The following is a 72,089-nucleotide window of genomic DNA, read 5'->3' as shown; positions in this document are numbered from 1 at the left end:
CCAGAAAATCAACTGGCAAGGTCGAGACGGTAAAAAACGAGTAGGATTAAGGTAACTGACGCCTGCCAGTCGTTAATAGCTACTTTTTCTACGCTCCGTCGCTGTGTAGTATTTGGGCGAATGTTACATAGACGTTTTTATGGCGCTCCTGGGTGGGCCTGTCAAAGGCATAAGACCATCATGATCAGCAAGCGTTTCAGCGACGAACCCTCCGCTCCGGGCGTAAGCCCGAGGTAGAGGCCTTAATGACCGTTATTGTACTGGGGGGAAGGTGCGTACCCTCCGTCCAGTACTATTTAGCTTTTTAACTTAGTTAACACCGAAAATTCAACAGCCCCCCATAGAGAATTTAGCTTGCTTTGACGCTTCCTGAAGTTAATTGAAGGCCCTTCTAAGTGAGGTTCAGAAATTTGTAAATTTTGGAGGTACCCTCCGAAGTAACCCTCCGGAGCATATTAAGCATCTTATTGACCCTCCTTAGTAAATTTAAGGGGACCCTCCGAGGTAACTTGGGTGATTAAGGTACCCTCCGAAGTAACCCTCCGAGTTAGGCTAAGTGTCTTAACAACCCTCCTGAGTGACTTAAACTTCTTAGCAACCCTCCTTGTTAGAAGCTTGAGGAAACCTTCTGTGGCAATTTGGGAGACGGAAAATATCCATTTAATTAAGATCATATTAGGATATTAGGCGTGCTTATTAGGATCATAAGAGCCCATTTTGACACGGAAATTCGTGATCAACTTTGGATTCTAGATCGGGTGTATCAGAAGTACCCGAACAAAATTTTTTTATTGTGATTTTGGTTGTGTGGTTGCCTTGAGCTACTTAATAGGAAAGTTCGGGCAATCCGGGAACAAATAAAGGAATACCTCGGTGAGTGTATTAGGCAAATACACACTCACTTGAGAAGAAAAGTTGTTCCCTACTCTCGTGCACTTGGAGCAATCCGGGTGTGGGAGAGCTTTTTCATAGACTTTAGATATTTTTGATCAAAGGTTGCCTTGAGCCACTTAATAGGACAGCTCGGGCAATCGCAGGGCACCTAAAGGAAGACCTCGGTGGGTGTATTAGGCAAATACACACCCACTTGAGAAGACTGTGTCCTGGGCTTTGTTCTTTCGGATCGTTCCGATTGGGGGAAGTCTTTTTCTTTAAGGCTAAGTTTTATTGATCTGTTTCTGAGTCATCACTGCTTTTTATCAAAGATTGTTTAATTTTAACAAAGCAGTGACTTGATAAATTGTGTGGCGATAAATTGATACTGACAAAAGGTCGCTGTCACCTGTAGGATATTCTTATCTGATTATCTACTGTGTTTGGTGTGTTGATTATATCTTGTGAAAGTTTTGTGATACTGTTATAATATACGACAGGGTTGAGCTAGCATTATATCAATACTGAGCAGGCTCTGTGTGTGTGTAACTCATACTGAGTCACTAGGATTGTCGTTGAGAAACCTAAGAGACACTCTTGATACTTACGAGATCGAGGAGGCAGCGTTAATTAATTTAGCTTGAACTTGTTTGCGGTACGTGTGCATCGCCATTAAATCATACGAAAATTTTTTTTGTCACAAAGCATGCAGCGCAGGGACTCGTTAGGATTGACTACTAAGATTCCCAGGCTGAGTAAGGGCAGCACGCGAAAATTTAAAACTAGGCGTAGCCAGTCCTAGTTTAGCAGCGCCTCCGACGTGTTTGCCGAAACCGAATCGACTAAAGGTCAACTTGATCTTTCAGTGAGCGAAATGAGATTAAGGAGCGAGAAAAACCTCGATAGCGATCAAAGGCGGGGTGCCGAAGCCGGAACCGCGAGCGAAACGCTTGTGGACCCCTTTGACGAGGGAGAACAGACGCTCATTCGACCCGACTTTGAGCCGAGCGAGGACCTCGAGCGGGAGGAAGTCGAGAGGACGGAGGAGACCTCGGAGCGTTCCGAGGTCGAGCCGCGAGAGGAAGTGTTATTTAAGGGGATGTCCAAATCGGAGACCAAGAGTCACAGATGGAGGGGAGAATACTCACATTCGGCTAGTACCCACTCATCTTTGGCCAAGCAGAGCAACAACGCGATGATGTCGAGTATAAGCCCGGGTGAAGGACAACCGGGTTCGAAGGCCAAGAAGAATTGGAAGTCTTTGTACGACGAGCGCATGGCGTCACTACCAACTGTAGGTTTAACTTCCAGTTATGACTACCCGGAGACATCCCATCCGGATGTGAACTTCACACCGTGCCCAAGGAACGACATGAGCAGGAAGGCGTCGTCAGCCTCGCCGACCAGGCCCATGTCAGATGGGATAACGATGGGAGCGTCATCAACCTTCGATAGGTTGATGACGTCGATGAGCAAGCAAAAAGGCGGTGCGTCATCAAGCACCAGGCTGCAGCCGCAGTTGACCTCATCTTTTCTGGGACTAACCCCGTCATTTGGGGCCACTGGCGACATAAGTGACATGTTCGCTGGCGTAATGAATGGTCTAGATGAACTGAGACGGGACATGACCAAAAGAATAGATCAGGTCGATGAGAGAGCTCACAAGGGTCAAGAGAATCTGAGAGATGAACTAACGCACGTGAAGTCGCAGGCGAGGGTTGATCAAGCTCAGTTGATTCGCAACACCGATCAATGCCTGGCGGAGAGCCTGGCACAGGCAAGCAAGGAGTCATACGAAAGAGAGGCTAGGATGACCAGGGAGATCGAACGATTGTTGAACGATCATGATAGTACCTACGCCCACACGATGACTAGCTTGGAGAAGAGGCTAGATGCGAAGTCTGACTTAATGATGCGGAAGCTTGACGCGATCCTGAATGGGAGTAGTTGGCAGGAGCGTTCCAACCCAAGAGAGCGCTCACGCCATGCGAATGATGGAGATGGTACGGGCAGCAATGCCAGGGCCCAGCAAAGCTCGAAAACGAACTACGAACCTAGAAACAAGGAGCGGCCGAGGGCAGCCCCTTCGAGGCCTGGCTGGACGAATCCAGTCCCGCCGGAGGCAGATGCCACTCCGGAGACAAGGTTGCCAACCGTGCCACAAGTCAGTTCAGTACCAGATCTGACTACAGTCTCACAGGACACAACGATGTATGCCTCGATGTTTGAGCCTCTGAACAGATCTCTCGAAACATTCATCACCAAGCTCTCGAAGTCAACCGAGAGAGGAGAGAGGTCAAGAAGGACACTGAAAAAGCCGAAGTCATATAAAGACGAGTCAGACGGCTGCATTGATACTTGGATAGAGGTGATGAAGTTACACTTTGAGGAAGAGAATCTCTCGAAGAAACAAGAGTGCAGCGCGCTGACGAGCAATCTGGAGGTGTAATGGCGAAAAGAGCCAATGAGAGAGACAGCGCTCGCAAGATATTCGACATCCTGCTGAATCGTTTCGGCTCTGGAGTACAAGGGCACCAGGCTATGGTGAAGTTCGAAAAGGGGCGTCAAAGAGATGACGAATCCATAGATAAATTCTTGGACGACCTTGAATTGCTTAGGAGGAGAAGCAACCCAGATGAGAAAATATCCGAGCGAAACTTGGCGATTGCTTCGAAGTTCATGGACGGAGTAAGGAGTGAGGAGTTGAAGACGATGTTGGCCACTCACTTCACCCTGTCGCTTGACCAGGTACCCACGCCCGACGACTTGCGTATGAAGTCACGCGAGTATTTACTCATAAAACCGAGGGCGCAAAACCGTTACAGCAATTATGGCAACTATAGCGGGACAAACACTGGTGCGAATTCCAGTTGGTACAAACCTCGCGATGACATGGATAAGAGGAGGTCGTGTGCGAATTGTGGTTCGATGGACCATCACGTTTCCGCGTGTTCTGCATACAAACAGAACATGAAGGCCATAGGCTACTTTCTCGAGGACGCCGACGCGACCGACGAGGATCATGAAGAGTACGTCAGAGGGCTCATCATGAAATATGGTCCGAGGTGTTTCTTCTGTAATTTGGAGGGACACTTCAAGTCGGATTGTACTCAATTTTGGGATGCAGTAGCGGACGCGAAACATCCCCGCCACGAAGAGGCGCTTTCGGGTGTCAAGGCCAGTCGAACACGTCTGATGAACGAGGCTGAATCTCGGAGAAAGGAGACGACACCGAGCACCTTCACGACCAAAAAGGTTAAGACATGGCCTGACGAGGTGGTAGCCTCGAACCTCGAAGCAGAGTCGTCTAGCCCACTCAAGGTGGATTACGGCCTGGCGGCAAGGACAGCGCTGCAGAATGTCAAACAGGACCTAGCCACGAAAGAAGTGGAGCAATGGGTAAGGTCGGAGCTGGAGAGCACAGATCTTCGGGAAAGTTTTAATGTTCTGGGTAAAACGACAAAAGTAGAAGACAAAGAGGAACCCAGGAAACAGGGACTAAAACTGAACGTTATATCTGGTAAGACTTTCGGCATGACGAAGGAGGGGACCAAAATAATGTCCATCATCTCAGTCGCAGGGCACCAGGTGGTCAAGAACTTGAGTGAACCATCCGAGGTTACACTAGTCCACCTGGACATCTATGCCGACTACCTGAAGGAGAAAGATCCCAGGTGGACTCCAGGGCAGTGCGAGCGCTGCTCACAACGGGAGGTCCGAGGCTGATGAAAGTGGACGGACATTATATCGATGTCCATGGCCCATACCCGATCCTAATGAATGTGGATGGCATCAATATCTACACGAAAGCTCACATAACTGATGCGAACGATCAGATTGGCCGGATATACATTGGTCAAGAGGAGCTGAAGGTTAGACGGATCGGACACAACGCGATGCTCGAACAAGATGCGGTGCATATAGGTTGCGAGGCCGATCTGGCCGCACACGTTCTGGACGTGCAAGGCAGACAACTTTCAGTAAAGGGACTGCTAGACACGGGAGCAGTGGTTAGCGTCATGCCAGTCAAAACTTGGACCGACATGGGTTTCGAGAGGTCGGATCTTATACCGACAAACATCAGGTTGGCAGCGGCCAATCAGGGAGCGATCTATGTGACTGGACGAACCCCGATCATTTCACTGCAGCTCGGAGGAAGACATCTTTGGATGAGCTTCCTAGTAGTGGAGAATTTGGACGAATCCGATCAGTTCATCTTAGGAAGGGATTTCGTTCGCAACTTTGACGTCACGATCGATCTCAATGACGGGTTGATTAGGATCAAGGATCCTGAGAGAAAGTATGAAAAGAGACCCCTTAATAAGATCTTAATTAACCAGGCCAAGGTGCCGATTTTTCTGGATCGAAAAGTTAAATTAAAACCAAACCAAGCCGTAGTAGCGACGTTTAGGATGAGGAACTTGAATGAACTCAGCAATGACAGACAGGTGCGTCTGGTACCAAATCCAAACAGTAAAAGCTCGGCTATTTTAGGAAGAAGCTTCTCACTCACTCAGAGCGGACTATGTGTGAGTGTGTTATTGAACACAGAAGCAACAACAGTGACAATACAGAGGGGAAAGAAACTTGGCTACGCTTTGCCTCTGAACACAGACTTTCAGAGTGTGGAGAACTTGAAAAAGTTTGATGTAACTAAATGGCCATTGCATGCGAACCAAGAATGTATAATGAGGAGAGTGAATGAATTGAAATCTTCTAGGAAATTGTTTTCAATGAAGTCGGAAACAGATGATGGGCTGTCTAGTTGTTCCAACTTTCTTGAGAGGCCGACGGAAGCAGAGTTAGCAGCGAATAAACCTGTCTTACCTGAGATAGAACATCTGAAGGGGAAAATATCAGACAAGGAATTAGATTCGCTCAGAGCGGTGCTAAATCGGAACGCAGACATTTTTTCGAAGCATAAGGCCGACATAGGTTGTTGTAATTTTGTAGAACACGAGATTGAGATAGAAGAGGGCTCGGTACCTCATAGGGAAGGGGCGAGAAGAATGACCCCAAACAAGTCAGAAGCGTGTAGGAAGGAGATCGAGATGTTAATGGAGTACGACATGATCGAGCCGTCGAAGTCCTCATGGGCTTGTGGCGTGGTCATGGCGAAAAAGAAAGGGGGACAACTCAGATTTTGTTGTGATTTCCGTTATCTGAACGCAGTGACTATAAAGGACGCATACCCGATTCCCCGCATTGATGAGAGCCTATCCAAGCTGGGAGACGCGAAGTTCTTCACGACGTTGGATTTGGGCTCTGCGTTCTGGCAAGTGCCACTCAGAAAACAAGATCGAGAGAAAACAGGCTTCGCGTGTGAGCTGGGATATTTCCAGTGGAAGAGGATGCCATTCGGATTGTGCAACGCGACGGCCACATTCCAGCGACTGATGGCCCAGGCACTCACGAGCGTCACTAAGAAATACGGGAATCTCATCATGTGTTATGTTGATGATGTCGTGATTGCAACACCAACCTTAGAGACCACATAGAGAGGTTGGAGGAGGTGTTTTCTTGCATGAAGCAGGCGGGTCTGAAATGTAAACCCTCTAAGTGTGAAATCCTCAGGGATTCCATAAAGTACCTGGGCCGCCTGGTTGACAAACATGGAGTGAGACCAGATCCCGAAGCGGTTGAAGCGGTGCTGACCTGGAAGGCACCTAAGACAGATACACAGCTGATGAGTTTTTTGGGATTCGCTAATTATTATCGAGAGTTCATCAAGGGGTATGCTGACAAAATATACCCCATGCAGAGGTTGATGAGAAACAAGGGCAAAAAGTTCACCTGGACTGATGAGGCGCAAGTTTCATTTGAAAACATCAAACGTAAACTTTGCGAGGCACCGGTCCTCGGCATGCCGACAGAGAAGGGGATGTTCGTGCTGGACACGGATGCATCAACATCAGTGGTTGCGATATCGGGCATACTTCACCAGGAGCAGGAGTGGAACGGGAGAACGGTTCTTCGTCCGATAGCCTACGGGAGTAAAGTCCTGAGTGATACTGAAATGAAGTACTGCGCACCAAAAGCGGAGATGTTTGCGGTGATCACTTTCGTGGAAAAATACAGGGCCTACTTGGGAAGTGCTCCCTTCAAGTTACGTGTGGATAATCGTGCCCTTGCCTGGCTGAAAACCTATTCGATGGACCAAAGTTATATTGGTCGTTGGATCGTGCGCCTGGATGGATACCACATGATCATAGAGCACCGTACCCGTGACAAGCATCAGAACGCAGATAGCCTCAGTAAAAAGACAGAATTTTATGAGCGCCTATAGGATAAACAGGCTAACCAATCAGAGATCAAAGACGGGTTTTCCTTTCTGGAAAAAGCAACCTACGACAAACTGCCACTTACTAGGTGGTTAGACAAGTCAGGGCATCCTATACCCGGACACCCTGACCTTCCAGTGGAGACGGCCGCGGAGTTAAAGCTTTTAGCCAGAGGCGAGCCCGTTCCGTTGGATCTGCTAGTTCGATCCAACTTGGTGCAGCAAGAACTTACCAGATTAGGTATAAACAGCATGGCTCTATTGAACAGGACGGTGAACGTGGCGCCGGACGTCATGGGAAAGCTCCGTGCCTTGTTGGACAGGGAAGTGAATAGGCATGATCGTGAATGGATGGAGACCATGCAGCGGTTGACTGTCACCGAGAGAACAGAGAAGAGGCCAGTGTCCATTCGCAGCCGAGGCGTTGAACGGGATTGCAGGTCGATTGTCAACCAGCTGGTGAGCTCGATGCCGAAGGAGGTCTTGTTGAGAACTTCGTTCACTGAATATGGAACACTGAATCAGAACCAAACTACTGAGGAAGTCAGGATCAAGTCGAAATCTAGCTTCACGAGGAGAGTGCACTTCACGGATGCAAAAGAAGAATATGAGCAGAGCCCAGATTGTTCGTCCGTGGACGAGACAATGTCCGGGGAGTTTGATACCTTCGAGCCAGTCAAGGACGACTCGTCTGAGGAGTCAGACACCTTTCAGCCCGTGCAGGACGACTCGTCCGAGGAGAGGTTGACGATACCACCTAGGGGCAGAGTTTTGTCCGGGGAGTCGAGAAACATCTCAGACAACTTGGAATATGATGTTGGGGAATCAGTCGACTCAAGTGTTGACTCGAGGCCCCAGTCCTGGGACAACACATCTGAAACAACTCCAATTCCGATATGTCAGAGATCGCAATCCACTCCTTATTGGTAGACTGGAAGCAGCGTGGGCTGGACCGAGAAACGCATCAGGATCCAGACAGGGACAGATACACCTCAGATGAAGAGGGCACTGTGATAGATAATGCCGCTGACGAGCTCGAGCTGATAGCAGTTTCGAAACGCCCAACCAGATTGCTGCCACATGGTACGGTCGTCCGTACCAATCTGGAACCATCTGTGCAGGAAGCGACGCCTTTGAAAAAGATTTGGTGTGTCAAGTTGATGGACGATGCTCATGCTCCGGAGATAATGAGTGGGCAAATGAACGTGGTAAAGACGTATTTGAAAGCCAGGTACAGGCTGTCGGATCTCCTAAGGGCTCAACGAAATGATAGAATGACGAGCAGTCTGAAGAGATGGATCGAGAATGGAGCACCTGACAAGGGAGACTTGGAGGAAGACAGCTACAAGATCTTGAAGCAATTCTGCCTGAAGCGAAACGACTTGTTGTACCTGAATAAGGACGGAATCGTTGCCTGCAAGCGAAAAGAGGAGGACAAGGTCCTCTATAAATACAATTCAATAGTGTTACCACAGTTGTACCAGACCGAATTGCTCTTTCGCTCACATGATCAGATGGGCCATCAAGGCGTGGACAAAGTGTATAACAGGATACAGAAACGATTCGAATGGCCGGGATTGAAAAAGGCTTGTGAGAAGTGGATCGCCGCATGCCTGTCATGTCAGCAGGCGAAGGATCCCAGGAAACTAAGGTTCCCCCTACAGTCAATAGAGTCGTCAGGTTTCAACGAAGTGGTGCAAATTGATCATCAGAAAATCTGCATGACAGCAACGGGCTATAATCAGGTGCTGGTAATGATCGACCATTTTACGAAGTATGCGGAAGCAGCACCCTGCATGACAGCTTCGGCGGAAGAAACATGTGATCATTTGATAAATGTGTGGATAGCGAGGCATGGCTGCCCCATCACGTTCCAATCGGACAATGGCAAAGCATTCGTGGGTGATCTCACGAATGAGTTGATGAAAAGGTCGCAGGTAGCGCAGGCCCACTCGACCACTTATCACCCGCAAACGAATGGCCTAGTCGAGAGGCAAAACCGCACACTGGTATCCATGCTGAGAGTCTACTGCTCGCGTTACATGGATGACTGGGACAAGCACTTGCCGCAAGTGATGGGAGCTTACAACAGCACGTAGCATTCCACCACGGGAATAAGTCCGCACATGATGTTAACGGGTCATGAAAAAGTGCTACCGTCGACGTTTTTCTACCCTGAATATGAGGGGAAGAGGACAGCACCGCAGACGTACGTGCGGGATGTTATTAGAAGACAGCAGGACCTCAATGACTTATGCAGGAGGAATACGTAACAGGCGCAAATTAGACAAAAGAGGAGGCTTGATAAAAGGACAGCTGATGCGAAAGCCTACTCATTTGGCGACTAGGTTTGGGTGTTCCAGGAAGTGGTTCCACCAAAAGGAACCAAGAAATTATTTAAAAAATGGCGTGGTCCATTTCAGATAACAGAAGTGCACCAAGGAGGTCGTTTTTATCGATTGAGCACTGGAAGAGCAGCTCATTATGAAAACATCAAACCACACAATGCCTCGTCAGAGGATTGGTGCATCCCAGCGGAAATGCAAGAGGGAGACTATTTGATAGTGGATCCTGCTTGTGAAGTGAATGAAAGGGGTACTCGCGACAAGAACGACGGGAATGATGTGGTGGACGATTGCGATCTACCACTGGATCTCGAGTTGACCGAGCGAGTAGAGGTGGACGATGAAACTCTACCTTATGCCGAAGAAGACTGGGAATGCCCGGAACAAACCGAAATTGACAAAGGAATACAGCCTGACTTTCCTCTCACTATGGAAACACGCCAAAGCAAGAGAAAAAAAAACAAGAAGAAATACACTCCGTACGGCGAGGATTTCGTTGTAGACAGGATAGTTGTAAGTGATGTGATAGACTCGCTGGTGGGACTGGACGAAGTGGCGATGCTAGAAAAAATCGACCTGGTGAACGATATGGATCAAGATTGGATCGACGATCGATCAGAACCGGAAGTGGAGTTCTAACCAGAAGCGGAACAGACTCATGAGCAAGAACTAACAAACTTGTGCGTGCTCGAATGGCTCCATGATCTGCCGACAGATCCAAAAGGGACGATCCTGACGATTCAGGACGTCGATAAAGATGGCATCAAATACATCAGTCATGACAATACCGAGTCCAACTGGGTCGCCCCAGATGGTCCTCTACGTGTTCCACAATCCAACCTCGATCTCCTAGACTTTGGGCGATCGACGGGGACGTAAATGGATATTTTTGTCCGCGGAGTGGGGGTAGGACTCACCCACACCGAAAATCTGATAATAAAAAAATTGAAATCGGCAAGAGAAACCGGAGAACTAGAGACAGAGGGCGAGAATGCTAAAAAACCACCTTTTGGACGAATCTTTGAATCGTATTTTGATCTACCGAACCATTATTCGAACAATATCGTCATAACGGGCAGCGATTTCATACTCACGGAACGCACGTGCACCATAGCGATAACCGCGGACGTAAGCTTCAAAACAGCACTAGCGGCTGACTTCAAAAGAGAGTATAAGAATATCGAGTTCTTATGGAAACAGAGGCCTGGTGTGGGAGGAATGATAGCGCTGCCCCCTGTTGCATCACAGATACCAGGGAAATATTTGTGTTTCCTGGTTACCAAGGCCACTGATAGGCAACACGTAGATCCAAAGAGCTTGGTAATGGCCTTGACTCGACTTAGGGATTTTTTGGTTGAGAGAGGAGTGACCTCTCTCTCGTTGCCAGTATACGATCCTAATAGGGGAAAGCTACATCCGAGAGAGTTGTACGCACTTGTACATGTGATTTTTTCAGAGACTGACATAGAAGTTTACATACATAAAAAATACTATCTGAGCATATGCTAAGAATTGCGCTCGGCGATAAGTGGTTTTTATTAAGTTACTCGATAAGAATTAGAGTCAAGTTTTAGATTAGGTTAGGTTTTAGGTACAGTATTAGGGAATATGTTTTTATGTGATAGTATAGGCGTGTGATGTTTATGTGTTTATGTGTTATGTTATTGTTATGATATGTTTCAGGTGATTGTTATGATGTGTCATAAAATACCTGGGGTACTCCAGGTCATCAAGGTTACAGCGCACATTCGTGCTACCCTGACAAAGATAAAGGTGGACGATCCACCTTGGTGCTAAATTTCTAAATCAGAATTAAGAAGAGAATTTCAATGGAGAGTTTTAAAGAGTTGAATGATGTTGTATCCAAAAATGATGGTTTTAAGTCGCGACTTGTTTTTTAGATCTTGATTGATCAAAAATTGTTTTTTGAATCCATTGAATCGAAACGAGACAGGAAGACACTACACGACAGCAAGAATCAACACGATAAGAGATGGGTGATACAAACGAACTCATGGAATTCCTCTCAGCGAGTCTAGGAGCGACTCTAGACGAGATCAATCAGCGGCTGATCGATTGTGATTTCACACGAGAAGACCCGGGGCTGGCGATGTTTGTGGTTGCGCTCCTCAATGCATTAGGACGAGAGGGTCGAGGGAATCGCCCTACGGAAGTCGTGTTGATGTTGGCCTTCGGTGAGTCCGGGACCGCCGAGAGAGGCCGAAATCGACTGATGAGATGGAGGCGTGGAGAAATGTCTGGCCACGACCTGGCTCGTGAGCCAGGACTAGGCGAACAGAGGGACCACCGGCTAGGTGAGATGCCCTTACCAGTCCAACCGGCGCAGCCACTCATCGGAGCGAAGAGACAATGTGATGGGCCAGGCCCGTCACATTCGGTCGACTCCCCTACAGCTGCTCCTCCTTCGAAGAAAGTGAGGGTGAGTGAAATAGAGATCCAGACGTCGGAGACGATCGAGATGCTGGAAAAGCAGGAAAACGATCAAGGCACTACCTTCCAGGAGACCAGAGGTCTCGGCCGAAATGTGGAACGAAGTGTATTCTCCCACAGATGACTTATCAAGACTGAAGTGGTCAGGAGAAGTGAAAGTAGTGATGATGGAAGTGGCAAAGGAGAGCAGAGGAGGCTCATATATAACAATAGAGGACCTGGCACCACATGGCGAGGAGTCTGTAGAATTCCTGGTGAATGATGAGTTGTTTTATCATGCAGGAGACATGACCGTACAGGCTCGGCCGGACTCGGGCATAGACTCACGACAAGGACCTTCAGGACCCAGGCCAAAACCTGATGCAGGTGATGATGAATTGATGGATCAGGACGATGACGATAACGATACCGAGGAAAAGACGGGAAAACCGGGTGAGACGGATCTGGGAGCGTTAGAGAGAGACTTGCTAGAATACCGGTTTAGTGAAGACGACGATGGGGAAGTCGATGGGAGTCTATTGCTAATGACGCCATCGTCTTTCATGTCCCCTACAAAGGAGGCGTCGGCCGACTTATCCCCGATAGACCCAATAAGCCAGGCGAGAGAATGCCGAAGCAGGGATCCGCAGAAATTGCTCCATGAGTCACCAAGGAGGAGAAAAATCGAAGAATCAATGAGGGTATCCTTCCTGAGTACGCTGCCGGAAGAGGAATGGGAGAGATATCAAAGTGAGTTAGAAGGCAAGACAGGGGCAACCTGGAGCCGAGTGAATTTCATGGAAAGATCATGGGACGTGATAAGGCGATATGGGACGCAGTCCATAATTAAGGTGGGATTGAACCAACCCATCATGCGTTAGGTCCTGGAGAAAATAGTGAACTCCATGGAGTCGGATGTTCTGACCGAGTCAGTAACAGAAGACAGTGCCGATGATCAGCAAGTCGCAAAGAAATTACCTGTCAGACGAGCCAGGAAGGGGCTGAAGCGACTAAAAGGGAAAGCAGGAAGTCGAGCCATGAACCCGAGAGTGGTGAAGTCGAGAGCCAGCGCAGTGGTGACCTCTTTAACGAGCGCAGGTCGTTCAGGCGAGAGCGGGCAAGGAGATGGTGCAACACTGACAGGGGGAGAAAAAGAGAATCTGATACCCCCTATGCTCTTGGCAGGTCTGACCACGACTGCCGTAAGATCAAAGAAAACAGCACGAACCCTGGCAGACACTAAATTAGAGATGGTGATCATCAGTCAATGTGGATCTGGAGGACTTGAAGATTACAGGCCCTCGCGGACCAACATAGCCAAGTTGAAGCTGGAAGGACAACTCGACGTGGTCGAGTACAGTCGAGTCACTGTGCCGGAATCAGTCCACATGGGAGATCCAGCAGGAGGGTATGTGGAGATGTTGAAAGCGAGAAACTCCGCGAGAGGGCACCTGATGGCTTGGAGCGAGAAGCGAGCCATGCAGGAATATCTGAAAGAGCTCACGGAGAATTCAAACTTAAATCGAAAAGAATACGGCACGGTAATGTCCTCTGAAGCGAACGAAATTGGATTGGAAAAGCAACTAGAAATCTCCTGGAGGGCGGCCCTCCAGAGATACTTCGACGAGGCGATGCATGCACCTGCTACGGTGGCAGCATACCTGGCTCATCCTTGCATGAGAACTGATCTGCAAGTACGGTTGGCTTGGTGCTTGATGGGCATCAAGAGGGCGGAGTATGAAGCCAGTAATGATTCGAAATCACGGGAACAGGAGCTGGAGTTGATGGAAGCTCTGCGAGCGTTGATTTCAAAAGACGATTCTGCGATAGCATGGGCTAAGCGTAAGGATGCCCTTTGCTTTGTCAGGTTCGTGGTGGATTGATCCCCACTCCTGTTTTGGGAGAATGTATGAAGATCATTCGGCAAACGGGAGTTGATCGCGAAAGGAACTTCCTCAGGGCACTCCTGGAACTATATCAGGACATGCCGTTGACTGTGCCAAGCAAGGAGTCGAATGACATGGAGAGCTATCGCAAGTTGGAAGAGGTGAGAAAATATTCCAGCAAAAAATTGAAAGTGAGCCGGGAGTTGATTGAAGCAGTCAAAGGACAAAAAGAGTTTGCAACACTAGGGAAACTGAAGTCGTTCCAATATGTGTCTGGCATACCGGGGATGGCGTATAATCCCTTCGTGAATGAAGAAGACAGGGAAGCGTACTTCGACTATGAGCAAGTCATAGTACTCAATTTCTGGGTTGAACGTATTAAAGAAACTGGAATGCTGATGGTGGAACAACCCAAGCTGGGAATTATCTTGGAAGAACGAGTGGTCGAACCCTCGGTTCCCGAGCTAAAGGGGCAAGTGAGTTTTGATTGTGGTTCTTGGGACGGTCCCTTGAAAACCAGTCTAGTGACGATGTGGGAACTCATGAAGCCTTCTTGGTGTCCTCATCCTAACGCCGGTTTAATCTGGGACATGACGGCGGATATCACGTTAGACCTAGATGATGACGCGAGTTTGCATGATCTGGCAATGATACATCAGCTGCTGGCCATGAGATTGACGAAGCGGAAGAGCAACCCATCCACGGAGCTGTCCGAGGAAGGTCCATCGAGTAATTGGTTGAAGTAAGGCACATGCTTGGCTCAACACAGTGGGATGGAAGGACATGTTTGTAACCTGGGACACTGCCTGGTTACGCTGAGCGAGCAGCATCGGCAACTGGCACGATTGTACGGAAGATTGAGCATGTCGGATAAGAGTGGTATGGAGTTGGTCGCGGACTGTCATGGGGTGACGGATGTAAATTTGATCACAGCCTTGGGATTTTGTAGCATGACGAGTTCGATAGAATCGCTTGAGCGCCTGGAGAGTGCCCATGAGCTAGTGACGTCCCTCAGCGTGGAAGTATTCCCTGGAGCATTGCAGACGGAGCAGAAGATCGGAGGCTGGAGAGAAGCTCTGGAGAACAAGATGAATCTGAAAGACAGTGAGGCCTATCATAAACCGACTGGTTCAAAATATCTGGTGGGTTCAAGCTCCGCACCATATTGCAGTATTAGATATTCTACACACATGGTGGTGATGGATGCGAGGACACAGCAGGTGTTGATTGACCAACTTTTCTCTGTGCCAAAGTGCGTGAGGTTGGCCAGAATGTCGGAGAGGTCATATGATTTGTTGGCAAAGATCTTTCGGGCAGTCCCGAAGAGATCTGAAGGCGAGTTGCAAGACGTAGTGGGTGAAGAGTTTCTGAGATTAAACGAAGGCAATGTGAGTGAGTTCCAGAAACAGAAAACGAGTGGAGCGTTACCCTCTGAATTCCCCACCATAGAAGAGAAAGACGACTTACACAGAATTCTGATGGAGGTGGAACCGTTGCTGGGAGCCTCAGGATATCGGACCCGAAGGAACATAGTGAGAACCCATGGGGAGTATCCTTGCCACTGCTTGGCGCAGACGTTGTGGTACCCCAAACGCGGGAACCTGATGCTAGTATGGGACGTGGAGGAGTTGTACTCTACGGGGTTGCCCGATCAGAATCAACAGGTGTCAATCGTGGTGGTTAGTGCCATGCTGGCGGTGAGATGGCTGGAGGCTAACGCGGACACAAGTGAACAGGAGACGGCCGTGCCGACTCCTGAGCAGCTGAGCAACGTGTGAAGATGAGTCGTGAATTGGATCTTTTCAGAACCACCTGCAAGGTTCTGAGAATACCTAAGGCCATTGAAAGAATATGGTCAAGGCAAAGATTGATGCCTTGGTTCCGTGCAGTGATGACATCATGGATGTATGAACGCGCGAAGCGTCACATGTCGAGGAACACGGAAGCCTATCAATCTTTCCAGCTAGATATAGGACCAGGAGCCTATAAGAGAGCATTCCTGACGCACAGAAACGCGGTCACCACGGCGGTGAAGCGAGTAGCTGGAGCGCCTTGTGTAACTGGAGATGAGAAGAAAGAGGTCTTAAGAGCTGACCTAGAACGAAACGTGAGCCTGTGTCTTCACAACAGCTTTTGCAGGAACCGGGAGCAAAAGGTTAATGTTGACTTGTTACCTTGTTGCAAACCGAGGCTGTTGGAACAGGAGAGTTGGGGCACGGCCCGCAACTCCATGGACATGCTGGAGAAAGTATTGGAAGACAGCGAAGCTGAAGATCAAGATGGAGAAGTTTTTAACCTGTGTAAGACACAATTTAACTGTGTGGCGACATGGTAAGATTGAGTAAACTCGCTCGAGAAGGGTGGGTAACTCAATAACTTTCCTAGCCACAGAGTTTCTTAGTTTTGATATTGAAAGGACCGCATAAATAACTGATTATACTTAGTGAGTGACGTTAAGTTAATTTTAACGGGTGCGTGGCCGTGCCACGTCCCAACTTTTTAATCACAAAGAGCAAAAAGAAATTTTATGGCAAGACGACGTAAGTAGTCAGAAAAGAAATTTTATCTAGGACACTCCTCATGGTGCAAATTTTGTGAAAATGTTAAAGGGCAGTGAGATGTAGTACGATGCCATTTGTGAACACGTAGTGAGTTGAGGTGGGGTAGATAAATTTCATTTTCTTATGCGATTTGTAAGATTGATTACAGAAAACTGGATAACTACTTGACGATAACCCGGTGTTATGCCATCAATAGGGACATTGATGGGGACTGTCCGGGGAGTATGTGCCATTCTGCCAGATTGGCACAGCGCAACCTTCCGACGAAGCACGAATCAGAGAGAAAAGGCCTTAACAGCAAAAAAGTGCTTGAAAGGAGGGTCGAAGTATTCTGAAATTTTCTATTTTTAAAATTTCGATTTTCAAGTTGATATTTCTCAGAAATACGAAAAACGGCCATTTTGACCAAAAGAACTAGGAAAATCAGAACAACGACAAATATTGTGAAAAACAGTCGTGCAAGAGACGGAGAATACGAAGCCTCTTATCGTGGCAGCAACGCACGATAAGACCCTTATCAGCGGATATTAGTGGAGAAGGAAGCTTCGGTGGGGAAGGAATATTCCACGTAACCTCCCGGGTCGCAAATTAGAAGAGATAAGAGCGTTATCGCAGGAATATTACGGGAGCGGAGGCTTGGTCCCCCAGAGACTGTTTTATGTGAAGGGACTGTATAAACTGACTGTATAGCTACTTGGATGTCGTGAAACTTTAAATTAACACCGGTATAGTTTGATATTTTAGAATATGAGTAGCTAGAAAGAGGAAAGGGTCAATCCATCTCCAATGGATTTAATATAGAACTGTCACACAAAAACATATTAAAATAGGTTGTTCGAGTCGTGTTTTTAATGACAATCACGTAGTCTGAGGATCCGAGACTCAGCTATGTGGTTGTGTTCGCATGTAAACGAAAGCTGATCAAAAGTCGTTTGACTGATGGCCTAAAAATGGTAACTTTTTACTTTGCCCTAAACAGACCAGAAAATCAACTGGCAAGGTCGAGACGGTGAAAAACGAGTAGGATTAAGGTAACTGACGCCTGCCAGTCGTTAATAGGTACTTTTTCTACGCTCCGTCGCTTTGTAGTATTTGGGCGAATGTTACACCTTGCAACTATTGTAGCGACACAAGAGTTGCAACTCGGAACGGTCTCTGCTACTTCTGCAATTTGTTGTCGTTTTCCAATCACAATTCTCGTCGTTATCGCTATCGCAACTAATGTTGTTGTGTTTTATTTCGGTTTTCTGCCAAAATGGTCGTTTCTGACGTTTTTCAGAAATATGACGTCATTCTTCGAATTTTTAAAATTTCAAAATACCAGAATATCTCGACCTTCACCGCTTGACTAATCGTCCCAATAACGTTGTTAATCTCTTAAAACCGTCAATTCGGAAGGTTCTCTGCTAAAAACTCGAAATTGCTGCGTCTGCATTTTTGTCCATTCTGGTCGAATGTCACAAACTTATTGAAATTAGTCAATTCATGCTTAATATATTCGTTTTCTTGGTATTTTTTGACGATTCTTATAATTGTTTTATCAATTAGCCCGTATAAACCAATATAAGTCAATATTTTCTGTTTTTCTGCTCTTGGACTCATTCTGCTTTTGGACTATTCTGCTTATTGCTCCGACTCTTTCTGATGTTGTTTTTAAGCTTGCCTCAACTTGAGGCCCCACGAAGCGGAAAACTGATGCCCACCACCGTTCGTCGATTTCTTTTTGCACCAGCGATCTGGCTTTCACTAGAATCTCCTTATACCTTTATGTAACATTCGCCCGGAAGATATATATCGACGGAAGACAAAACTAAGTCTTAAGACGACTGGCTAACGTCTAAACAGAGCTTTGCATGCTTTTCACCGTCTCTACCAAGCCAGTACTTTTCGGTGGTCTTTCTAACATCGGGTCGACAAAAACGTTACTGCTTTCGGCTTCGGTCAAAACACTCAAATTAACTAGATTACATGCAGAAATAGTGAGCTCATGGCTGGGTCTCAGTATCCCCAGACCACGAGGTCACTCCTAAAAACAGGGCTACTACTCATTATATTACTATTGTTTTTGTTCAGTAGATAAAAATCATCATCTCCATCGAAGATGGATCAACCCTTTCCCCCAACTTCTAGCTTCTCATCCTTATCAAAATGAATCTAGATGTTAATTAAATTCAAGTCAGGACATGACAGGAAGCTAAAAGTTTATGTAACAGTATAAAAGTTTCAGTTCCTTTACCCCTCCGGATTGACAAATCCGCTGGATCAAGCTTGTTAATCCTGATTTCTTCTTAATCCGGAAGGCCGTCTTTCACCCTTCACCGTTGTTCGCAACGGCCTTGCAACTATTGTAGCGGAGTGTTGCAACTCGGAGTGTTCTCTGTTACTCTGTAACTCGTTGTCGTTTTCCAATCTCGATTTCGTAGTTGTTGTTAGCGCAGCTAATGTTGTTCTGTTTTTCTTTCTTGTTTTAGCCAAAATGGCCGTTTCTGACGTTTCTCAGAAATATGACGTCATAATTCGAATTTTTGAAATTTTAAAATACCAGAATTTTCCAGCCCTCACCGTTTTGCCAATCGTTCCAATAACGTTCTTAGTTCTTAATAATCACCAATCCGGAAGGCTCGCTGCTAAAAATTCGAATTCTGCAGAGATTGCATTTTTCACATTCTGGTCGAATGTCACATACTCCCCGGACAGTCCGGTCAATGTCCTCATTGAATCACGCAATGTTCGTAAAATAGATACAGTTTCATCGAGCAGAATTTACAAAATGCACGAAATTACTTTTATCTACGTCATATCGACTCACTGCAGAATACAAATGGCATCATACTACATCACTATAGCCTTCAAATTCTTTCATTAATCTGCCCATTGAGGATATGACCTAAGATAAAAACATATTTTCTGACTTCCAATGTCAATGTCCCGATTAAAACTTTTTCTCTTAGATTTAAAAGGTGTTGGCTTGCAGGACAGTCCTGCCAACCAACAAGCTAAAATTATCTTACTATGCTTCTCCCTTCGGAAATCTTGCTTGTTATTGTCCTGAATACTAAAACTAAGAAACTCGGTGGTTAGCAAGAACAATGAAACAATCTCCCTCTTCGAGAGATTACTCAAGCCTTCCATGTCACCACAAAGTGATCAGTTCTCCTAGCTGATTAAAAACAGTCATGCAGGCTGGAATATTTAAATATACTCCTTCACTTAAGCCTTTCTAAATAAATAGTAAGTGAGTGTCTCTAAAGCCACTCTACTAAAATCAAAATTCAAATATATAAATGCAACAATTTCAAAACTCAACTAAATGTTTCAGTTTTCAATTACAACTTGGTTGCTTGGTTTCTCACTTGAGTTTTTTCACACACATAAAACAATTCTGAGTTTTAGCTTTTTTTCATTACTCCTTTGTTCTCTTCTTCTTTCGTCGTTTAGAAGTTCTAAAACTTCTAAATTCTCCCAATTTTTGTCTGTTTTTCCATCTTGCTTTTCGGTCATCCGTCAATGCTCCATTTCTTCCTCCTGTGATACTGACTCTGCACTCTCAGTCTCCGTATCTTGTAACACGTCGTTAGCTATCCTGACGCTGCTGGAAGCCGTCCTCCAACACTTCTGCTCTTCCACCCTCTGTTTACAACAAGGTAGGGGATCCACGTTAGATTCTCTGTTCCTGCAGAAGCTGTTGTGGAGACACAACGTCACGTTTCTCTCCAAATCTTCCTTTAACATCTCTGCCTTCACCTTTCCACTACGTTCACTCGTCCTGGAAATTCTTTTCACAGCGGTGGTCACTGCATTCCGATGAGTCACGAGAGTTCGCTTGAAAGCTCCTGCTCCAATGTCCAGCTGATATTCACTGTACACCCTGCCGTGCTTCGACATATGCTTTTTCGCATACTCGTACAACCATGAAGTCATGTTAGCTCTGAACCATGGCATCAATCGTTTCCTTGTATTCCTGCCTTAAGCGCTCAATCTCTTGACCCTGCTTTTTGTTGCAGTCTTCAAACAACTTTCGCCACATGTCCCGATCCTCCTCCATCTGGAGCATGCTTCTGGTCATCTCGTCCAGCTCTTTCTTTGTACTTTTCAGCTCATCGTTCATCTCATCCAGATCTTGCATGGTTTGGTTCGTCTGAACTTTCTGTCCTACTTTCGCCCTTTTTGGTGGCACGGCTGCTCTCAGTGGTGAACCAGACGAGGTCGCCTTGCTCTTCATCTCCCGATGCATTCTCGTCAACCCAGGTTTGGGCTTGGAGGGCATAGGCATCTCACCTGGTTGGTAGGTCCTAGAACTTCCCAATCCAGGCTCATTCGCCAAGTCACTCCCTGAGAGAGCCCCGTTTCTCCACCTCATCACTCTCATGTTCGGGCGGTCTAGTACTCCTCTTTCTCCATATGCTGCCATCAACAGGACTTCCGTGGGGCGGTCCCCACGGTTGTCGTGCCCAAAGATGTTGATCAGGGCGGTCAGCAACATGACTACCTCTGGGCCCTCCAGAGCGAAGTCTCGATCGATCAGCCGACGATAGATCGCATCTATCATCGGTCCTACATATGCCTCTGCCAGGTCCATCAATTCATCCAAGTTGAAGTTATCCATTCTATTCTTTCAAGTTTGATTTGACTCGATTCGATTCCAAGATTTTGACTCAAGTGAGTAATTAAATGATCAATCAGGATCTAGAAAAGAAGTCATAAATATCACACTTGTCAGTTTCACCTTAACATATATCATTAAAATTTGCTTAAAAACAGTTCAGATAAAGAGATATTTATCCTAAAAGTTTATTAAAATCAATTGGTCACTAAAATTTTGGAATTCGACCTAAGATTGGACAGTCCAAACTTTGGATCTATTCCTAAGATCGTCATTCAGTTGTTCATGGTCACTAACCCCTACTTACCCATGATCTTAATAACCTAACACATAACATAACATAACATAACACACATATCACATATTACATACAACTTAGTCTTTGGCCTAACACTCTCTCGCACATCACTCAGCCTATACTTAAGTAATATTTCTTATGTAGATATACTTGTATGTTCGTATCAGAGAATATCACGTGTACAAGCGCGTACAATTCCCGAGGATGCAGTTTTCCTCTGTTTGGATCGTACACTGGAAGCGAGAGCTCCTTCACGTCCATTTCGACAAGGAAGTCCCTCAGCTTCGTCAAAGACAAGACTAGGTTCTCTGGGTCCACGTGCTGCTTCTCCGTCGCCCTCGTTACCAAGAAGCACAAGTATTTTCCCGGTATCTGCGACGCCGCCGGAGGTAAAGCTGCTACGCCCCCTATCCCTGGTCTTTGCTTCCAAAGGAATTCCACGTTTTTGTATTCTCTCTTAAAATCTGCCGCTAACGCTGTCCTAAAACTCATGTCTGCGGTGATTGCTATCGCACATGTTCTGTTTCTGAGTATGAAATCCTTGTCTGTTAGTATTATGTTACTTGAATATTCATTTGGTAAGTTAAAATATGACTCAACTACCCTGCCTATGTCAGGTTTCTTAGGCTCTTCGCCTGTTTCTGCTTCTAAGTCTCCTGTTTCTCTTGCTATTCTTAATTTTTTTAGTACCAAGTTTTTAGTGTGGGTAAGTCCTACCCCCACTCCCCGGACAAAAACATCCATCGACGTCCTCGTCGATCGCATACCGGGTATCAAGTCAAGGTTAGAAGCTGGGATGAGTAGCCGTCCTTCCTGGGCAGCCCAGGAAGGATCCTCTCGTTCGGTCTTGATGTATTTCATGCTTTCACGATCTACGTCTTGGATCGTGACACTGGTCTCCTCAGGATCCGAGGTCGTTTCATTCAGCCACTCTAAGACACGCAGGTTCGTCAAGTCTTGTTCATATGACTGCTGTTGCTCGTCGTCGAATTCTACCTCGGGTTTCGACCAGTCGTCAACCCACTCATCGTCGTGATCATCGACTATGTCAATGTCTTGTGACACAGTTATTTCCTCTAGACCCACTACTTCCTCCACTATCTTCTTTAGATCTATCCTATCCACTACAAAGTCGTCACCGTAAGGATTATACTTCTTCCTTGGTCTCATCCCGTCCTTCTGACGAGTCTGTATGGTGAACGGAAGATCCGGTTCCAAGTTCTGGGAACCTCAATCTGTTCGGGATCCTACCAATCTTCCTCTGCGTAGGGTAAGGTTTCATCGTCCACTTCGATCTGTTCGTTTGGATCCAGGTCCAGCGGTGTATCCGTACCTTCCTCTACGACTTCGTTTCCATCGTTCTTCTCCCTGGTGCCTTTTTCGTTGACCTCACAAGCAGGATTCATCATTAGATAATCCCCTTCTTCCATGTCTGCAGGTATACACCAGTCTTCTGTCGATTGTGTGGCTTGATGTTCTCGTAGTGGGCGGCTCGGCCAGTACTCAGTCTATAAAAGTGTCCCTCCTGATGCACCTCTGTAATCATGAAGGGTCCCCTCCATTTTTTTAGGAGCTTTTTTGTCCCTTTCGGTGGTGTAACGTTCTGGAATACCCATACGTAGTCTCATACCGAGTAAGCCTTTGCACCAGCTGCTTTCTTGTCGAATCTTTTCCTCTGCCTTGCCTGTGCCTGCTGAGTGTTTCGTCTACACAAATCGTTCAGCTCCTGTTGGCGTCTGATCACATCCCTCACGTAGACCTGTGGGGACGTTTTCTTTCCCTCATATTCTGGGTAGAAGAAGGTTAAGGGTAAAGACTTTTCGTGTCCAGTTAGCATCATGTTTGGACTGACTCCAGTGGTGGAGTGTTGCGTGCTATTATATGCTCCCATCACCTGTGGAAGGTATCTGTCCCAATCGGTCATGTACCTGGAACAATATACTCTCAGCATCGACACTAACGTCCTGTTCTGTCTTTCCACTAAGCCATTCGTCTGAGGGTGGTATGTCGTGGAGTGAGCCTGAGCGACCTGTGAGCGTCTCATAAGCTCTTTTGTAAGCTCTCCTACGAAAGCTGTTCCATTATCCGATTGAAACGTCATCGGACAACCATGTCTTGCTATCCACGTATTGATCAGGTGGTCGCATGTCTCTTCCGCCGAGGCAGTTATGCAGGGCACGGCCTCTGCATACTTCGTAAAATGATCTATCATGACCAGCACCTGATTATAACCATTGTCTGTCATGCATATCTTTTGGTGATCTATTTGCACCACCTCGTTGAATTCAGACGACTCGATCGACTGTAAAGGAAATCGCAACTTCCTTGGATCCTTGACATATTGGCATGACAGAAATGCTGTTACCCATTTCGCGGATGCCTTTTTCATCCCAGGCCACTCAAAGCGCTTCAGGATCCTCTGATATACTTTGTCGATCCCCTGATGGCCCATTTGATCATGTGACCTGAATAATAGTTCTGTCTGATAGAGTTGCGGTAACACTATCGCGTTATACTTGTATAGGACTCTGTCTTCCTCCCTTCTTTTGCAAGCCACAATCCCGTCCTTGTTCAAATATAACCTCCCTTCCCTCTGCATGGAGTATTGTCTCAGGATGCGATAACTATCTTTCTCGAGGTCCCCTTTATCCGGAGAACCATTCTCGATCCACCTTTTCAGGTTGCTTGTCATGCGATCATTTCTCTGCGCCCTTAGAAGGTCCGAGAGTCTGTATCTCGCCTTCAAGTACGTCTTCATGACCCTCATCTGACTATTCAGCTCGTTGGGCTGATGTGTGTCTTCTTCCATTTTAACGCACCAAATCTTCGCCAAGGGTTGTGTTTCTTGTTCAAACGGCAGAAGATCAGTCCTGACTACCTCTTTCTGCGGCAACAGGCTTATCGAGCGTTTCGATACCGCTATTGTCTCCAAGTCATCCGCTGCGTTGTCAAAGACTCTTTCGCTTGGTATCAGGTAGCAATCGCTGTCAGGATCCTGGTACACCTCTCTGTCCAGGTCCCTTTCCCGAGTTTCCACTAGTAGCGTGTGTATTGCCAGTTCTGAAAGTTCTGATCCCGAGCTCGAATTCCTGTGTGAATAAGTGTCCATTCCTGAGTTTCGGGAAACATCATCCGTCGAAGAGGTTGTGCTGGAGACTGCACGCTCCTCCAGATCATGTCTGTGCCTTCTTCGCATCCATCTGAACTCCCCTGACAAAACCTTGTTCTCTAGGTCCTGTTTCTCATCAGGAATTTTCTCGTCTATCTCAGACTCCCCGGACAAATTTTCTTGTCCCGGGTGTTGATCTTGTGATCGCTGGTTCTTCTCATCATCCGTCTCCCCGGACAAATAGTCCTGCAGCAGATTTTGTTCTACCTCTTCACCCTCTTTATCCCGGCCACAAAGGTGACGGTTTTCTTTCGCTTGCTGCTCCCCTGTTCTTTCTGTCCGTAAGATGTACTGGTTAAAATCTCTTGGGGTATTGAGGATACTAGTTGTTGAACTATTGTCCTACAATCACTCTCGTTCTCTTCGTGCTGTCGTCTGGACGGCATGATCTTCACCTTTTCACTGACTGTTAGCGATGCCACTGCAGCTGTCCACTCGGGGTCATCTCTGGTCACTCCTCTTTCTAACAATCCACCCAGCATCCGCATCACTTGTGGTGTGACTTGCACCGTTTTATCCAATAATGAGAGGCTGTTTATATTCATGCGAGAGAGTTCTTGCTGGACCAGGTTCGAGCGCAGCAACAAATCCAAGGGGACCGGGTCCTCCTTGGACAGGATCTTTATCTCGGCTGCTTTCTCTACAGGTAACTCAGGGTGCCCTGGAATTGGATGTCCAGACTTATCCAACCATCTCGTTAAGGGAAGCGTTTCATAAGTTTCTTTGTCCATAAACGAGAATCCCTCCTTTATTTCCGCCTGATTGGCCTGTTTCTGTTCCAATCTTTCATAAAACTCAGTTTTCTTGCTGAGGCTGTCAGCATTCTGGTGTTTATCACGCATCCTATGTTCGATTATCATATGGTAGCCATCCAATCTGACTATCCATCTACCAATATAACTCTGATCCATCGAGTAGGTTTTCAACCAGGATAACGCTCTGTTGTCCACGCGTAATTTGAAGGGAGCGCTCCCCAAGTATGCACGGTACTTTTCCACGAAGGTGACTATAGCAAACATTTCTGCTTTTGGTGCGCCATATTTCATCTCTGTGTCACTCAAGACCTTGCTGCCGTATGCAATGGGACGGAGAACCGTTCTTCCGTTCCATTCTTGCTCTTGATGCAAGATTCCTGAGATGGCTACCACCGATGCGTCTGTGTCGAGAACATACATGCCCTTTTCTGTAGGCATGCCCAGCACTGGCGCTTCGCACAGTTCCCGCTTTATGTTCTCGAAAGCAACCTGTGCCTCATCGTTCCATTCGAACTTTTCCCCCTTGTTGCGCATCAGCTTCTGCATCGGATACACCTTGTCCGCATATCCTTTTATGAATTCTCGGTAGTAATTGGCAAACCCTAGGAAGCTCAGGAGCTGTTTGTCTGTTCTGGGGGCCTTCCATGTCAACACTGCTTCCACTGCTTCCGGGTCCGGCCTCACACCATGCCTATCCACCATTCTTCCTAGGTACTTAATCGAATCCCTAAAGATTTCACATTTCGATGGTTTGCACTTCAAACCAGCTCTTTTCATGCATCCAAAGACCTCATCGAGCCTATCAATGTGGTCTTCCAGGGTCGGTGTCGCTATGACTACGTCATCCACGTAACACATCACGAGATTCCCGTACTTCTTGGTCACTCTCGTCAAAGCCTGAGCCATCAGTCTTTGAAAAGTGGCCGTTGCATTGCACAAGCCGAAGGGCATCCTCTTCCACTGGTACAATCCCAACTCGCACGCGAATCCGGTCTTCTCTCTGTCCTTCTTTCGCAGAGGGACCTGCCAGAAGGCAGAACCTAAGTCCAATGTGGTGAAGAACTTGGCATCACCAAGCTTAGATAGGCTCTCGTCTATTCGCGGTATCGGGTACGCATCTTTTATCGTTACCGGGTTCAAGTAACGAAAGTCGCAACAAAATCTAAGCTGCCCCCTTTCTTTTTCGCCATTACTACCCCGCAAGCCCATGGCGATTTCGAGGGTTCTATCATGTCGTATTCAAGCAACATTTCTATTTCCGCTCGGCACGCTTCCGATTTGTGAGGCGTCATTCGTCTTGCGCCTTCCCTATGGGGAACGGCGCCTTCTTCTAGTTCGATTTCGCGTTCGACGAAATTACAGCAACCGATATCCGCCTTATGTTTTGAAAATACATCTGCGTTCCGATTTAGGAGGTCCCGTAATTTTTTGAAATCTCCCTCACCTATTTTCCCTTTTAAATGTTCTATCTCTGGCAAAACCGGTTTGTCAGATTCTAGTTCATATGACGAGGGGCGTTCCGGAAAATTCGAGCAGCTTGATAAGCCGTCGTCCGTTTCGGATTTCATTGAAAACAATATATGAATAGATTTTAATTCATTAATCCTCTTTAAAATTTTATCTTTATTGGCATGATAAGGACAGTCTTTCACACTATATTTCTTCAAGTTTTGTGTCTCCTCATAGTCGGTCCTCATCGGCAAAGCGTAGCCAAGCTTCTTTCCACGCTGGATTGAAACCGCGGTGTCCAGTGTGTTCAACAACACACTGACACACAGTCCGTTTCGCGTTACCGAGAAGCTCCGGCCTAAAATCACCGAACTCTGACTATTTGGATTCGGTACTAAGCAAACCTGTTTACTATCACTTAACGAATTCAAATTTCTCATTCTAAAAATTGCTACCACAGCCTGTCCTGGTTGTAATTTTACTTTTCTATCCAAAAAAATTGGTACCTTGTTTTCGTCTGTTATTATCCTATTAATTGGTCTCTTAACATACTTCCGGTCCGGGTTTCTAATCCGTATCAGACCGTTGTTCAAGTCAATCATCACGTCAAAATTCCTGACAAAATCTCTGCCCAAGATGAATTGGTCGGCATCGTCCAGATTCTCTACCACCAGGAAGCTCATCCAAAGATCCCGTCCTCCCATGTGGAGGACCGTTATTGGTGTTCTTCCGGCCACGTAGATAGCGCCTCGATTGGCGGCGGCCAGTCGGATATTCGTTGGAATTAGATCTCCCCGCGTGAAGCCCATTCTTTCCCAAGTTTTTATCGGCATCACACTCACTACCGCTCCTGTGTCCAGAAGCCCTGTGACTCCGAGTTTTGTTCCGTTGGTGTCGAGCAGATGTGCGGTCACATCTGCTTCATACCCAATGTGTACTGCGTCTTGTTCCATCATGGCGTCATGGCCTATCCTGCGGACTTTGAGTTCCTCTTCTCCCAAATAGATCTGCCCCATTTGGTCATCATCTGTTGTTACATAAGTCCTGGTGTAAATACTGATTCCATCCACGTTCAGCATTACTTGATACGGCCCATAGACCTCTAGGTAGCGTCCATGAAGTTTCTTCATGCGAGGGCCACCCGCCCGTCGTTAGTAGTGCTCGCACAGCTCTCGACTCGGTGCGTGGCTCCACCTGCCTCAGATAATCTGCATATGTGTCCAAATGCATCAAAGTGAACTCGGATGGTTCACTCAGATTTCTGATCACCTGATGTCCAGCCACTGAGATTATCGACTGTATCTTGCTTCCTTGCGGCACCATGCCGAACCTCTGACCGGAGATCACATTAAGCTTCATGCTCAAACTGCTTGGTGCTTTAGTTTCCTCGAACTCCGTTGCTTCGAAGGTATTCAGTTGCTCCTGAAGTTTTTCATTCTCCAGTTCAAGTTTCAATTTTTGTTCGATCTCTTTCGTCACTAGTTCCTGCTGCACTCTATTTAGAGCATCCCTCGCGGCTGCCTTATAGTCGATCTTGAAGTCGTGAGCCGCAGTTGCTGGTTGCGGCTCACGTGTCTCCTCTATTACCGCTTGCATTTTCTTTGCCGCCAGCTCTTGAGGTTTATCCTTTCTGCGTGCTTCTGCTTCACTCAAAAGTCGAGCCTTGCTGGCTTTCACTCCTGACAAAGCTTCTTCATGTCTTGGATGCTTATTGTCTGCCACTGCATCCCAGAATTGCGGACAATCTGATTTAAAATGACCTTCCAAGTTGCAAAAGAAACACCTCGGGCCGAATTTTGCAATTACTCCTCTCATGAAATCCTCATGGTCCAACTCTGACGCATCTTCGTCCTCGAGGCTAAAGCCTATTGCTTTCATGCCTTGTTTGTAAGCTGGGCATGCTGACACATGATGGTCCGTTGAACTGCAATTAGCACAAGAGCGTCTCTTGTCCATATCATCCCTCGGTTTGTACCAATTGTTCCCTTGGTTTGCTGGTCCGTTGTTAAAAATGCCATAATTGTTCTTGTAATATCCAGATCTCGAAGGAGGTTTCAACAAAAGATACTCTTTTGATTTGAGCCTCAACTCCTCCGGTGTTGGCGCATTGGTTGATAGTGGTGTGTAATGCGTTGCTAGCATCGTACGAAGTTCATCATTCTTCACACCATCGATAAATTTCGAGGCTACGGCCAAATTCATCCTTCGGTTTGACTCGTCCGGTTGGCTGCGTCTCCTCAGCATTTCCAAATCATCGAGAAACTTGTCTATCGTTTCATCTTCTCGTTGCCTCCGTATCTCGAAGCGCATCATCGCCTGGTGCCCCTGCACCCCTGATCCAAAACGGTTGAACAAGATTTCGAAGATTTTCTCAGCAGTGTCACGTTGATATTGCTTCTTGGCCATGACACAGTTCAGGGCTGTCCCTTCTAAGTTGCTGGTGAGCGCGCTGCGTTTCTGTGTCTCCGACAAGTCCTCTTCCTCGAAATGCAGCTTCATTACCTCTATCCAGGTATCAATACAGCCATCAGATTCGTCTTTGTAGCATCTTGGTTTCTTAAAGACTCTTCTGGACTTCTCACTGCGTTCATTGGTTCTTGATAACCTTGTCAGGAATGTCTCCAAAGACCCGTTTAGGGGTTCAAATGCTGTGGCCATTGCCGTAGCATCCCTTGAGTGTCCTGCTTGAGTGTCCTCACACCTCGTCGAAGGCTCTGTGTGCGGTGCATCCCTGCAAACCGAATCACCGTGAGTGTTTCCCGCTTGGCCCACATGACTCCTCCTCGGGCTTGCATGCCCCCTGTTGCCGGAATCACTTCTCCCAGTCGCATGTGTGCCTTGCGTTGGTCGTTCCTTAGAGGTCTGCCTGTTCCCCGTTGAACTTGCTCTACTGTTCGGGCCCCATGCTCCATTACCCCTTGTGGCATAGCCTGATGAACTGCCCCTGCCTCTAGTGGATCCATACGTCTTCCTCTTTTGATGTTCATTGAAGTTCACCCTCGGTTCCCTGCTGGGACCTCCCGAGTTCGGTTCTCCTTCTTTTGGTCCACTCTTGCTGCTTAGTAGCCCGTCCAACCTAACCATGATAGCCTGAGTTCGCCTCTCCATCATCGCGTCTATCTTTGTGTCAAGAGTCCCAAGAGACTGCTCTTGTTGAATTCTTAATTTCTCCATGTCGTCTCTTAAGCGTAACTCTCGCTGTTCCGCCTCTCTTGTCATTCGCGACAAGTTCCTCGCCATATGTTCGTCCGTTCTTTCTTTCAAGCGTTTTTCGCTCCTGCCAACTTCTTGTCTGTTGCGGTTTATTTCTTCCCGCAGACTCTTTCTTTCAATGTGGACTGCCCTTTCTAGTTCACTCATCCTTATTGACAACTTTGAGTTCCTCTTCTCCCAAATAGATCTGCCCCATTTGGTCATCATCTGTTGTTACATAAGTCCTGGTGTAAATACTGATTCCATCCACGTTCAGCATTACTTGATACGGCCCATAGACCTCTAGGTAGCGTCCATGAAGTTTCTTCATGCGAGGGCCACCCGCCCGTCGTTAGTAGTGCTCGCACAGCTCTCGACTCGGTGCCTGGCTCCACCTGCCTCAGATAATCTGCATATGTGTCCAAATGCATCAAAGTGAACTCGGATGGTTCACTCAGATTTCTGATCACCTGATGTCCAGCCACTGAGATTATCGACTGTATCTTGCTTCCTTGCGGCACCATGCCGAACCTCTGACCGGAGATCACATTAAGCTTCATGCTCAAACTGCTTGGTGCTTTAGTTTCCTCGAACTCCGTTGCTTCGAAGGTATTCAGTTGCTCCTGAAGTTTTTCATTCTCCAGTTCAAGTTTCAATTTTTGTTCGATCTCTTTCGTCACTAGTTCCTGCTGCACTCTATTTAGAGCATCCCTCGCGGCTGCCTTATAGTCGATCTTGAAGTCGTGAGCCGCAGTTGCTGGTTGCGGCTCACGTGTCTCCTCTATTACCGCTTGCATTTTCTTTGCCGCCAGCTCTTGAGGTTTATCCTTTCTGCGTGCTTCTGCTTCACTCAAAAGTCGAGCCTTGCTGGCTTTCACTCCTGACAAAGCTTCTTCATGTCTTGGATGCTTATTGTCTGCCACTGCATCCCAGAATTGCGGACAATCTGATTTAAAATGACCTTCCAAGTTGCAAAAGAAACACCTCGGGCCGAATTTTGCAATTACTCCTCTCATGAAATCCTCATGGTCCAACTCTGACGCATCTTCGTCCTCGAGGCTAAAGCCTATTGCTTTCATGCCTTGTTTGTAAGCTGGGCATGCTGACACATGATGGTCCGTTGAACTGCAATTAGCACAAGAGCGTCTCTTGTCCATATCATCCCTCGGTTTGTACCAATTGTTCCCTTGGTTTGCTGGTCCGTTGTTAAAAATGCCATAATTGTTCTTGTAATATCCAGATCTCGAAGGAGGTTTCAACAAAAGATACTCTTTTGATTTGAGCCTCAACTCCTCCGGTGTTGGCGCATTGGTTGATAGTGGTGTGTAATGCGTTGCTAGCATCGTACGAAGTTCATCATTCTTCACACCATCGATAAATTTCGAGGCTACGGCCAAATTCATCCTTCGGTTTGACTCGTCCGGTTGGCTGCGTCTCCTCAGCATTTCCAAATCATCGAGAAACTTGTCTATCGTTTCATCTTCTCGTTGCCTCCGTATCTCGAAGCGCATCATCGCCTGGTGCCCCTGCACCCCTGATCCAAAACGGTTGAACAAGATTTCGAAGATTTTCTCAGCAGTGTCACGTTGATATTGCTTCTTGGCCATGACACAGTTCAGGGCTGTCCCTTCTAAGTTGCTGGTGAGCGCGCTGCGTTCCTGTGTCTCCGACAAGTCCTCTTCCTCGAAATGCAGCTTCATTACCTCTATCCAGGTATCAATACAGCCATCAGGTTCGTCTTTGTAGCATCTTGGTTTCTTAAAGACTCTTCTGGACTTCTCACTGCGTTCATTGGTTCTTGATAACCTTGTCAGGAATGTCTCCAAAGACCCGTTTAGGGGTTCAAATGCTGTGGCCATTGCCGTAGCATCCCTTGAGTGTCCTGCTTGAGTGTCCTCACACCTCGTCGAAGGCTCTGTGTGCGGTGCATCCCTGCAAACCGAATCACCGTGAGTGTTTCCCGCTTGGCCCACATGACTCCTCCTCGGGCTTGCATGCCCCCTGTTGCCGGAATCACTTCTCCCAGTCGCATGTGTGCCTTGCGTTGGTCGTTCCTTAGAGGTCTGCCTGTTCCCCGTTGAACTTGCTCTACTGTTCGGGCCCCATGCTCCATTACCCCTTGTGGCATAGCCTGATGAACTGCCCCTGCCTCTAGTGGATCCATACGTCTTCCTCTTTTGATGTTCATTGAAGTTCACCCTCGGTTCCCTGCTGGGACCTCCCGAGTTCGGTTCTCCTTCTTTTGGTCCACTCTTGCTGCTTAGTAGCCCGTCCAACCTAACCATGATAGCCTGAGTTCGCCTCTCCATCATCGCGTCTATCTTTGTGTCAAGAGTCCCAAGAGACTGCTCTTGTTGAATTCTTAATTTCTACATGTCGTCTCTTAAGCGTAACTCTCGCTGTTCCGCCTCTCTTGTCATTCGCGACAAGTTCCTCGCCATATGTTCGTCCGTTCTTTCTTTCAAGCGTTTTTCGCTCCTGCCAACTTCTTGTCTGTTGCGGTTTATTTCTTCCCGCAGACTCTCTCTTTCAATGTGGACTGCCCTTTCTAGTTCACTCATCCTAATTGACATCTGCTCGTTTTGTTCTCCTAAACTGTCCACTATGTTGTTTAAGGCTTCCTCTAGTGCTGCCTCGTTATCCACGAGTGGCGTCACTAGTAGTGGTGTAACCCTGTCGGTCCCAGGTAGCTTCGTGCTGGTCGAGATCCGGGCCTTAACTCTCTGCCTCGACGTCTTTTCATTATCTATTTCAGGATCCGCTAACGCGTTGCCTAGCCCTCTGGTTCTACTCTCTCCAGTTTGTGGCTCTGAACTTGACTTAATCGCGAAGTCTTTTGACTGGCCCGGTGTGTTTGCCTCTTTGCTTATCGTTGTCACTACACCAAATTTGTCCATGGTTCCAGTCTCTCTTTCGACGTGTGCCTCATTTTCCTGGATCGAACTATTGAGGCTGACTTGAGATCCAAAGTCCCCTTGCTCCTCTTCATCCTCTTCCTCCTGGAATTCACCGTCGTTTCCTGCTCCTCCTCCCATGCTGAATGGAAAGATGTTTCCGAAGGTGTTATTCATTCTTTCTGAGAATGATGATGACGTTGTGATGACCACAAAAGGATCGGTCATCGTTTTTCTTTGCTTTTCAGGTATGAATTTCCTAGAGCTATTACCTCGTTTTGGTATCCTTGACTTGTCTAGACTCATTCTCTATCTTGTCACTTTTTAATGCCTATACTCAACCCGATTGCTAGAGACCCTATAGTTTTATTAACAACAATAATAATGACACAACACAATAATTTTCACAAGATTCTATTAAATAGTGACCACGAATCCCTATATGTTATCAGAGTACAGTTTGTATAAAATTTATTCACACTAACCGATTATCGGTGGTAAGATTTGAAAACTAGCACAATATGATGTTATCAGTCAATTTAAAAGATAGTGTACTCACTACCCAATCAAGCACAGTTTATGTTGATTTAAAATAAAAAAAAAACAAAATATATATATTTAGTGTCAAACTATGAATACCTCTATGAACAAAACGTATGTGTGATGTACTCTTAGTCGGTCGCAGTACAATAGTCGAACCTGTCTTTTAAAGAAAAAGCTTTCCCTGCTCGGTGCTGCACCAAACAGACAAAACTTTGAAGGCAGTAATTTTCTCAAGTGGGCGTCTATTGCACCCACCGAGTACTATGTTACCTATCTGCCTTTGGACTGCCCGAGCTAGAACTACTAAAATCCTCAGGGCAGTCACTTTTCCCAAAAACGTATTATGTTACAATCCACACCAATGAATCACGCACTTTTTAATTTGGACTTAGTGTCGCGAATATCCGAGTTCGGACCTGTTTTGTTTTGGTCTGGTTCTCATTGAAAGGCAAGTTACCAGTGAAGTCACTGATACCTAGCCTGTGTGCTATTAACCTAATACCTCTCACTTTTTATTCTTTCTTTCGTCTACCTAAGTCCTTTAAAAAAATAATACCCCTCCGGGTTGGCACAAATAGGACCCTTCCGGACTGGCAGAATCTAGACCCCTCCGGATTGGGACCCCTCTGAGTTAGTTAATATAAGACCCCTCCGGATTTGGACCCCTCCGAAATTGCAACTATAAGACCCCTCCGGATTCGGAACCCTCTTAACTTGAAAAAAAAAATTTTGATCCCTCCGGATTGGGAACCCTCCGGTTTTGTAAAAGTAGCTTTTCGGAGATTTCTTACTTTCAACCTATACCCCTCCGGATACGTTCTCCGATGCAATTTTGCTCTTTCAATTAACTAGGAAGGGTATGCACTACTTTCCTAGACCCTTCCGGATTGAAATTAAGCCTCTTATTTGACAATTCACACTAACGGTGAAGGGTCTTATCGCTCGCCTAACTTCGGCTCGCTTAAGCTTTTGCTGTGCCTTTAGCCTTCCCTTTTCGTCTACAACAGCCTAAAGTTACTTTATTCAACCGCTATTACCTTTTGGGTATAAGGGCTTTTCTAAAAAATTTTTGTAAAACGTGAAGGGTGTACCCTTCCAAATTGAGGAATTTGCTAAAAACAATCTCAAAAAATTTTCACGCTTATTTTTCCGGAAAACTTTTATCCCTATCAGTAAGCTCAGCTAATTTTTGATCTATTGGTACCAAGATCAACTCGATATGCCCAGTAGTTCCAAAGTTATTAACCAAAACGTCTTTTTTCTAAACTCAAAAATTTTTCTCTCTTTTAGGTTCCGCCTAACTTTTTCCGCAAATCAGGTCCTTTCGACCTAAAAATTATTGATCCGAGCTCAAAAGGCCTATACTCTTCTAGTTCAATGCAAAAGACCCGATCTAAAACGCTTTTGCTGAAAAAATTTGCGAAAAACTATGCTACCTGTACCCCTCCGGATTGATGAATCCACCAAATCAAACACGTTAAGTTCGATTTCTCTGCAACCCGGAAGGCTTTCGGGTAGCGGGTTTTAAAACTTGTAGATTCACTAGTGGACGTTGTCCGAACAACTATTTTTACTGTTGTAACTCAAAAATTTCAAAAAATTTTCTAAATTTATAGTGTTTCGTTTTCTCAAAAATCACCAAATTTCGGTTCTCGGTACCAAAATAGTTCCAACCACTTTCGAACTAAATTTAACCGGTTCTCTCTATTGTGGTAGTGCAGTTACGATGTAACACACTAACTTAGCGCTTTTTTCCGTTTCAAAAAATATCGATATTTCAAAAATCGCGACTTGTGGGGGGATCAAAATATCGCTATTTTGACCCTAAAAACCGGTCTGTTTTCGTTGCTTTTGACTGAAAAACGATATAAGACTATTAATATAGGCTATATAATTAATAATAGTAGTAATACTATACCCCTCCGGGTTTGTTTAATATCCGAATTAAGGTGCTTAACTCGGATATTCGCAGTTCGGTGAAGGGTCACTACAGTGCAGCACTGTCGAGCCCCCCACAGATTACTATCTTAATTTTTTGTACCAAAAGGGACACAAAACTCGCTAACGATACCCAACAGTCGATTGTTGTTGTCGTTGAGCCCCTTCTTGTTGCTCCTTGTACTGCTTGCCGGATCAGTCTTCTCCCAAGACCCTTCCGAATTGAGCGCAAATCAGCTGACCCTTCCGGATTGGGCGCAATTTATCATTAACGTGCTTAAATGCTCAAATAACCCTACAGTACAAGCCTCACAAACGGGCTACAAAACTGATCGTAACGATCCTGACTGATATAAATGCCTGTAACAACAATATATCTATCAACAACAAACGGGAGGGTCGGATCACACCTTGTCTGGGGGGATGATTTCTACTGATTTTTTACTTTTTTACTGTTTTTGGTTTTTTCGTATGTTTTTTTTATGTTTTTTGTTTTTCTTGGGTACTATAATACTTTTTGTTTGGTTTTATATATATATATTTAAGTGTTTTTGGTCACAAACCATTCAGGAGATGACGGGACCGCGAATCCCCCCACCCTTCCTGGTTCGTGAATTTTCGGTCTTAACTAAGTTAAAAAGCTATTCACGGTAATCCGGAAGGCTTCCGCGTTCCGAACTACCCTTCCGCCCCGGCGGTTTAGGCCTATTAAGGGCGTTAATGTGAGCATCCGCTCGGCGCGGAGTGCTCGTTAACGGTTCTGCCGGTCATGATCTTAAAAAGAATAACACCCAGGAGCGCCATAAAAACATCTATGTAACATTCGCCCGGAAGATACATATCGACGGAAGACAAAACTAAGTCTTAAGACGACTGGCTAACGTCTAAACAGAGCTTTGCATGCTTTTCACCGTCTCTACCAAGCCAGTACTTTTCGGTGGTCTTTCTAACATCGCGTCGACCAAAACGTTACTGCTTTCGGCTTCGGTCAAAACACTCAAATTAACTAGATTTCATGCAGAAATAGTGAGCTCATGGCTGGGTCTCAGTATCCCCAGACCACGAGGTCACTCCTAAAAACAGGGCTACTACTCATTATACTACTATTGTTTTTGTTCAGTAGATAAAAATCATCATCTCCATCGAAGATGGATCAACCCTTTCCCCCAACTCCTAGCTTCTCATCCTTATCAAAATGAATCTAGATGTTAATTAAATTCAAGTCAGGACATGACAGGAAGCTAAAAGTTTATGTAACAGGATAAAAGTTTCAGTTCCTTTACCCCTCCGGATTGACAAATCCGCTGGATCAAGCTTGTTAATCCTGATTTCTTCCTAATCCGGAAGGCCGTCTTTCACCCTTCACCGTTGTTCGCAACGGCCTTGCAACTATTGTAGCGGCACAATAGTTGCAACTCGGAGTGTTCTCTGTTACTCTGTAACTCGTTGTCGTTTTCCAATCTCGATTTCGTAGTTGTTGTTAGCGCAGCTAATGTTGTTCTGTTTTTCTTTCTTGTTTTAGCCAAAATGGCCGTTTCTGACGTTTCTCAGAAATATGACGTCATAATTCGAATTTTTGAAATTTTAAAATACCACAATATTCCAGCCCTCACCGTTTTGCCAATCGTTCCAATAACGTTCTTAGTTCTTAATAATCACCAATCCGGAAGGCTCGCTGCTAAAAATTCGACTTCTGCAGAGATTGTATTTTTCACATTCTGGTCGAATGTCACATTACCTGTCCTCACTTGCCCTAGTAGTTTCAGTCCTAAATAGTTTTAGTTGAGAATTATACACCGCTTGGTCCGAAAAAAAACCATTCTCGGGAATCCTAAACTTAATTTAGTCCGGTATTAGTTTAAATGCTGGCCTCCAAATTTTATGTACTACAATTCAAACGCTATTTCAGCTCTTATTACTTCTTTTTACAGCATTTTTTCTAGAATAAACCTTAAATTAAAAAAAAAAAATTGCTTTCCTTTAATATTTAATTTCTCACGAAGTATACTTTTTAGATAGAGAAATGAAACTGAAATACTGAAAATATCATTTTTTTGCCCTGATTGCCAGTGGGTTTCTACCAATGAAAACGTTTGAAGTCATTGATGACAATGAATTTTGAATAGAAGATTTTTATTTATTCATGGTGATGTGATGCCGCAACCTAGTAAAGGGCACACATCGTCTCAACAGAGTAACCAGATTCCCATCGTAACATTTGCTAGCATAGTTCCTGTTACAGATGGTTAGTGTCTTTAATCTCCAAATCTGTACTGATTATCAAACTTACTTCGATTAAATTGAAAGGCAATGTTAAATCAGGAAATTCAGCGTAACTTTTTCAGACACTGTTGATTATTCCACGTCGTTGAGTAACCAGCCTGCTATATACACTGTTTTCTAATTTGAATGCAAAACAGTACTTGCAAATTAAAGTGTATGGTTTTACAATAACAACTAAAGTTTTATGTTTTTCACGTCCTACTTTTTAGTTGTCGGGGAACTAAACTGTGCCAATGAAATTGGAGAAAATGCAGCTGTTGATAACGAAGTCAGTAGACCCTCTGTCGCTCTGCAGAGAACCCTAGAACGAGAGCAGTCGGTGTCCCTTTCTGATCTGCTAAATGAAGTGACAGCTCAATTGGCTACGTCACTCCAGTCTGTGCTGAATGTGAGATCAGATAAGACCGAAAGCAATGGTGTGAGTGTGACTAAAATGGGAATTCAGTGCCTGCAACCACAGCAAATGTGTCCTGTGGATGAACTAATTTCGGAGAGATTATCTCAGTTGGAGGAAATTCAAAGAAAAGGTATGAACAACTTTAGTTCAGAGTGATCTCACTGGAAAAAGAATGAGCTGATAGCTGAGTCATCTCGTAGCTTCAGACAGCTCATTTGCAATAGGTAGTTTGGTAGGCAGTTGAACAATAAAATGAATTTTGTTTTAAGAATTGGAAGCTGCATTAGCTGGGTCGAATCAGAATGAGGCAATTACAGACGCTGAATCCATGAATAACCATCTCTTGAACTGTGACGAGAATAACGGTCACGATGAAGCCATTATGGACATCAACAAGGCAATAAACCCAGAGGACGCCCTCCCTACTAAAGCCATGAACGTTGATACACTAAATTTCAATCTAGAGCATCGCCATTCACAGTCAAATGGGAGTTTGAATGAAATGGTATGCTAGGCTGTTAAAGCGGCTCAATTGGGGAATTATCCCAGCGTCAAAAAATTTTTTAAAATGCTTTTTTAACTGTTTTTTTTAGGACTGATATTTATTCTTTAGTTAGTTCCTTCTGATTTAATGTTTTGTATTGGAAACTTGTTATCTGTGCATCCTGTCTTCTGATCAATTTTTTTCCGAAATTGTTCAACCTGAAGGATTTCCTTAGCTTCTTTCTGCCGTTTCAACAGTTTTTCTTTTTATGATGACTGGCATTTGGTCAAGAGTCATGAACATAGTGGATACTCTTATAAAAGTATTGTTGGTTTGTCGTTTTTTTTCTGGAAAAAGTCTTAAGATTTGTCACGCTCAAGTTTGAATTTTTGCGGTTTGACTTCGTTCTAAGTTCAATTCAAATTGATTCACTATAGGGAGGGCAAATGACATTCTCCAAATACGAAGCTGCTAATGACACGAAAAAACGTGAATGATTTTTTTCGTTCAAAAAAGGCATTTTCGTTTTCAGATTTCCCAGCAGAAAATAACCTTATGACCCAGTTTTCTTTAATTGGTTTAGTTTTAGGAAAAAATTTCAATAATAAAAAGTCCTGAAATTGAAAGAGCTTTAACGTGAAGTTGAAAATTGAAAAAAAACTGACGTTTTTTCTATAGTTTCATGAGTTCATTGACACTTTCCAGCTCTCCGTTGGCTATGTTTTTTGCATTCTGAATAATAACTTAGGTTTTTTAAAAACTAGATAAACTTTTCAATAAATCAACAGATATCTATGGAAATTCATTAAAACACTTTTAGACAGATGAAGTATCTTCAACCACTGGACAAACGAGAAAGACGAAGACAGTACCTATTAAAGAAGAATCTGCGTTGGACAGAGATAGCAGTAAGCCGTTTACAGACATGTTCTCACGAAATCCGATGGTTAAACTGACGCAGCTAGACCTCCTCTCAAGTCCCATGGGCGGTGCCGGTACTGGCTCTCAGCAAAATGAAGAAACCAAACCGGAGTTCAAGATGACAGCTTCAATAAAATTAACTAAAATCGACGAAGAGGTAAAAATTTCGGAAACTTTTTTTTTCAAGTACGGAAAAGTTAGGCGTATCAGTTCTTTTTGAATACCAGGTTGGATATATATAGGGTTAACTTTTGGTAAAAGTTGATTGTGATAAAACTTGCTAAGACTTTAAACAGAATTAGTATGGTTAAACTTATTTTTGCAATATTCGGGACCAAATTTTTTTTGGAACCAGTTTAAAACTAGTTTTAATAACCAATTATATTCTTGATAAAACTATCTCTATAAAATATTTCCTACTAACCAATCATGATCCATAACTAACACTGAAAATTATCTGTATTGCTGAAACTACTGGTAGTTTCAGCACCAGAACAATTTGAATATAACTTAGAAAACACTTGTTCTCCTTTGAAACAAGTTCTAGATATCTAACCCGCAAATACCAGTATATGCTAGATCTATTGCGACTAGGAGATATGAGAGAAAGAAGAAGAAGAGGAAGATGAAGAAGAAGAAGAATTAATTTCTCGTTGTTACAAAACGGCATATTAATCAATTTTTTTTTAGCAATTCAGAGAGCACAGCGAACGAATCCATTGGGATTGCAGAATGCTGCCCTAAAATGAAAGACATTCGAATAAATTTAATTACTTAAACATGAGAGTGGATTTAACATAAACTAAATACAATTTCTGACCAAAGGTATTAAAAAAAGTAGCTTTTTACTCTAACAAAAAAAAACGTCGCTCAATAAGCTGGACCATTTTAATGGTATGTAAAACTATTTTCTGGCGATATACACCTAAAGATAGTCGGTTTAAGCATATGAAATTGACACAATTGGCTGAAAATTGAAAAGAAAATAAGAAAATTCTGAATTTCTATGTATAATCTTCAGAAACTTGCTAGTCGTAGCCCCCATTGTTCGAATCAAATGTATAAGTTGAACTTGTTCACGTAGCGGTTACTACTTCTACTAACCGTACCTCGTCTCTAAAGCCTCCCTGACGCCAATGGAATTGGATGGAGGCCATTTTGATGCTGGGAACCTAATTGAGCTCATGCGGCAGTAACCAGTGAAAAAGTCCAAGTGGGGTTTTCAAAAAGTCAGGGACTATTTGAAAAGCCAATTAATTAACAAGCAATAAGCCACCCTTAAATCAACGCTAGACTGAAGCAAAAACATCAGCATTTAACTGCAAATACATATTTAACGATGTCTTCATTGCTCAAGATGTATAAATCACGTAGATTATGAGCCACAGATTGAATATCAGAATGAGTTAAGTTGTCGAAAAAGTCAGGAACTAAATTATTATCGCGTAGCAGATAGAAAAGTTTCGAACTCCTAAAGCTGAGCGAAGCTCGTTGTATTTGACTCTTTAAGTTTGGCTCTATGTGTCATGTAGACAGGATTCTCAAAACAAAAGATTATTTAAAAAACGTTCACAATGAAGTCCAGCAAGGGATCTCAATACAAATTTGAGAAATTCGTAGACGTATAGCTCATGAACTGTTCAAGTTTTTTCAGTATAAAAGTACGAACGAATGCTATCATAATTTCGTTTGAAATAAAATAAGCGCCAAATTTTTTTCTGTATCATCAAAAGTGGCATTAGTTGACTATAACTGGTGCAACTATATACGAGAATTCCGTATTGCAAAATTGGCTTAATATTTGGCTTAATATAATAGTATTGAAGTAAAATCGATTTTGGTACAAAATGATGTATTTTTGAAACAATTCCGGATTGTTTTCTGATTTTGTTTCGCACTTAGTTAATGTGAACATTGAATGATAACTTAGAATCAACATGAGCACCGAGATATTTGCATGAAGAAACGCTTTAAGGAGGTAAATTATTGATATATAAGAGAGAACTGGAATTATTAAGTGAGGATAAGTTCAAATACACGGTTTTGTCCATATTTGGTGATAATTTGTTATTAATAAGCCAATCATTCAACGCTTTGAGATCATTATTGAAACTTTCAATTGAGCAATTTAAACCTGTAACGCGTGTATCATCTGCAAATAAAAAATTTCACGCGATATGAACAAATAAAAAACTTTCATCTGCAAATGAAAAAAAAAAAATTCACGCGATATATATGAGGAAAAAAAGGGGTCCCAAAATGGATCCGTTTGGAACACCGCAATTTACTTCCAGCCAAGAAGATCTGGAATTTCCAATTTGCTTTAATTGCTTACAATTTTTAAGGTAGCATTTGAACCATGGTAACGTCTGTCCACTTATTCCAAGCATTTCTAATTTATTTAAAAAATTTTTATGATCAAGCGTATCGAACGCTTTCTTCAAATCAACAAAAATAGTTCCCTTTATTGACTTTTTCTTATCCATGCGTAGTTTTTCGGTAACTTCTGCAATTGCATCAATAGTACTTACTATGGTTTTTTTTCGGAAACCAAACTGTTTGACATAGATTAGGGAATAACGTTCCAAGTATTCGTATACCCTGTTGTAAATAGCACGCTCGAAAATTTTACTCCAGGTTATGAGAAGGGTTATTGGACGGTATTTTTCTAAAATGAGTTTGATCCTTCTTTATAAAGAGGATGATTTACAGCTCTGACCAAAGAGCTGGGGAAGGACGCTGATTTGAATGGCTTATCTATTAGAGTTTTCAGTACGGGTACAATGGCTACTCTGCTCGCTCTTACAATGACATTGCTACTTTTATCAAAACCAGTAAATGTCTTATTCTGCATGGATGTTATAATTTTATCGATTTCCAATTCGGTCACTGAAATGTTGCGCATAGAAAAATTGGGTTTCTCAAGGATTTGTTCTGAGTTAGAATTTGGTATTTCATTGGACAGGTTACAACCGATAGTTGAGAAAAATCTTTTGTAATCATTAGCACTGTCAAGATGAGACGTAATGAGTTCTCTGTTTGTTTTCAATCGAGTTAATTTTTTTATTGCCACATGCAATTCCCTTAATTTCATTTAAAATTTTATAGACCTGCCTGGAGTCACCAATACATTTTTTAAATTTATTATAATAGTTTTGTTTTTTAATCTTAATATCCGTTTTCTTCCTAGCACTTTTGAATCGAAATCTTGCAGTCGGGCAGATTTATTTTTTGACCATGCTTTATGTAACCGGTTCCATTTTGCAATCAATTTTTTTAAATAAAATTAGTAATGCATACAGACTTAGCTTTTTTTCTTCGAACATGATGATCTAAACGGAGCAAATTGATCTAATATCCTAATATGTTTTAATTCAAACTGATGAAAGCATTCATCCAATTTTTCTGAATAGTTAATTTTTTGCATCCATTTAGATATCTCCTGATTGAAGCTGTCAACGATCAGTATCGATTTCAGAAAACTAGTGTCACGATAAGTTTTAGTATCTACGTCTTTCAAGCGTGATGTGTAAATTGCTAAAGTAATTGGAGAGTGATCAGAAAACGACATTTTATTTCGTACTTGAGCAGATTTGACTTTTAAGTCTTTAATAATGAAGTGATCTAAAAGAGTTTCATTTATTATGCAATTCGCGTTGGTTTGGCGATCAGCTGTTCAAAGCCATCGCTTTCGATGACATCATGATCTTTTGAGGAGAGGTTATTCGCCTTTAAAATATCAATGTTGAAATCACCGCAGGCTATAACAGGATACTTTTTGATTGATAAAGCTTCAAAAGTCTTATCTAATTATTCATCAAGGAAGCAAATTTTATCGGCTTTGGGCGGATTATAAATTTTCGAAGAATATTTTCACGTGAATTAATAAAATTTATGCTAACTCGCTCGGGTTTTGTTCAATGAGTGTAATATTGTCATTAGATTGAACTAAGACCCCTCCTCTGTTATTTTTGCTCAGTAGAGTGTTGTAACCAGTGAGCTTGTAGCAATTAATATGGTCGGCTTCATGAAGCCAGGTTTCACTTGGGCATAATAAATCAGGTGGCGATTCAAGGCTGGCTATTAGTGCTTCCAGTTCATCATAATGTTTATGTAGAAATCCTACATTTAAATGGAAAACGCTAGCAACTTTAGTGTTTGAAGAATTAGCAACTTTCAAATTTGAAGACAAAGGATTTTGTGAACAATTGATTAGGTTTCTGGTGCAATATGCTCTTTCTGAAAAACTCGGTTTTGAAAGCAGCTCATCATGTCGTTGTAGCTTTATCCAAGGAACTCACCACCTTCGTACAGCCCATTTATTTGACACGTTGACCATTCTTCCATCGAACAAATATGGCTACTTCTTTATTCCAGCTCGACTGAATTCTTTGATCATTCCGAATCAGTTACATTAACTTTAGTCGTGGGAGGCTCAAGTCTTCGAATATTTTGATGGTACTTGTATGCTCGTTTTCAGACACCTTTTTCAATTTTGTAGTTTTTTAACTTTGGCAATATCAATAATTTTATCAATTTTCGTCGTGGCTTTCCCTGGTTCATTCATTGGCAATCCTAAAGTTCGTATGTTGTCGCGCCGATAGTAGCTTTCTAATTTATCTGACTCTGAGAACGTCTTCAAATAACAATTGCTCGTTTGTTGGTACACCTGGGACAAAGTTTTTCATTTTTTCCTCTTTTAATCCAGCTTAAACATTATTGACGGTTTGTTGAATAGAGGCAATTATTTTTTTTCCAAGAGATTCAAATATTTGAGGCACTTTTTGCTGCACTGACTGTTCTACGGCAGCTTGGATTTTGTGCGATTTATCATCAGTTTCTTCACATGGACTTAACACTGCGCATCCCCGCTTGTTTTCGGGCTTGGAAATTGGGTTATTGGAGTTTGATCTCAAATAACGTAGAGGTGGATAGTTGTTACCGTCAGAATATGTGTTTCCCGAGTTGGCGTTTGTATTTGTTATACCAACGGAGTCAAAGGTTTCGGTGTTTGAGTTTGTCATTTTCCTTCTCTTTTTAATAAGTTTATCACAACAATTAGGCTAGATTAAGATTTGTAAGATTAAGATTGGTATTAGACAGAAGTTGCACGAATCTTTCCGGCCGAAAAAAAGATAGCGTGACGAACAGACGGTGTACCTTATCTGAAATTACTCTACCAGTGAGCCACCCCAACCTAAAACTCATTTTCTAGAACTTTGGTGGGTTACCGTCAGAATATGTGTTTCCCGAGTTGGCGTTTGTATTTGTTATACCAACGGAGTCAAAGGTTTCGGTGTTTGAGTTTGTCATTTGCCTTCTCTTTTTAATAAGTTTATCACAACAATTAGGCTAGATTAAGATTTGTAAGATTAAGATTGGTATTAGACAGAAGTTGCACGAATCTATCCGGCCGAAAATAAGATAGCGTGACGAACAGACGGTGTACCTTATCTGAAATTACTCTACCAGTGAGCCACCCCAACCTAAAACTCATTTTCTAGAACTTTGGTGGGTTACATAAGAGGCTCACTTTGATATGATTGTGTCAGCAATTGAACCGGTAGTTTTGGCGTAATTATTTATTGACTAAAAAAGCGAATAATGATCGTTTTGGGGTTTGGGCCCCAAGCTTGCAAAATAAATTTCACCATATTAATTCTGCTTAAATTCTTATCAAGCTTCATCATCATCGATTTTCACGTAAAGTCAAACCAACTTGAGAAAAAAATGCGTTTCAAGTTTAATGCGTTTTGTCCGGTTAATATAATTGAGAACTGTACATTCACTAATAGGCATATGGATAGAAAAAGTTTTTTGGTTTGAATGAAAAGGTGTGAAGTTTCTATATATATTTTTTTTGTGTTCTGTTGTTACGCGAAGTGTGAACAGGTTTTAAAAGTGTTCACGATATGTATGAAGGAATCATTTCATCGTTCATTGGCTTTCCTTATCGATAACTAAACGCTTACGTTAAGCTCCGAATTTTTCCAATTTTGTGCTTGTAACCAGAACGACATCATGGTCATTTCTAAGGTTGGCATCCGCAAAGGAACGGTAAGTTGAGAATATTCTTCAAAGTTGATGTTACATTTCATTTAGCCTCAATGCAAAAAAACGATGTGCCAATTTGAATGTGGTTTTGGAAATTGTGATCCAATTGGAAACAGGTGGGACTAAAATTGCAATTAAGTAATAATCAAAAAATAAAGTAGAATGTTTTTTTTTCAAGATGCGTGAGAAAATATAACTTAAATATTGTTTGTCCTATTATTTCTAGTCTGTTATCAATATATATTTGTACCTCTTTGATTGAGAAAAATTGCTGTAGTAACTAGTTGCAAAAAAATCTGTGGTATGCGCAGTGACTTCGCAACTCCTCGAGGCCAGATCAGTGTCCAAAAAATATGGCTCGGAAATACTGCGGAAGGAGCTCATGTTCTAACGAGAACTCCTCACTGCTATGTTTTAATGGTCTCCGTTAAGGTTTGTTACAGTTTGACCATTTAGGCAATGGAGAAAGCACTGCGGGGTAAAAAGATGACGGAGGTGACCTACTCTAAAACCCATCGGGAGCAGACTGGGCTGTTCGATTACCTCAGCAGTCAGTTCATTCCGACATCGTCGAAGAGGCAAGTCCATGACGAACAAATAACCTGGTTCGAACATAACAGTCTCTTAGATAAAAAAAAATTTAGCAGAGGCATTTGGTTTTCTTTTGATTTCTTTTAAGTTTTTTTCATTTCTTTTGTTAAAAGGAAGGTAAATTCCACTATCGAATAGCAAAAGTGAGAAGGTCACAAAAAACTTAAATTTAGGTTACAGATTTTCCAGCGCAAGAATAAAATTACGTATTGATCCAGTTTTCTCAAATTGGGTTAGTTAATCAAAAAATTGTCAATCATAAATTGTTCCAGGAAACCAAAGAGCTTTAAGGGAATCTAATTTTTTTCTTAAAATTTGAAAGAATTTTTTTTTGAAAATTAATTTCTCCTTCGCCTCTGTGTATAATTTCCATTGCAGAAACTTTCTAAAGAATTGTGTTTTTGTGAGATTTTTGAAATGATTAATTAATACACAATTTTGTTTAATACGTTCCAATGTATTACATACAAATTTATTGTGGTTGCCTTAAAATTATTACATTCCAAATAATTACCCGAAAAACTTGCGATTGTGTGCATCTTGAAGCAGCTGTTTGCCGCTTTTTCGCTTGTGTTTCCGAATATGCTGCTTCGCCTCTTTGTTTTGATAAAACTAACCCAATTAGATAAACGGATTAATTGATTATTTTCATTCCGCTGTGAATTCTGAAAATTGAAAGTAATTTTTTAAACAAAATATTTAAATTTTTGTGCGCCATTTTTCAGTTTCGTCATTTTGAAAGCGTAGTTTGCCTTCTTTTTAGCAAATGATCTTAAATGGGATTTGAAAAGAAATATGAATTCAAACCTCTCGAGGGGGGGGGGGGCGGTTTTTTTTGGAATTTTACCAGGTCGACCAAATGATTTTTCAGAGATCTCCCAAACCATTATAAAGAACTTGTTTCGGCCAAAATTTCTGCCTTGCAGGCAAATTTTTGAAAAATAGGCCAAAAATAGCGTTTTTAGATACTTTTTGGAAAATTTTTAGACACTTTTCGAAAAATCGCGTTTTTTTTGGCGAGCGCTCCCCCCTCAAAATTAGTAGATTGGCGCCGAAGGCGCCTTCAGAAAAATTATAAGGTCAGTCAGCCAAAAATTGATATCTCAAATAATACATAGGGGGGACCCTTTGAGTCGGCATGGGGTCGAATCCCTGAGGGGAGGGGGATAGACATGATCTAAATAAGTATTTTCTCTATTTTTATTGACAATCAATAGTTACTCAATTTTAAAAAAGTCATTAGAATAGACATTTAGGTCTAAACAAGGAAGAAATTTAAACCATTTTTCAACGAATCAGACACTTTTTTAATTATGAATCACGTCTAATTATGCTTTAATATGATACCTAGCTTGAACAAAAATGCCTTCCAAATTATAAATGGTTAATTTTACATGGTAGCAATGAAGTTCGTATCAGTATCTAATGGCTCGGCTTGGTGCGAAAATTTTGAAATCAAATTTCACAAAAATTCATCAGAATTGTTTGAAAAAGCCTTTTTTCTGCCATGAAAACTTGACAGCGCGATAAGCTGTTTTTCAGCCGTGAAAACTAGGGGAAAAATTTTCTGTGTTGTTTTTTAAATTTTAATTTTATGAGTCGATGCACATAGTTCAGGCTCTTATAAAGGTGCTGATGATTTTATTTTTTCATAAGTTTTTTTATTTCGTTTTTTTCTTAGGAACAGTCTTAAAATTTGTTCAAGCTCAAATAATTTTTTTTTGCATTTTGACTTATGACTTTTTTTACGCTCAGTTCATTGCTTTTAAAAAGGAAGGCAAACTCCACTATCGAATAGCAAAACAGTTGAAGTAACAAAAAATGTGATTAATTTCCAGTATCGAGAGTTGAATTTAGTTTTCAGATTTCCCAGCGGAATAAAAATTTTACCTATTGATCCAGTTTTCTCCAATAGGGTTAATTTTGGCAAAAAATTGTCAATCATAGTTTGTTCTAGAATTTAAGTAGCATTAAGTCCGTCTATTTTTAAATTTCAATTTCGAAATTTGAGATTTCAAGAAATTAGTAATTTTTTCAGTTTACTTGCTTTCATTAATTTTCTTCCAGCTGTCTATCGGCTATATTTTGTTCAATTCATTACTTGAGTCTGGATTTGTTGTCAAATACGCCTAAATTTTTATCACTATCGAATGTGTCTAGATTCTCGTGCAGGTCCTCTCATCCGAACACGAGTCTTGAACTGAGTCTTGTTGATTCTTGAACTGTTGTCAAATATGCCTAAATTTCTATCACTATCGAATGTGCCTAGCCTAGGATCTCGTGCTGGTCCTTTTATCCCAACACGAACAAAACGACACTTTTTTGAAGTTTTTTTTATAATTGTGATTGGAACTTTCTGAGCTAATTGCTCATCAACCGCCTGCCCTTATTTTGATTGCAATTGTTTCCATTGCACTCAGATGTTCTCTTTGAACGGTTAGGCACTGCACCGAAGATATGATTGTCGTAAAAATTGAATAATTTTTGTATAATTCCTCAAACTCAAACAATCGCATGATGTGATAGAAATGTCAAAGATTTCTAAATCAAGTTTCCATGCGCGGAGTAATATTCTATTGTCTTTCAGATTAAAGGCCTTAGTTATTTGCATTATTATGCGAATGTTTCGTTCGCCTATGTATTAAAAAAAAACAAGTTTTGATGTTCAGGTTCAGTACGATTAAAAATCAAGACAAAAAGGGTCAGAAAAGGCCTCGTGAAGAAGGCGGCTCGGATGATGATAAGGAACTGTTTGGATCTGTGGATGAAGGAGATGCCTCAAATCATGGCAAATCAGGCACTGCTGCCTCTAAAGTTGTTGAGCCGGCGTGGAAAAAGAGAAAATACAACAGAGTGTACTCCTTACAGGATCGACAAATGAGCAAAAAAGGTAATATGTTATTCCATAACAGCTGGTAGCTGTGTGTATTGCAGAAAACTGCAATCACCCTGAGTCATGTTTAAGAGTCAATGAACGTAATTCAGACTCTTATATCGGTCGTGATGTTTTTGTTTGTTCAGGAAGGCTTAAAATGCTCTAATAACTACAGAAATGCATTCATACACGTTCATACATTCATTGTCTGTTGGCTATGTGTCAAAATACGAACATGAAAGTTGTTTCTTGAAAACTAAAACTGTTCCTTGCAACGAATCTTGCAGATATTAATTACTAAACAGACTTGATTTTAGAAATTAAAGACTCCTCTGAGTTCAAACGCTGTGCCCAGCTTCTAGACAGCCTTTTGGAGTCAGTAGACGAAGCATTCCTTCCTAAGTCGACCAAACAGCACAAGAAGAAAAAGAAGAAGACAGAAAGTACTACCTCAAGCGACGAAGAAGCGGAATCAGACGATGACTCTGTGCCTCTTGTCGAATTCAGCGAAGATCGAGACTCGAATCGCCTCTCGTGTCCGCCAGAGTTGCAAGTTAAACGTGCAATGCTATCCGAACTTGCGACTGAGTGTTCAAAGCTAAAAGAAGTGGAAATCATGAATGTCATACCGGTTGAGAAATTAGTCAAGCTATTTTCGGTACTGGAACAAAATATCAGAGATGGCTCTAAGTTGGCACTATCTAGCAAATCCAAGCCGGCAGTTAATGGAGCTATTGATCGAACTAATGATTGTTGGAGGGAGATGGTTTTAGAGCGTGTATGGCGAGCTACAGAAGCGTCGCTCCTAGCCTTAACTATTCTGACAGCACCTAATATGCCTAAACGAGTTTACATCGAGGAACTCTTTGAAACTATGATCAAATTCCTTCATTATCAATTCGCAAATACAATTTTCCCAGAATTTGACCCCCTGTACAGAACCACTGTTAAAGAAGACGGAAAAGAAAAGGGCGAGAAAGCGGACGCAAGCTTGAAAGCTAAAAGAGCAAAAGCGGTGGCTGTAAAAGAGAAAAGTCTCTTGAGTCTGTATCAGAGATTCGGCGAACTAGTGACCCTATTGTCCGATCTTTTAGCGGTTCAAGTGATGACTGATTCAGTTCTGCTGCAATTGTCATCGCTTGCAATTAGTGTGTTCTTTGTGGAGAATATCAGCGAGCTACAGCTGGCAACTTTACGGTTGATAACATCTGTAGGTTTAATCCAAATCTGATTGCTTCTTAAAACCAGCTAATTTTTTTTATGGGGGATCTTAAAATTTGTAAGTTGTGCGTCTACAAGCTAAATTTTGCGTTAAGTATATAGCGTTTTTGTCGGCTATAAAGGTTGGTAGATTTTGATAAAAAATTATTTTGATGCAGGATTTTGCTTGTTAATGTGCGTGATGTGTAAGCAGAGTGGATCTAAGTGTTTCTCAAAGTGAGGATAATTTTCAAAAAGTAAGGCCAAGTTCTAACAACAACAGGCTCGAAACTTTTGGGAATTTTTTTTGAAAAGTTTTGACCCAAACTTTGTTTTTAGAGCCTCCCAGTTAAACGAATCTGGCTCAGCTGTAAGCGTTCTTGAAGTACTGCTTGATGGTGGTTGTTTGTTTCATCATGATTTCCTCTAATCTTTATTATGCTTATGATGCTTAGGTGTTTGCGAGGTACCCGAGACATCGGCAACTCATTTTTCAAGAGCTTTTCTCCTCTCTGTCACGTCTTCCGTCCTCCAAAAGAAGTCTGCGTCCGTTCCGTTTGACAGAAGATGAACACATTCAGATGGTAACTGCCTTGGTTCTGCAACTCATCCAAAGTGTAATACACCTTCCGAGCCAATCTGAACTGGCCCAATCAGTGGATCAAGCGGCAACTGCTGCTATAGCTGGAGAGCGCCAGTCTTCTCACAACCAAAGTGCAAATGCGACTCAAAAATCAGAAGGCCTAGATATAGATGTAACATTGAACAATTGCTCTATGGAAGCTAATAAAACAACCCAAACTCTGTTAAATGTGTTTCTAACGAAGTGCACGACAAAAAGTGATGAGGATTTCCGACCACTTTTTGAGAACTTTGTACAGGATTTGTTGACAACAGTAAACAAACCAGAATGGCCTGCAAGTGAATTCGCATTGTCTCTTTTGGGGCGATTATTGAATATGCATTTCACAGCCAAAGGGTCGGATACGGCTCTAAGGGTTACATGTCTAGACTACTTGGGAGTTATTGCAGCGAGACTTAGGAAAGATGCGGCAACGAGTAAATGCAGCAGAAGTGACATCGAAACTGTTCTTAAAGAAGTTAGTAATTTCAAGTTAAACATTCACTTGACTACTTAAAACAATTTTCAATGCGTAAAAGGTTATCAATTTTCTTATTAACGCTTGCAATAAGCAAGCCTAGATAAATCGGAATTTCAACTTTTGCCAGGGTGGATGACTAGTTTAACAAAATCACTTGAATCAGTTGGCCTGATTGTTCGAATTGAGGCTTTTTTCGAGAAGATTTAGAATTGCAACTACATTTAACACTTCCAGTAGCTCACAAGTTGTCTAAAAATTCAACTGTTTTGAATAACTTTCTCTGAAACTAGAGGAATTTGAGGTATCCACATTTTGGCCCAGAAATACAATGAGCTCCAATGAAGTTACTACCCGTACGATAAGTAAGGGTGTTGCAACCTGTGTACTTGTTGTTGTTGTAGTAGTAGTAGCTACGCCCAACGCCATCGCCTGCGGGATTTTGTGGGGTAGCTTCGTTTCGGTCTGTTTCTTGGTTGCCATCGCAATCCAGTACTTCATCTCCGTAGGAGATAAAGATTGATTGGGCTTACGCTTGTCCCTGCCCAGTGCCCTTGTCCCCGGCACAATAGTTGGGGTATGCCACATGAGTCGTTACATCAATACCGTTTTGATTTTGCTGATCCATATTTTGAATTCAGCTCTTCGTCGTTGTCGATGTGTGCTGTTGAGAAGTTAGCATCTTCGTCTTTATTTGACTGAGATTTGATTCTTAAGGGAGTTCAGCTCTCCCGCTCCCTCTTGATTTGAACTTTGAGGAACTCAGTAACTTCGAGGGGATAAAGCCAGAGGTCTTCAGTAGTCAGGCCAGTCGGATTTCGAGTGCAGTTGAATAAATCATGGACGTTATGCGGCTTGTCATTACAGTCTGGACAGTAATTGTGTACCTCACTTTTTATACGGCTCAGGTATGAGTTAGTGAGGGAACTATACCTAGAGTGGAGTTGAGCAAGCCGCACGCGCGCTATCCGCGGTAATTCAGATGCACTGTCAGATATTTGAGGCGGTACACGTTCCAATGGTTTTTAGTTTCGTTGTAATGGTTAACCTTCAGAGCTTTCCGATAGTTTTTACGGTTTATTAAGCCCTCATTCAGATGTTTTTGGTTTTCAACACCGTAGGTGGCGCGGAGTGTGGGTTTGATGAGTCGCTCAACTGGATGTTGGGTTTTCTGATAGTCGGAACGTAGACTCTGGTGGCATCCAGCTAGAAATTGTTTTGCCAGCATATCTGTGTGAGTCTTTACAGGCAAGAATTTTGTTTCTCTGTGAAGATCATCAATATTTGTCATCTTAACACAACCAGTTATTGTTCTAAGGGCAATGTTTTGTTGAATTTGGAGGATGTTCCAGTTTGTATTACTTTTTGTAGTACACAACACGCAACCTGTGTACTAGACTTTTTCCCGTAAATAACTTTGTTCACAGGATGAATCAAATTGGCGGCCATCCCCAAATCTGTATTTGTGTGAATTAATGGAAAAATTTTGAGCCTGTCTGCTTTCTAAATGCCCGTTATTTCTGAAATTTATTTTATGTAAGTTGTCATTTTACCAACTCGCATCTCAGTGTATCAGAGTTCCCCCTCTTTTTTCTTTTATGCGTTTTAAAAGGTATCGGATTATTTTATATTGGCTTTGCGGCCCGATTATATCGGCTTAGCGGCCCCATTATAACGTCCTAGCAGAGTCATTTGATGAACAGTTTAAGTTATCATCTAAATAATCTTTTTAAAAGTTTTGCATGAAAATGGTTTTTTTCGGTCAACGTGTGTATGCTCAGGCATTGTCGGCTTTGTTGCTGCTTTTTAATTTTTTCCGCTGCTCAATTAGGGTTCCATTGTTTTATTAGGCGTGTTATTCATAGAAGACAATTTATTCAGGACAAGTCAAGAAAAAGATATGAAAACTATGGCAGTCAAATTTCCTTCGATTAGCTTGCCCTGCGATATTTGTTGCATCTCAGGTGGTAATCAAATCGGATCAAAGACTTTTCTTCAGATAAACAACCTGTCCAGAAAAATCACTCAATCATTTTTTCGAATAATTTTTTGTTTGATAATAGGTTTGGGCTCTATTTTTCAGCTGAAGAATGAGAACAAGCCATTGGTGAATTTTGAAGACGACGACGAAGGTGAGGACTGGAGCAGATCTAAGGAGTCGTTCACGCAGCAGCTTCAGAGAGTGATGCTGGACTACCTGCAGGATCTGTCAGACACTGAGCCATCTCTTTTGGTGAGTTTTCCCCATAAAGAGCGTGGATTTTGCTTCTTTCTATCTTTTATATTTTGTACTAAATATCCGCGAGAAATTGGAGCGACTCTATAGATCTACTCCAGTCCTCACCTTCGTGGGCGTCTTCAAAATTATACCATGCTAGTGTAAATTCATTTTGATTTTGCAGTACGCTAAAGGATACTACATAGCCCAGTGGTACCGAGACATGAGACTCGAGATTGAGCGGTGCACTAAGCTTCTAAACAACTCAAACGCGACAGACTCCGAGGCAAGTCAAAGTGCTGTGGGAAAGCTCAGCCCACCGCAACTTATGCAGAAAGTCAAAGAAGCGGAACAACAGAAACAATTTCTTCTATCACTCATCCATGCGAAGCCAGGATCAGGAGTTGCCAGTTTGAGGAATGCGCACTTGAATCTATCGTACGAAAGTGCATGTCTTATTGCAAGCTACTTGGCATCGGAGCGTCCCTTCATGAAGAGCTTTGATGTTTATCTCAGACAGGTAAACAATAACCGCAAAATAGATAGAACTTCAGGTTATTTTATAGCGGCTCTGAAATTTCTAATATACGAGATAGCAAACATAGCGCTGAAGTAGTCAATCGTTTCTGACATTTTTTGGAGTTTCGACGAATTTCAAAAAAACCGTCAATGTCATCGTGATTTTTCAAGTCCTAAAGATATAATGGTTGAATTTTTTTGCGTTTGACTATGGTTTTGTTTCAGATCATCGCTGTGTTAGCTGAGCCTAGTGTAGCCATCCGCACCAAGGCTGTCAAGTGTCTTACTGCAGTGGTGGAGGCCGATCCAAGTCTTCTTTCCAGGGTAACTCTTAATATTAGCTCATTGTTAAGAAGATGGAACTGTCTTTCCTAGTTGCAAACAGGACTTGATAATAATTGTTAGAAGTTCGGCAGAAGATTAAAAGATGCACTATGAGTGCGTACTACTGAATTAAGTGATGGGACCTTATCAAAAAGGCTCAGCTAGAATCATTATAGTGATGTGACGTTTATGTTCAGGTCGAGTTGCAGCATGCAGTGAACAGCATGTTTATCGACAGCTCCAGCAACGTCCGAGAAGCTGCAGTTGATTTGTTGTCTCGTTTTGTTCTACTGCAAGACGATTTACCAGAGAAATACTTCGACATGATTGCAAACAGGTCAGCCTCGCTGGCGTGGGAGGGCTATTCTTTTAAGTTATCTGAATTTTGTTTCGAGCTCTACTTAAGTCTAGAAACATAAGATTAATTAGGCTTTTTTTTTGTTAGCTTACTGCATAAAGCCTCCGATTGTTTATGGGAAATGGCACTCTTCGTTAGTTCTGTGGAAAATTGGTCACATGGTCCAAAGCATTTTGACAAAAGTTCCGTTTGTGGTATTTTGGTGCCATTGAATTTTTCAACCACAATGATATTGACTTTGCAAGGGCATTAGATAAGAGAGAGGGTTTCTGAGAGTATACCGATAAACCTTGACACCGATATTTACTGGTTCCAACGTTCTTTGAAAAGAAGATTCATAACGACTTAACTTGCATCGCATAATTAGTTAATTGATGACGCAAAACATTATTTCGACTGCCGTTTCTAATTCAGGATCTTGGACACTGGCATATCAGTTAGAAAACGGGTTGTACGAATACTCAGGGATATCTGCATTGAGAAGCCTGACTTTCCACGGAACACAGAGATATGCTGCAAACTTATACGTAGAATAAACGACGAAGACTCAATACGAAAACTGGTCAGTAGCTCAAATCGATTAAGAGTCGATGAACGTATTTCAGACGTGATGAGTTTTTTTCGTCTTTCTTTTAGGAATAGTCTTAAATTTTGTTCAGGCTCAAATTTACTTTTTCGCGGTTTGACTTTGATTCCTTTTTAAGTTCAGTTCTTTTCCTTTGATAAAAGGAAGTCAAACTTCACTATGGAATAGCAAAAGCATAAAGATCACGAAAAACGTTAAGGACTTCTAATTTTGAAAAGAGAATTTAATTTTCAGATTTTCCTTCGAAATAAAAAAAAATTACCAATTGATCCAGTTTTCTCGAATTGGATTAATATAATCAAAAAGTTGTTCATAATTTGTTCCAGAAATTTAAAGAGCTTTAAGGGCATGTATTTTTGTCTTCGTAATTCGATTTTTTCGCAAAACAAGTCAGTGTTTTTTATTTTCATGCTTTCATTGACTCTTTCGCAACTGTGTTGGCTATGTTATTTTTTTGCGCTATAGATGACCAAATTCATTACGAGGCCAAACTGTGCATTCTCTGCATTGTAAGCGGAATCCACAACAGGCCAAAATCAGATTTGTGGCGGAAGCCGCAACATTGCTACTTTTCTTTGATCTTCTATGCTGTTTTGGATTCCACAAACAAATGATAAAACATATGTATCGTTAAATTGAGCTGTTGCGGAGTCCGCAACTGTAAGTTGGATCCGCAAATTGTAAGTGGAATCAGCATTTTGTTTGCGGATTCCCTTTACGTATTTTTATATGTGTAGTAGCCTTTAAAATTATATCTTTTAAATACATGATTTCATTTCACTAGAAGAGAAATTAAATAGAATAGAAATTTACTAGAATAGATCAGTGTTTGGGATTAATGGAATCCCAATTACTCACCAGTATTTGGGATCGATGAAATCCCAAATACTGAACTAATTCGACGATTTGCTATGCGTTGGATTTCTAATCACTCTCAAGCTAATGACTCCTAATAATGGATATATTCCAAATTTATTCCACATTATTCCAGTTTTCGTGATTTCATCAATCCCAAATACTGACCAGTATTTGGGATCGATGGAATCCCAAATACTGACCTAATTTGGCGATATGATGTCTGTTGTGTTTCCATACACTCTCAACCTAATGACTACAATTACTGCCTTTATTGGGCGTTATGCTTCCAAAATCAGTATTTGGGATTGACGCAATCCCAAATACTGACCTAATTTGTCGATATGCTGTGTGTTACATACACTCTCAACTCAATGACTCCAAATATTGAAATTGTTGGTGTTGTGTTTCCAAAATACTAAAAGATGTCATCCACCGATTTAGGTAACCAATGTTTCAAGATTTATTCGTAGATGCCACTGACAATGGTTAAGTCTTTGCTTTTAAATTCCGCATTGCTAGAGATAAGAATTCCAGCTCAGCTTTTAATTGTTCATATGCAAGTTCAGTATTGAACAAAATTCGGAATCCACTTAAAGTTTGCGGAATCCACTTACAGTTGCGGAATCCAGAACAACTAGCTATATTTGCCGACAAAATTTACGTTACAGGTATATGTATGCTGAATCCACTGAAATTTTGTTTGTGGAATCCACTTACATTTTGAAACATATTTTAAGACTTGTCTCTGGAATCCAGGAACATACAGAAACAAAATTGTGCTCCTATCCAGTGCACAGTTTGGCCTCGTAATTTTTTCAGATTCTTCGTCAAAACTTAATTCGTGTTTTGTATGTTTAGGTTCTAGAAGTTTTCGAAAAGCTCTGGTTTACTCCAGTAGTACCTGTGAATGTAGCCATCAAATCATCGCACAGTCCTAATTCAGGTAATCTACAACATCCAAACTAAATTCCGCTCTCATAAATTAAGAAAATCTACTATCGAAAAGCAAAAGATCACGAAAAATGTGGTCGACTTCTAGTTTCGAAAGTGGAATTTAGTTTTCAGATTTTCCAGTCAATTAAAAATTTTACTTTTTGCTCCTGTTTTCACAAGTTGATTTAATATATCAGAAAAGTGCCAATCATAAGTTGTTCCAGAAGTTCAAAGAGCTTTAAAGGCATCTATTTTTTTAAATAAGAAATTCGAAAGTTGACATTTTTTTTTTATAAGAAACAAGTCAGTTTTTTTCTGTTAACTTGCGTTAATTGACTCTTTTCCAACTGTCTGTTGGCTATGTTTGATAGTTTAAATTAAATTGAATGTTATAGGTAGTAATAAGGTCATCCAGCTGAAAATCAACCAAATAGTGGAAACACTGCGTCATGCCACTGACACTGGATTCGAAGGCTTCCAAAATCTCCTCTCAATCCTGGTCAAAGACGACAAAGAAGGATCCATATCTTCAGCATCAAATTCCAATTTTCGAGCTCTGACCGAAATAGTCGATGGTATTATGGAGTACATGGTTAACCTCGAAGAGTCTGAGGAAGCGATTTCGAATGATCAGGGTGGAAGGAGTCGAGTCCACAGTTCCAAACTGATGTCATGTCTCTCAGTTTTGTACCACATTGCAAAGATAAAGCCAACGTTGTTAGCTAATCACGCCAATGAATTGCAACCCTACTTAGCGACCAAAGTTTCAAATGAATTTGACTCGATGGTGCTGTACTACACAGCAGCAATTTTCGAAATCACAGTTCCTCTGATTTCGAATCCGAGTGAAAATTTGTTAACGAGTTTACAAGAAGAGTTAATGAAAGTAGTTATGAATGGAGGTCAAAATGCGCTGAGTAATTGTGTTAGCTGCTTAACAACAGTAGTAATGAAGGTGACGAAGAACTACGAGACACTAAATGATTGTATTGACAAATTCTTCACGACTTTAGCGAGTGTGAGAGCGTGTCAGGAACTAACGAGCAAACAGGGATCGTCGGTGACAGGTGAAAGTGATTACATTGGGAAAGCGAAGGGCTCTCTGAGCAGGGCTCTGTATGCACTGGGTCTGCTAGCACAGAAGTATGACCCTTTCCAGCATTCGCAAGTGGGACTGTCAATGCATCTCTATCAACATCTGACCTCGCCATCTACAGTAATACATTTTGAAATACTTTTCTAATTGACTCAGTAAAAAAAGCTTATTCAAATTGATGTTCATATTTAATTGAAAACTCATTGTTTTTCAATTTCGGAGGAACTTTGCATTCGGATGTTTTATTTTTTTTCGCACGCAAATTTAGTAACCACAAATAATCATCGGATTGAATTGAGTGATGTATTGTATTAAAGCCCTTGAGATCATGATTCAAACGACATTAAATTTCCAAAAACTGCCCCAGTGTCGAGAAAAACCGGTTTGAAGTTTCTGATTTTCAGTCGCATTTCAAGGGAGTGAGCAGGCTTACATTAGCCTATTACACTAGTCAGCAGCATAGTTGTATTGGTACGAGCCTTCATTTTTTCCTAGCCTAACTCGCAAATAAAAGTGTGCATTAAAAGTTTTCGCTCATTTGATGACACTTCTCTTATAATAAATCTGTAGCTTTGGAAATTTCATAGCATCTGTTCTCTGCTTAATTTGTGGCTAGTGTTTTTTAATCATTAAGCATCCGTGGTTCAGTGGTTAGTGCGTGAGAATCTAAATCTCTAGCTCGCAACCAGTCGGAGATCGAGTCCGAGACGTTGCCAAATTTTTACTAATTCTAGGCTTGTTTCAACTTTATCTTATTGCACTTTATAGAGCTGCTTTTTGTCGTGTTCTCGCTAGTGTTAGCAAAGCAAAGCTTCGTCTCTGTGCTTATGCTTAATTTAAGCCTTAAAAATTTAGTTTTAATCAAGTAAAATCAATCTTTTGAATTTTAATTGCCATTTTAGGAATCAAAACTGCTATAATTTGACAAATTCTGAAAAAATAATTGGCAAATTTTACGAAGATTTTTAATTTTTCGAACGATTTTTTTTTCGTTTTTATGCTTGCGATTAGCAAGCGTTATCAATGCGAATTATAGACTTTATCCGGTCAACAACTAGTTTAACAAAGTCAGATGAATCAATTATGATTCTCCTATGCTGCTGACATGCTCAGTGTCATGAAAATTCAAATTGAAGTACCGGGAACTAGTCACTACTCATGCTGTATCTAGAACTCAAAGGATTGTTTCTATAATTATAGTTATGATATTAGTTTTCTACGGATGGTTTTTCGGCTTCATGGTTGTCGACTTAAGCTCTGTCGGTTAGGTTTCCAAATTATTGCGCTTGCAATTAGCAAGAGGTATCAAACTGGAATATAGACTTATTTTGGGTTAACAACTTGCTTAACAAAATCACTTAAATCACATGTATCTTGGCTCATAACGAATTAAAACTTCTATGCATTCATGGCTAACTTAGTCTGGAGGAAACGAATATGCCCTGGACGGCAAAGGTCCGCGTTCGAATCTGACCGGTACCTGTTTTTTTTTCGAACGTGAAATATTCTGTTTCAAATAAAATTGTCGGCGAATTATTTATGTTTTTATCTGTTGGTTTAGTTGTCACATCTTGAAATCTTTTTTTGCTGCGCGTATTTTTCTTTGATGTCGTTTTTAGTGTTTGATTTACTCCTACAGTTTGTAATTTTACTTACCTTGGTTTCGTAAACGTTCGTATTTTTTGTTTCGCTTGAAAAAATGCTACGGCCCAATTTATTTCGGTCTTTTTTTATCTGCTTAATGATTAAATTTTGGGTCGTTTTAAGGGGAGCACAAACTTTACAATCCCCTCCGCATCTGAGATTTTGGGTTCAATCGAAAATACAGATTGCGTTACTCGCCTCTGAATAACGTTCCTGCATAATTTTTTCACCTAAAAAGCTATGATTCCCGGAAATGTCAAATCTTTAAATAATTGACTGTTTTTTGGACTTTTCTCGCTATTTACTCGGCCAAATCTGATTCATTTATAGATTCAATCGGAACAACAGGTTGTTGAAAGCCTACCTTATAACTGGCTATGCCCAGTTTGTTAATGAAAAAAGTTATTGCCTTCAAACAAGTCGAATTTCTCAGGTTTTATTTAATCGAGAAACGCGGTTTGTAAGAAACTTCTCTGCTTAACCACAACCATCTCTTTGCAGGAAAAAGTCATGGATTTTGGAAATACTTTTGACCGTTTTTTTAGAGCTTTAGACAGTTGTTTGGTATTTTTTGAATTATCTGAAAATTTACCTAATCAAATCTGAGATGAAAAGTTCAACTGAAAAAACCGGTTGCGATGATGGTTCCTGCAGAAGCGGCGGCTCCTCATATTTTGTAAGGGAAATATTATCTCCTCGGGAAAATTGATTATCTCAAAAAAAATTTCTCATTTTTTTTAGTAGAGAAACATTTAAGGTGTTGGGCAAAGTTCAAATTTTGAAATCAAATTTTTTGTGGTGAATCAGTATTGCAATTTTATCCAATATCAAGCACATATTTCCAGCCAGCTTTGGCTAGGCCCCTAGTTTTTTTTAATCTAGACATACAAAAATTTTGGTTCACCTAGTTTTTTTTCAACAATTAATTTTTTTCGGTTAATGTTTGTGTTGTATCGCAAATGATGCGGAGCTCTGCTTCGCCTCTGTGTGGTCTAATTTGCATAAGCTTTTTAAATAGCTATCGTGGATCCTATTTGGGCAGTTCATTATTTTTTCCGTCATGTTTTTTGATGAAAATTTTCATGCTCATTGGATGTAGGCTTCAATTCTTTCGTCTTTTTTACTGATTTTTTTTCCGTTTATTTATCCAGTAGTACTTTTGATATCAATAAGACTCTGGCACTAAGTTTTTGAATGCCCAAATTCAATGCCACTAAGACGACTTCATTAAAAAATTTAAATAAATTGAAACACGAAATTTTTTTCTCGTTTTTTCGCTTCGTGAAGAGTAACATATTTCGAAGTTCTGTTTGCTAATGCTTTAGCGTCATGGTGCACTTATCCTATAATTGAACACTCACCTCCAGATTTTTCATACTGATTTTAAGTCTAAAAGTCGGTTTGTTGATTTTCTTTTTGAAAAAGTCTGTGGGAATGTTTGACCCATTTTAATTTTTTTTCATTTCATTTTCTCGAAAAATACCTCTATCAAATCTGAATTTTGTACACCTAAAGTTATGGCCCTCTGAAAAAACAGTCAAAGATCGCAAATTTGTCTTATTCTAACTTTATCGTTATTATCGAAAGCTACCCTGCCATATTTGAAATTGTGGGTACAATTCAAAGAACGGGTTCTGGGAAGCTCATTTGCATGTGACTACTCCCAAATTCTTCTAACACCCAAATTTATAGACCTCGCAAAAGTCTATTTTAGACCGTGTTTTCATAAAAATTTTATTATTTCTCATGAACTACCTTTCCAAATCTGAGGTTTGGGTTCAATCGATTTTATAGGTTGAGTGAATCCCTTCTGAATGAGCGGCTACGCCCTGTTTTTGTACATGATAAGCTATGATTCTCGGAATTGTCAAATTTTTGATTAGTTGACCGTTTTTTGGACTTTTCTCCCTAACTAAATGGTTGAAAGTCTACCTTTACAACCGGCTATGCGCAATTTGGTCATGTAAAAAGTTATGGCCTTCAAACAAGTCGAAGTTTACTTCAGGTTTTGTTTCATCAAAAGACCTGGTTGTTGGAATCTTCTCTGCATAAGCGGCCACAACCTTCTCTTTGCAGAAAAAAATCAGGGATTTTGAAATACTTTTGACCGTTTTTTTAAACTTAAAACCGTTTTTTTTTAATTTTCTGAAAATTTACACAATCAAATCTGAGATCACAAGTTCTGCTGAAAGAACCGGTTGCGATAATGGTTCCTGCAGAAGCGGCGGCTCATTATTTTTTTTGCAAGAGAAATGTTATCTCTTTGGGAAAATTGATTATCTCAAAATTTTTTTTACTTTTCTCACTTTTTTAAGTAGAGAAACAACCACGTTTTGGGCAAGTACATTTTTTGAAATCAAATTTTTTGTGCCGCATCAGTATTGCATTTTTATCCAATATCAAACACATACCTCCAGCTTTTGCTAGGCCCCTAGTTTTTTTTAATCAGACATACTAAAATTTTGGTTCACCCAGTTTTTTCAACAATTAATTTTTTTCGGCTTATGTTTTTTAATGTTTGTGTTGTATCGTAAATGATGCGGAGCTCTGCTTCGCCTCTGTGTGGTCTAATTTGCATAAGCTTTTTAAATAGCTATCGTGGATCCTATGTGGGCAGTTCATTATTTTTTCCTTCATGTTTTTTGATGAAAATTTTTCAGCTTATTGGATGTAGGCTTCAATTGTTTTCTTTTTTTTACTGATTTTTTTGCGTTTATTTATCCGGTAGTACTTTTGATATCAATAAGACTCTGGCACCAAGTTTTTGAATGCCCAAATTGAATGCCACTAAGACGGCTTCATTTAAAAATTAAAATAAATTGAAACAGGAAATTTTTTTTTTTTCGTTTTTCTCGTTTTTTCACTTCGCCAAGAGTAACGTATTTCGAAGTTCTGTTTGCTGATGTTTTAGCGTCATGGTGCACTTATCCTATAATTGAACACTCATCTCCGCATTTCCATGCTGATTTTATGTCTAAAAATTTGTTTGTTGATTTTTTTGAAAAAGTCTGGGAATGTTTGACCCATATTTATTTATTTTTCATTTCATTGTCTCGAAAAATACCTCTCTCAAATCTGACTACTCCCAAATTCTTCTAACACCCAAATTTATAGACCTCGCAAAAGTCTATTTTAGACCGTGTTTTCATAAAAATTTTATTATTTCTCATGAACTACCTTTCCAAATCTGAGGTTTGGGTTCAATCGATTTTATAGGTTGAGTGAATCCCTTCTGAATGAGCGGCTACGCCCTGTTTTTGTACATGATAAGCTATGATTCTCGGAATTGTCAAATTTTTGATTTAATTACCGTTTTTTGGACTTCTCTCCCTACCTAGGTTGTTGAAAGTCTACCTTTATAACTGGCTATGTGCAGTTTGGTTATGAAAAAATTTATGGCCTTCAAACAAGTCGAAGTATTCTTCAGGTTTTGTTTAATCTAAAAATCCGGTTGTGGGAATCTTCTCTGCATAAGCGACCACAACCTTCTCTTTGAAGGAAAAAAATCATGGATTTTGAAAAAAATTTTGACCGTTTTTTTTAGAACTACGACCGTTTTTTTCTTTAATTTTCTGAAAATTTACGCAAACAAATCTCAGATGAAAAGTTCAACTGAAAGAACCGGTTGCGATAATTGTTCCTGCCGAAGCAGCCGCTCTTCAATTTTTTTGCAAGAGAAATGTTATCTCTTTGGGAAAATTGATTATCTCAAAAAATTTTTGTTCTCATTTTTTTTTGTAGAGAAACAACTGTTGGGAAAGGTGTTGGGCAAAATTCAATTTTTGAAATCAATTTTTTTGTGGTGCATCAGTATTGCAAATTCATCCAATATCAAACACGTACCTCCAGCTTTGGCTGGGGTTCTAGTTTATCGCAATCTAGACATTCAAAAGTTTTGGTTCACCTTATATAGCTATCGTGGATTTTTTGTGGGCGGTTCAAGATTTTTTTCCGTCATGTTTTTCAATGAAATTTTTTGGCTGAGTTTCAGCTTATTGGATGTCGGCTTCAATTCTGTCGCCTCTTTACTGATTTTTTGCGCTAAAATATCCGATAGTATTTTTGAGATCAATAAGACTCTGGGACCAAGTTTTTGAATGCCGAAATTCAACGCCACTAAGACGACTCTATTGAAATATTTAAATAAATTGAAACACGATTTTTTTCCGTTTTTTCACTTCTTCAAGTGTAACATATTTCGAAGTTCTGTTTGCTTATGTTTTAGCGTCATGGTGTACTCATCCTATTAGTGTTGTTTGGCAATTAGTGCGGTTCTCAGTTTCGCATCTTCGTTCATTTTATTTTCCTACGAAAACTGTTTTCCCATTTGCCTGTTTTCATATGACTGTCGAATATACCTAAAATCTAGTTTTTTTGATCAGATCTTTTTATCACACCACGCAGAAAAAAAAGATAATTTCTTTGAAAAAAACTTTTTTTTTAAAGACTAGTCGGGATATTCTGTGCTACTTGCACAGTAGCCGGATATCCTTGTTTTATCTGTGAACGATTGATTTAATTAAAGACGAGTAATTTTTCGCGCAATTGAATACGTTGAAAGGCCATTTATTTATTTTTTTTTGAAATTACTTCAAAATTAATTAGTTTTTTTTTGGTTGTCTTAAGTTTATTCACAGTTTTCCAACAGAATTTTGACCACTAGCCGATGTTTTTTTTGCGGGGGGGGGGGGGGGGGGGCTTGCAAGAATTCGACCGCCTGTTGACCCAAATGTTCCTCCCTTTGTATCATTTTGAGATATCCATTTTTGGCTGATTAACCTCAAAATTTTTCTAAAGGAGCCAAAATTACTTATTTTAAGGGGGTGCGCGCGCCGAAAAAAAACGTGCCTAAAAACGCGGCGCAGAAAATTTGGTCAAAAAAGGCTCTTTATTGTGATTTGGGAGAGCGCATAAAATCAATTTGGTCGACATAAAAAAAGGTCGACAAAATTTTCGAAATTATTTTTGAAAGCGCCCCCTTGCGAAAATCCTAGATTCGCCCCTGCTTTTGACTATCATCAAAGGCACTTTTATTGACTTTTCAGAACTCCAGCTCAGACGAAAGAGTAAACCAAGGTCAGCATACATCTCCGACACCAGCTAACCCTGCTTCAAACCACGAAGCAAACGCAAAGCAGAAGCAACGTAAGTTCGGTGAATTAGTCGCTGATCACATGTTGTACTATGCCAGATGCCACAGTCCAGATGTTGTAGCGAAAGCACTGACCGGACTGGGGTTTATATGCAGTGCACATCCTGAGTTACTGCTATGGGAGAAAGTGAAGAGTCTCTACTTTGATGTTCTGGAAACAGGAGCCACATTAATAGGGTCAAATATAGGACAATCATTGACCCCCAAAGCAGGATCTGGAGGGTCTGCAGGATTGAGACAGTTGGTGCTGCATAATATGGAGCAGTATTTGATTGCGGAAGATGAAAGATTACAGCAGGCTGACGAAGAATGTAAGATTTTTCATGCCACTTTTGTGGGTCTCATAACTACTGCCGAGTGATACTTATCGAAGTAACCGTTTACGATTTCAGTCTCTGTATTTCTTAAATAGTTAGGATACTCACGAGATTATACTGGACTGGCTTTAAGTAGTCAGCTCCATAAAGATAGAAACGAAATCAAAGTCCACACTCATAAGTTAACGCGCGCATTTGATGTGTGATGTTATTTTCTGTTTATGGCAAAGAAACCTAGTAAAAAATGACAACTATTATTCTAGTCAAGAAAGCCAAAGTGGCAGCCGAGAGTGGGGCTGGTGGAGCGACGATGGCAGACACTCTGAAGGAGATGGGGGATCTGAACTCGGGTATGGCCTCCTCCATCATCCAGATCTACCTCAACTGTATCTTCGCGAACTTCTTCGCCACACAACCCTCCATCAGGGCTCAGGCTCTAAAGGTATGCCCAATTTTATTGCTCAATGTTGGTGAACTGAAGTGCTGCCTTCTAAAATAGCAAAAAAAGTACCCGGGAACAAACGGCTAATTTTTGAGCAAATGTAACATAGAAGTGACCGCTTCTCTGCGCACTCATTTCTCATTTGAAAAATAATTTGGGTTTTTTTGGTCGTTAATCCACAGGGGAGCTGTGAAGGAAAAGAGCCCTTTCTTTTGTCGTGCGGTCGAATTTTTTGACTGTTCATGGGTCGCCGCGCCGTAAATGGCTGAATCAGAATATAAGTATTTTTTGATGGCTTCGTGTATATTTTAATTTTTCTTTGTCTAGGTGGTGAGTCTGGTATTGAAGCAAGGACTTGTACAACCTGTGAACTGTGTCCCGTATCTCATTGCACTGAGCTCAGACACAGATGCATCTAACAGAAACAGAGCTCATGAACAGCTGGTTGACATTGATACGAAGTACCCTGGATTCGTCCATCAGAAGGCATCTCAAGGACTCAGCTTAGCCTTCTCGCTTCACAGGAGTCTGTTACCGGCTTACGAGCTAATCAGAGGTTACCGAATCGAATACGAAGGTCAAGCACCGAATCAAATGTGCCACGTCGAAGCGTGTTGCTCAGCCTTGTATACGTTATTAAGGACGCAGCGAAATAATAGAAGGGCGCTGGTAAAGCCTCTGCTGGCTATGTTCGATAGCGCGGACCACGTTTCTTTACGTGAACTGCTTTTCTTTGCTGATAATTTGTCTTCGTTCAAATACCTTATGCAAGATGAAGTATTCTTTATTGTCCATGTCATTGACATTCAGTTGTCTATAAGCGGAGCAAATATTCTCTCAGAGTTTAAAAACGTTTTCTATCCTGAGAGAAGATTACTAGCTACTTTAGTCGAGCAAAAAGAAAGTGCAATGGAAAATATGCAACTCCTGCTGCCAAACAATTCCATGCAGATCAGTAATAGCTTCCAATATCAGTCGCAATCAGCCAATGATCAACAAAATGCGCTACAAACTGGCAATTATTACGGAAACAGCTTCATGTACACACAACAAACACATTCCAACGAGATTTATAATCAAACTCAAGGTCAGAACTTACATAACATGTACCATCAACAAGGAGATTTTGGTAATATGAATCCTCAGCAGCAAATGTATATGCAACATCCAATACAACAGCATGGAATGATGGACAATGTGCAGGGATACTATATGGGCGCTAACGGAATGATGTATGGTCAAACACAGTCGGCAATGAGTCCCGCTCATGCATCAGTTGAGTTGAATGCATTGCAATCCCTGGCTTCGAACCCTCAAATGGGTCAATACGTCCAAGGGAATCCTATCAGCAACTCATCACATGTAGGCAATACTATGTATCCAATGCAATATCTGCACCAACAAAATATGCCCAATGTAAATGCAATGGCCATTGATGCTGCGCCGAGCCCCAACGTGAACCCTCAACAGGGACAATTATCGAGTCCCAGTCACGTACTTGCAGGTCAGCAAAGTTATGTCAATCAGGGTCAAAAGTCAAGTGATTTGGCGAAGAGTGCAGACTCAAGGGTGCAAGTGCAGCCACTACCTGACGAGGATGACTTCGAAGATGAGCACTCGCTGCTTGGTTAGAAAATTTATAACTCATCTCTTATGGAAATGAAGTTAAGAATTATGTTTCATTTGTTAAGCATTGTATACTGTTAGCTTTCAATTGTGTGCAGGGATAGCGTTGAAAATGCAATGCTTTGGATTTTTACGATCTTTGAAGGAAATAGGAGCTTGCTTTCAGAAAAATACCCAGAGGAAGATGCAGCCTTAACTGAACTCTTGAAACAATCTCACGCCTGCATTCTCCTCTGTCTGATCAAGCAGCACCTGAAGACAGTCTATTCAGTGAGTGACTCCAAGTTCCAGCACTACTCTCCAAACGAGGCGGCCAAAGTGTTTGAGAAGGCAGTGAGCAGGAAGAGTGGAGTGAAGTTCGAACCAACAGTCGTCATCAATTATATCCAGTTCGGAGGATATACTTCGCCTGTGGTGGATCCTCAGCAAAGACTGGCTGTAGTGAGACACTACCTTGAGGTAAACTAAATTTGGGAACGAGAGGTACAAATCTGGTGAGAGTAGAAAGTAGAAGCATTTGAAACGGTTTCCCCCTTTTTAACTCAAAGCAACTTAATACCATACAATTTCACTCCCTACTTTTTGTTGCCTTAGCAATTTAACGTCGCTACATTTTAGAACAATTTCTCTAACTTAACACCATTTTACTCCAAAATGAAAAGATAGTTTACTTCAAAGGGGACTTCGGTAAACATCAAAGAATAAAACGAGAGAAATTTTTGCCATTTAAAGCCAGACAATTTCGAGCTACCTAATTCGCGTACGTTTTGAACAGAAATGCCTTTGTCAATAAATTCAATGAATCGTTCCAAAGAGAAATAAAATGGTCTCGCCTATAATTTCAATGATTCGTTCCAAAACGAAATGAAATGGCCTTGCCAATAATTTCAATGAGTCGTTCCAAAATGAACCAAAAACAGGCAATAGTTCAAATGAACTTCAAAGGTTCGCAAATAATTTGCAAGCCTTTGGCTAATATGGCCGTTTTTGCCAGACATTTTCAGCCGGAATAGAAATTTAAAAAAGGTTTAACCAACGACAAAAGCCTAGAAATCATTCGTTCTTAGAATCATTCTCGAACTTAAACCTATAACCTGATCGCTTTGTCAGCTTTTTTTGAATTGTTGGCACGTAAACGCAAAGCTAAAGGGTTTGCCAGCCCCTAGTCCCAACCTAGCAACCCGGAAATAAGGGCGATTGTCCTGGGATTAAATTGCTAGTGCACGAGTCAAGCTCTTGCGTTTCCGGGAGTCTGAAAGGAAGCGTCTTTTCTAAAAAAGCTGACAAAGTTCAAGTAGGGTTAAATTGATTTTTAATAATACGAAAGAATAAGGAAAAATGCTACAATATTTATACTGGTTTAACACAAACTAGATAAGGCTCTGCAAATGTACAAATCACTTTTGTCTTCGTAAACGGACATAATGTTTTGTACTCTTTCATTTAATACACGGTGTTTTTTCTTTTAAGAACTTACGGCCACTCGGTGCATCGATAAAATTAAGTTTTTGTGCGGAAGCGTCTTTTTGCAGGCCGTCCCATTACTTTTCACATATTTGCGTGGGCTGAAATAGGATTGGTTGCCTAAATGCCATCCTTCGACAGCATTTGTTGTTCTATCAATCTTACTCACGGCCCCATCTCGCTGGGAGGTTGGGAATAAAACTTCACAGTTTGGCACCATGCTTTTTATATCAGTAGAGACGAAGTACCGACACAACTCGTCAATTTTTTCATTTTTTGCTTATTACTTAAGCGTTTGTTTATCACTTTACTACAGTATAAAGTGACTGTCAGAATTTTATATTTGTCAGAAATTTTACGTCAAATTGTTACGAATTGTTATGTTGTGGATTCAAATTGCGTAGTAGTGAAATGACAAGGTGTTAAACTGGAAAATAGGAGTTAAAATATTGAGGATTTAAATTGCATAGTAGTGAAATGACAAGGTGTTAAATTGGCTGGTGTTAAATTGTAGGACACCATTTAAAACAATAATATACTATCTGAGAAATAAAATGTATAGGAATTCCAGATATTGACCTTATTTTCTTATGAGAAAGGAAATCTGGCATTATATAAACAACAATCGGAATGTCTTCAGAAAAACTAAGTGTCAGTAATTTAACAAACTAGTAGATAGAATTCAGAAAGAAATACTCAATGAACTTATTCAAAGTTATAATGAATAGATGATTATGGATGGGGTGCGCTCAGCAGAAATTTCCAAGAGCAGAACAGGTGCAAGAGCAGAACGAACTAATTTAACGAAGCTAAAATTCGCAGACCATTTTAGGCTCCGTTATTACTTGTTTGTCGTGAATAGTATTCTGCAAAACATTTCATGTCGAATCCCACAAACGCTAAGTCGTGTCATTTATTTGCCATGGATGGCCATTTATTTGCTAAGGCATGGCCTGAAAAGAACGATTTATGAACTTTTAAATAGATGAATATTCTATTTTTACATAGAAAGTAAGGAATTACAGCACGCCGGAGAAGTGTGTGAAAAGTATGAGTATTAGTTACAGGTGAGAAATAATTCCTATTGGTCGATCAGGCTTTGAATGTTTTGCTTTTACGCCATTCATCTCTTAGATGGGCCACCAATAACTATACAGCAAGTGTTACGGACCATTTTGAATCCACAAGTGACATCGTATTTCAAACATATTTATATGATTAGAATTGAAATACAATGGCCGTTGTCATTACAAATTGACCCTGCTTTGAAATTATTTATTACACTAGCGTCAGCTTAGTGTATTATATTGAGAACTTTTTTCTAACCGAAGTCGCAAATATTGGTGCCACTTTTGGGGCACCTTTACAGCTATTTCATAGCATATGCTCTGACATTCGAATAATAATAATAAGTTAAAACAGTTGATGTATTTTTAATTCATCGAATGAACCGAAAAAAGCTACTTGTTGCAAACAATAACTCAATAAAAACTCTTTTTCAGAAATTTTTTTATTTATCTCGCATTTTTTGAAATGAATAATTTATACATAAGGCGGCTTTATACTTTGCGATTTGTTACATGCAAAGTTAGTGTGGATGCCTTTAGCTTGTCATCTTCTGAATTATTGTTTGCAAAATTGTGTCCATTTATATTCGGTGCCACTTTTGCTGAATCGTATTGGCAATTTATTAGCATATGTAGCTGTTTTGTTCGTGACCAGTGTTTGTTGGCGGTTAAGCGTGCGTGGCTGAGTGGTTAGTGCGTGAGACTATTAGACCTAGCCGAGGTTTTACATCTGACAACAAGGATAGCCCAGAAAGCTACTACTGTAAAAATAAAAAAATTAAAAGTAAAAGTCGCTATGAACTTGATCGGCTTCCAGTTTCGATAGTGGATTTAGTTTTCCCAGCGGAATATAAAATTTACCCATTGGTCCACTTTTCTAAAATTGGGTTAATTTTATCAAAAAAGATCAATCATTAATTGTTGTTAAAATTCAAAGAGCTTCAAGGCTATGTTTTTTCCAAGATTTTTTAAAGGAACTGTGATATGCGTTGCGATATCGGTTGAAAACAAGTTGTAATTCAATACTGTATTTGGAATATTGAATTTAGGTTTTCTTATTCTTTTGTTTTCTTTTTGTTACTGAGAGCTAGATCAGTGTTACGAACTCTGATCTCTCACTTATTCTCAATGTCATCACTCACTGTGACCTTGAGCATACCATAAAAGTAATGATTAAGCACCATAGGTTAGCTGTACATGCATGGACAAATACTGCTACTGCAGTAGCGGTATGACACACCCCCCTCGGTGGAAGAAATAAATTATACAACATAAGTAGGATAATTTAATTGAAAAGAGTTCAATATACTGAGTTCATAGGAAAGTCTCTTGGTTAATTGACGATTGAGTTTATGGAATTCTCAGTTTTCTTCCAACTCTATTTCTTAACTCGGGTTCCAATCGACTCCTTCGTCTAGTGTAGCATACCCGAATTTTCGCATAAAAAGGTGTCTTTCGAGTCGTCGCACTTTTGATTCCATTGGTCTGTCACTTCGATCTTTGAAATCTCTCAGTTGATTTCTGTATTCTTTAAGTGCTTCCTTCAAAAGACCTCCCCCTGTGAGATTTTCTGATATCTCTTTAATCGAATGCTTTATCAGGTCTCCAAAGCGTTTAGGTTCCTTGTTTTTCGTTTGCCTGGAGCTTCGTCTGATACCCGACTCTTCAGTACTCGACTCGTCCGAAAATCCTTGTGGTGGTTCGAAAGTTGTATCCTTTTCCGAAATTTGTTGGGGATTTCCTCGAATTTCGTCCGCCACTCGCTGTACTCCTCTTTTTAGCAATTGGTCCGCGTACTTCTCCCATTCGTACGGTGCTAAATTGCGATTGTGGAATGTGTCGACTATGTCCTCTAGGGGAGTGTGGGAGTCAATACATTTCAATTTTGACCGCTGTTTTGTTTTCGGTGTAGAACTGGACTGAATTTTGGTGTCTACCTTTTCCGGCTTAGATGTCGATTGCTCCTGTTCCGGGTTGACTGCCGTCGCAGTTTGGCTTGTCCCCTGTTGCTGTTTGTTTCGGCTTTTCTTTTCCTTCCCGCTGTTCTCCGACTTGTTGGTGTTGTTTTCCTCTATAGTTGATTTTGGGCCCGCCAAATTGGGTTTTGCTCTTTTGACTGCCAAGTTCAGACCTCCCCCGGCTTCTGTGTCTTTTGAAGTCACTATTGTTTGGCTCTTTTGAAAACGCTCTATGGGATTCATTGTATCTGCGATCTCCATTTCTCCTTGGAGTTCGTCCTCTGATCCCAGCTCCTCGAGTAATTCAGGAGAACTGATCCTCTTAAACTTTTTTGTAGGTTCCAACGATGGACTTTTACTCGTACTTCGCTGATTTTCTTGTGTCAGTACCGTTTTCGATTGTGCT

General features: G+C 41.6%; 1 protein-coding gene across 1 annotated transcript; it reads left to right on the top strand.

Moving 5' to 3' along the window:
- Window positions 1–37,234: 37,234 nt before the first annotated feature.
- On the top strand, window positions 37,235–67,653 carry LOC134838976 (nipped-B-like protein; the record flags this gene model as incomplete). The annotated part of the gene is given in 19 exon segments (XM_063854349.1): window positions 37,235–37,461; window positions 37,709–38,026; window positions 38,166–38,401; window positions 39,201–39,458; window positions 45,812–45,933; window positions 48,616–48,836; window positions 49,139–50,031; window positions 50,477–51,121; window positions 53,205–53,354; window positions 53,524–53,859; window positions 54,084–54,182; window positions 54,380–54,519; window positions 54,955–55,102; window positions 56,843–56,927; window positions 57,313–58,133; window positions 64,703–65,120; window positions 65,390–65,568; window positions 65,896–67,195; window positions 67,361–67,653. Coding segments are annotated over 19 exon segments (6,753 nt in total), but the record flags the coding sequence as incomplete, so codon positions are not given.
- Window positions 67,654–72,089: the final 4,436 nt, after the last annotated feature.

Source organism: Symsagittifera roscoffensis, chromosome 2 (genome assembly GCF_963678635.1).
Source record: "Symsagittifera roscoffensis chromosome 2, txSymRosc1.1, whole genome shotgun sequence".
Classification (NCBI taxonomy): Eukaryota; Metazoa; Xenacoelomorpha; order Acoela; family Convolutidae; genus Symsagittifera; species Symsagittifera roscoffensis.
This window is presented reverse-complemented; position numbering and strand designations above follow the sequence as displayed.